Source organism: Triticum aestivum, chromosome 7A (assembly GCF_018294505.1).
Source record: "Triticum aestivum cultivar Chinese Spring chromosome 7A, IWGSC CS RefSeq v2.1, whole genome shotgun sequence".
Taxonomy (NCBI): domain Eukaryota; kingdom Viridiplantae; phylum Streptophyta; class Magnoliopsida; order Poales; family Poaceae; genus Triticum; species Triticum aestivum.
In genome coordinates, this window is record NC_057812.1 from 743,529,956 (window position 1) to 743,600,968 (window position 71,013).

Consider the following 71,013-nt stretch of genomic DNA (forward strand, 5'->3'; position numbering starts at 1 on the left):
CCAACGGTTAACCGAGGGACCGAAAAGGCCTCGTGTGTGTTGCAGCCCAACACCCTTCCAATTTGGCCCAAAACCCACCAAAAACCTCTCCATCATCTAGAGCGTTCGATCACGATCGCGTGGCCGAAAACCGCACCTCATTTGGACTCTCCTAGCTCCCTCTATGCCTATATATAGACCCCTCATTCCAAATCTCGGATCCCCTCCCCGAAACCCTAAAAAAATCCCAGATCCGCCGCACCGGACGTGTCCGGCCCGCGCCGGACAATGTCCGCCGGCAACCGCAGCCAACCGGGAGGCGCCACGTGTCGCCGCCGCACTCCCACCGCCGCCGGCCCGCTCGGGCCCGAGGCCGGCCCCCGCGGCCCGCCTCTCCGACGCCGCCGCCCGCGGGAGACCGCGCCCCTGCCGCCGTCCTCCTCCCGTCCGGCGCCGCCGCCCGCCATCTCCGGCTGCCCGGAGCTCCGCCGCCCCGCCGCGCAAGGCCGCGCTTCCAGCCGCCCCTCGCTGCCGACGCCAGCCGCGCCGCCCCGCGCCCGAACCTCCTCCGGCGAGCCTCCCCGCAGCCCCGGCGTCCTCTTCCTCCGGCGAGCCCGTGACGAACTCCGGCGAGCTCGACGAACTCCGGCCGACGAACCTCGTTTTCTGCGCAGCCCGGATCTGGATCTAGATCCAAACTCGGTTGACTTTCCGTCCCTAACCCTAATATTTTTGCTCCTGTTCATCGTGCCGTAACTCCTCATCCGTAGCTCCGTTTTGGGCATATAGCATATCAAAATGTTCGCTTCAGAGAGTACATCATTTCATCTCATCGCATCATTTTCATTTGAGTTCATCTTGATGCCCGAAATGCTGTTAGAAGAGTGCTATTTGAGATAATTGTCAGATCTGCTGCTCCAATTAGACATTTGTCATTTTTGCCATGATTTATGTGTGCATGATATGCCCATGAGCTCTACATATGTTTTGTTAAGGGTTTTGCCATCTTTCCAGAGGTGCAACCCATGTATTTTTGTGATGTGTGTGGTGACTAACACAAGCTTGCAAAGTGAGGCACTTGGTAATGCTGATTTCAGGGACTTAGCATTTCCACTAAGTCCTTGACATGTTTATCTCATATGGCCATATGTTCATGTTGTTTCCTAGTGATCCGTGCCTCTTTTGAGGATGATTAGTAAGGATGTTTTGTTAATCTTGTAGTGCTCTATCCATCCATGTCTTTGTTTGCAATTATGGAGCACCCTAGCTTGAGTCAATCAAGCTCTACTTTTGTCATTTCGTGAATCTGGGCAGATTGTCTACTTGTTAGCAATTTTGCCGAGGATGTTGTAGTTGATCCGTGCATGCTATGTTATTGTTCTTGCCATGCCTAGCTTGTATTTTGTGTATTCTTGATGGGTGTATGCTTATATTGCCATGACTTGCTCTGTAGTGAGTGCATCGAGCTCGTAAACATGCCTACTTGATATCTGTTTTCAGCATGCTCCAGTTTTCACCAAGTCTGAGAACTGATTATGTTTTTACCATGTTCACATGCTTGCAATTGTATTTTCTGATCCCTTTTGGCTCAAGGTCACTAAGGGACTTTTGTTAAGCTCTTTGAGTAGCTCCATGCCATGCTTTACTTTGCCATGTTCAGGTCCTGTAGCATATTGTTTTCATGCTCTAAAGAGTGCTATCTGATATGAAATTCCAGACAAGTGTTAATTTCACTAAGTCTGAGATCTGTTTGTCAAATGCATTTTTGCCATGCTTTTTTGAATATGTTAATGGATGAATTGGCTGTAGCTCAGTGCTAGACTTTTGTTAAGCATCATGAATGGATTCCTGCCATGTATTTTGTTGTCATGTTTGAGTGCCGTAGCATGTTCATCTTGTTGCATTTAGATGGCTACTTGCTGTAAATCGCAGAACGTGGTCATATTTGATTTGCTTGCCATTTCCAAACCGTAACTCCGATTCCGGCGTTCTTTACATCGTTTTCAAGCGATTTCATCTCATCTTTACAGTGGCACACTTGGATTTCCAAGTTGAGGCCAGGTTCTTGCATCCCTTGTCAAATCTTGCATATGCATCCCGCATCGCATCCCGCATAGCATACCATCCTTGCATCTTATTGTTTGAGCTTTGCACGTGGTTGATTGTGTTCCGTTTGCTTGTTTCTCTTGTTTGGGTAGAGCCGGGAGACGAGTTCACTAACGAGGAGCCCGTTGAGTTTGCTTTCGAGGATCCAGTCAACTCTGACAACTTTGTAGGCAAGATGATCATACCCTCAAAATCACTACTATCTTTGCTTTGCTAGATGCTCGCTCTTTTGCTATGCCTATGCTACGATACCTACCACTTGCTTATCATGCCTCCCAAATTGCCATGTCAAACCTCTAACCCACCATGTCCTAGCAAACCGTTGATTGGCTATGTTACCGCTTTGCTCAGCCCCTCTTATAGCGTTGCTAGTTGCAGGTGAAGATTGGAGGTCGTTCCTTGTTGGAACATTATGTACTTGTTGGGATATCATTATATTGCCATGTTATCTTAATGCATATATATACTTGGTAAAGGGTGGAAGGCTTGGCCTCTCGCCTAGTGTTTTGTTCCACTCTTGCCGCCCTAGTTTCCGTCATATCGGTGTTATGTTCCCGGATTTTGCGTTCATTACGCAGTTGGGTTATAATGGGAACCCCTTGATAGTTCGCCTTGATTAAAGCTTTTCCAGCAATGCCCAACCTTGGTTTTACCATTTGCCACCTAGCCTCTTTTCCCTTGAGTTTCCGGAGCCCGAGGGTCATCTTATTTAAACCCCCCCGGGCCAGTGCTCCTCTGAGTGTTGGTCCGACCGAGTAGACTGCGGGGCCACCACGGGGCAACTTGAGGGTTGGTTTCACTCATAGGATGTCTCATCTGAGTGTGCCCTGAGAACGAGATATGTGCAGCTCCTATCGGGGTTTGTCGGCACATTCGGGCGATGTTGCTGGACTTGTTTTAACCTGTCGAAGTGTCTTGAAGAACCGAGATACCGAGTCTGATCGGAACGTCTCGGGAGGAGGTCTATTCCTTCGTTGACCATGAGAGCTTGTCATGGGCTAAGTTGGGACTTCCCTGCAGGGATTTGAACTTTCGAAAGCCGTGCCCGCGGTTATGGGCAGATGGGAATTTGTTAACGTCCGGTTGTAGATAACTTGAACCTTAATTTAATTAAAATGAATCAACAGTGTGAGTTGCCGTGATGGTCTCTTCTCGGCGGAGTCCGGGAAGTGAACACGGTGTTGGAGTAATGCTTGTCGCAGGATGCCCTCTAATTACTCGTTCGCGCCTTGCCTCCTCTTCTCGCTCTCTTTTGCGAACAGGATAGCCACCATATATGCTAGTCGCTTGCTGCAGCTCCACATATTTACCTTACCTTTCCTTTTAAGCTTAAATAGTCTTGATCGCGAGGGTGCGAGATTGATGAGTCCCTGTGGCTCACAGATTACTTCCAAACCAGATGCAGGGCCTGATGTTTCCGCTCCAGATGACGCGCTTGAGCTCAAGTGGGAGTTCGACGAGGACTCTTAATGATACTACGTGTCTTTCCCTGATGATTAGTAGTGGTGCCCAGTTGGGGGTGATCGGGACCGTGTCGCATGTTGGGTTATCTTTTATTTTGGCGCCATAGTCGGGCCATGAGTGTTTGAATGTTGTAACGCTATTTATGTACTTTGATTGACGTGACGAGTGTAAGCCATCTATGTATCTTCCCCTTTTATTATTTATATTACATGAGATGTCGTGATGATTGCCTAACTTGCGACATTGCTTTCAATGCGGTTATGCCTCTAAGTCGTGCCTCGACACGTGGGAGATATAGCCGCATCGAGGGCGTTACAACCACGCCGCCGAGATCCGCCGTCATCAATGTGAAGGATGAAGTACCGCTCCACCAAAAAAGGCGCCCGTTGGTCCCTTGATCCCGTGTACGCCTCCAAGAATGACGCACCCAAGGAGGAAACGACACCAACGCGCCGCCGTCATCCGATCAACTGATCTTGGGATTCCCCCGGAGGTAGCGGATAGAGGTCTAGAGCTTCTCCACGGCGATGCCTTCAAGAAGGTAATGACACCACAGGGTGCCACCAACGCCGGTCTTGGCATCAAGCCGAGCACAAGGTTCTCACCCGGATCCGCTCGAAGAACCTCCATCACGTATTGTGTGCATGGGTCGCCGCCGATCTGAGCCGCCGCACATGGAGCAGGCCGCACCGCCCAGATCAGATCTGTTTGGAGGGCACAACACTACAAGATTCTTGTTAATCCATGACGGATACAGTCTGTCATGGAACAGTGCAAAACCGTCAAGGAGGGTTGTCCATGACAGATTTATAACCCGTCATGTATATCGCGTCATAATTTGACAACTGTACCACCATGACGGATCCTGGCCGTCACCGATCAGTCCCTAGGCCCGCCTAGGCCCGGTGCTCTATGACAGACTAGTCCATCATGGATTTGGAGACGCTGTACAAAAATGGGCTTGACGTGGCATCTACATGGCACCAGCGTGAATGTGACGTGGCATCCACTTTTTTTGTTGTGGTAGTTAGATCATTTATTTTAGTCCGGCATGATTTCCATCCAACCAGTTACAGCGCCACCCATTACACATAATCAAACAAGCTTTCACAACACAATTAATTCTATTGAACAGGCCCATAATTTAAAGCATTTCACAAATTTCTATTCAATTATTTCACTGAGTAAAGCTCTTTTAAAACGTGGCCAATAAAACGTCCAACATCAGATAACAGACCCTTAGTAATAATTACACCAGATTGTTGGAAATATGCCCTAGAGGCAATAATAAAAGCATTATTATTATATTTCCTTGTTCATGATAATTGTCTTTATTCATGCTATAATTGTGTTATCCGGAAATCGTAATACATGTGTGAATAACAGACACCAACATGTCCCTAGTAAGCCTCTAGTTGACTAGCTCGTTGATCAACAGATAGTCATGGTTTCCTGACTATGGACATTGGATGTCATTGATAACGAGATCACATCATTAGGAGAATGATGTGATGGGCAAGACCCAATCCTAAACATAGCACAAGATCGTATAGTTCGTTTGCTAGAGTTTTCCAATGTCAAGTATCTTTTCCTTAGACCATGAGATCGTGTAACTCCCGGATACCGTAGGAGTGCTTTGGGTATACCAAACGTCACAACGTAACTGGGTGACTATAAAGGTAGACTACGGGTATCTCCGAAAGTGTCTGTTGGGTTGACATGGATCAAGACTGGGATTTGTCACTCCGTATGACGGAGAGGTATCACTGGGCCCACTCGGTAATGCATCATCATAATGAGCTCAAAGTGACCAAGTGTCTGATCACGGGATCATGCATTACGGTACGAGTAAAGTGACTTGCCGGTAACGAGATTGAACGAGGTATTGGGATACCGACGATCGAATCTCGGGCAAGTAACATATCGATTGACAAAGGGAATTGCATACGGGGTTGATTGAATCCTCGACATCGTGGTTCATCCGATGAGATCATCGTGGAGCATGTGGGAGCCAACATGGGTATCCAGATCCCGCTGTTGGTTATTGACCGGAGAGTCGTCTCGGTCATGTCTGCTTGTCTCCCGAACCCGTAGGGTCTACACACTTAAGGTTCGGTGACGCTAGGGTTGTGAAGATATGTATATGCAGTAACCCGAATATTGTTCGGAGTCCCGGATGAGATCCCGGACGTCACGAGGAGTTCCGAAATGGTCCGGAGGTAAAGAATTATATATAGGAAGTGCTGTTTCGGCCATCGGGACAAGTTTCGGGGTCAGCGGTATTGTACCGGGACCACCGGAAGGGTCCCGGGGGTCCACCGGGTGGGGCCACCTATCCCGGAGGGCCCCATGGGCTGAAGTAGGAGGGAACCCAGCCCATAGTGGGCTGGGGCGCCAACCCCCTAGGGCCCATGCGGCTAGGGTTGGGGGGGGGGGGAAACCCTAAGGGGGCGCCCCCTTGCTTGGGGGGCAAGCCCCCCACCCTTGGCCGCCCCCCCCCCTAGTAGATGCCATCTACTAGGGCCGGCGCCCCCCCTAGCACCCCTATATATAGTGGGGGAGAGGAGGGACTTGATACCCCAGCCCCTGGCGCCTCCCTCTCTCCCCATTACGTCTCCCTCTTGTAGTATAGGCGAAGCCCTGCTACTGTGACGCCCTGCATCCACCACCACGCCGTCGTGCTGCTGGATCTTCATCAACCTCTCCTTCCCCCTTGCTGGATCAAGAAGGAGGAGACGTCTCCCGTCCCGTACGTGTGTTGAACGCGGAGGTGCCGTCCGTTCGGCGTTGGTCATCGGTGATTTGGATCACGTCGAGTACGCCTTCCTCATCCCCGTTCTTTGAACGCTTCCGCGCGTGATCTACAAAGGTATGTAGATGCAATCCGATCACTCGTTGCTAGATGAACTCCTAGATGGATCTTGGTGAAACGAGTAGGAATTTTTTTTGTTTTCTGCAACGTTCCCCAACACAGATTACATCAACAAATATACAAGATTGTACAGACCCTCTTAATCATCAAGTTCATGCCTACACCTCGAACTTCCTTTTTGGCTCTGACCACCAAGTAAACCTGTAACAGACAATATGCTTCTGTTACAAAATGGCAAGTTGATTACAACAACATAAATAGTAGTTATTATCATCTGAACCATCATTTTTATTTCACATGGTTTGAACCTCACTCATGAGGCCTATATACTTAAGAGTTATGCCAGTATTGCTTGTCTTTCACTAATCAACAATATTGTTTCATTGCAGCAACACAACATCGACGACTAATCATGAGTAATCTAGTGCCAAATAGTTCAAATCATCCTGAAGGGCATAGGAGCTTACCCATGCCAAAGCGCTGAGGAGCTCCACCTTGTTGTGTAACTGTAGGTACCTTTGAAAAATTATCATCTCAAAGATCAGAGGGGTGTTGATAAATAATAAAGGAATAGGGGAACAAGATAAGTTATCGTTTCTGGAAAACTACTTGCAACAAAACTGTACTTCTTTTTACCATAGTGCACACCTTTTTTTTTCTAAACCATGATCATGAACTAACTTGGTGTCATTTTTCTTATGTAAACAAATACACCTATCTATGTGTCAAGAACAGCCAAGTGACCTCTTTTTTACTTATAAACTTGATCAAATTCAATTATTTCGGAATTGAGGAAGCATATTATAAATAATACCTATTAATGGTAGAGAAAATAAGAATAAATGAAATGTTCAAGGTGGAGACACTTTCAAAGTTACACAGCCAACGATGGTTCACATAACATTTCAAGGAAGTATATCTAAACTATTATAAAGTAGTTATGATTGACTATGTATTGTAGTGTGAGGTCCTAAAGAATTGACACACCAAGTTCTTTTGTCTGCAGCATAGTTCTTCAACTATATTTAATTCTACCAGTGGACTGATTCAGTCGTTCAGTTGTAATCATCAACCTTCGTCACTGATCAAGTGGAGACCTGAGCCAGGAACAGTGCTTAAGATATCATAACAAGCATAATAATACTGCATTAATATATACACTTTACATTAGTAGAGAAATATGTCAGACAAGGAACACTGATTCCACAATACAGAAAGACAAAAAGGAGGCTACTGTAGAATGTAAAGCAACATCCAGTAATTCATAAAGTGGATAACTCGCTTTTCCTGATATATGAACAAGCATTCTGGAAGTGATTGAACTAGTAATACACTCCCTTTTATTAGGCAGTAAGAAGAGGTTCAATTCTCCATATCTTTTCGTTCTGGAAAGATACAAAAATGTACAGAACATACAGTTTTGCACATTGCCTTTTATTAGGAGCTAGAAGAGGTTCAATTCATCTCTTTTTGTTCTGAAAAGATACAAAAATGCACAACAAATACAATTTTGCACTCTGGAGTTTACTTTCACAGAATATAGCTAAAAAAGTACACTCAAATAAAACTACAACCACATGATTGCAACAGTCATTTTAATCAAATCAGGGAAGCAACAAACAGTTTACTGACTATGAGCCTAACTTGCTACTAGACTATAAATTCTATAACAGAGGGATTAATGTTTGTAAATATTAAATCATCAATTCTTGAGAGGAAAGATACAAAATCAAGCTGAATCAAGGAGAAGAGGGAGGTAGAGGTCGCAGTGCTCACTGGAGACCTTTGTAAGCAATGCAATGGTCGCAGTGCAGGTCAGACGCCGTCTCGCGTGACAGAGGAGGTTGCCATGGGACGCGCCGCTGCGCCAGAGACGCGGAAGAGGGGGTCGGGGTCACCGCCGTCCAGCCCAACGCAGGCAAGCGCACTGAGCTAGGGGGAGGCGGAGAGGCGCGAGGGGGCGCGATGCACGATGAAGTGGTGCTGTTGGAGACGCGCCAGTGACAGACGCGCCGCCGTAGCTGAAACCCTAGACATTGGCTAGGGGTTGAGTGCGAGTGCAGGGGGCTGGGAGCGGCGGATCCAGCCGGGCTGGAGGGCGGAGGGGTCGGAGATGAGCTCGTGAGTGTGCTGCACGGTGGCGGACATCGCCGGAATCGGCGGATCTTGGTGGCGGCGCGATGATTCGCAGGAGAGGGAGAGATGGGTCGCACGAGAGATGGATTGGTGGGGGTTGCGGCGGATCTAGCAGCCGCTGTAGCAGCGAGGTGAGAGGAGGGGAAGGGCTGGCGACGAGCAGTGGGAGGAGGCGATGTGGTGGTGGGTGGCGGCGATGTGTGTGAGGAGATGGGGAATCGGGAGCGGGGCTGCGACGAAGGGAGAGACAAAGAGAGGAGAGGCACTTAGGGTTTGGGTTTTATACGTGAATGGTTAGGCGGGCTTTGGCGGGCTTTAGCGGGCTTGCGGGGCTATACCGGGCCATTCATGACAGATTTCGAAAACGTCATGCGAAATCCGTCATGGATCAACATATTTCTTGTAGTGCAACCCGCATGATGCCGACCCAACCACCAGGCCCTTCATGCCGCCACCGCCGATCCGAGGTCAGATGGTGTGTCGCCGCAGACCCGGCCGCCGAACGCCGCCACGCAGCCCGAGGCAGGGCCGACTGCCGCACCCCACCATCACCGCCCTTGGCCGAGGCAACCGCCTCGCCGCCGCCGGAAGGCAGGCTCGCCGCGCCGCCAGGCCAGATCGGCCGTGCCACCCACGCCGCGGGGCTCCGCACCGCCCGCACGGCGCAGGCAAGAGGGAAGACCCCCGCCACCGCCATCAACCCCGGGCTATAGCCGGCGGCTTCCTTCGGCGGCGGCGGAGGGAGGGGAGGACGGATGGGGACCCCCGGCTGCTAGGGTTTTGGATCCCGCCCGAGTCGCCCGAGCGGGGGCGACGCGGGGGCGGACTTTTCGAAACCGATACGGTGATAATAAAGACAAGCTCTCTAGCCTCCTATCCTGTTATGCGAACGCCATCCAAACCGGTTGAATATAGCCCGAGCGACCATCTCCCATTGGTTGCACCCAATAACCAAAGGCTCCCTGGAGTCCATAGAAGTGAGTAAGGACCACGTACGGATCCAAGTTGTAGCTCTGAAGATAACCTGCAAAAAAGTTAAGTTGTGTTGTCTGTTAAGTACGTGAGGTGCCACATAGGATTTAACAAATGTCAGGTGCCTACATATTTAGTCAAGCGAGACCAACCTGCACAAAAAATTGATCCCTCGGATGCTATTTATCTACGCCCATGTTTAATCGCTTCTTCCGTCACGTTGCTGATGTTATTACCATTGTGACGTCCATGGTCGAATTTCTCAAAATATTTTTGTTTCCTACAAGTGGAAACCAGGAATTTGACTGAATTTATCGGTATTGGTCAGTGTGATGTTGGCTTCTAACATTTCGGTATGGGCATTCGGTTTGTATGCCCTACCATGTACCAAGCCTCTTGTGGAAATAAATGGTGTGAGTAGTAGAAACATTAACATAATGCATTTTCTAGGATTAATTTGTGAAAAATTATGCATGACATAGATTTTCATGAACTGAAAATATGATTTCAATTCAGAGTTATACAATACACCGTGGATTTAATACACACACACACACTTAATTATACATTACTCTTACACGCTGAAAGACTCACACTCTGACTCGTAATGTAAGAGCGAGTCTTTATTTAGGCTATTTACATAAGTGGAGTGGTGACTGAGTGAAGACGATGGTATATAGTGGAAGAAATAAAGGATGGTCATAACTGACGACACGTACTAGTAACAAGCACCCACAAGTTCCTACGGGAGATGTGCCTGTTATCAACATGCTCTTTAATTGTCAGATGCACGCTTAACCCATCGTCGACAACATCTTCAGATGCTTGGCAATACCCATGAAACCGGAGATCGCGGTTGCCTAGAACATGGCACAATGTTTTGATTTTCCAGAAAGACATGGGCAAAATTTTCACCTGCGTCCCTCTCACATCCATTGTCTGGAGCTTCTTCAGTTTGCCGATGGTGTCTGGCACCGTTGTCAAGCTCGAGCACCGGACACTGAGGTACTGTAGGTGCAGCATGTCCCCGATTCGACTTGGCAGCTTCTCACCAATGTTGATGCCCTCTAGGCTGATGACGCGAAGGAATGTGGATTGCTTGAGCAACTGCCTCAAGCCTTCCTTGAACTCCTGTGGTCCTGCTGCATAGTGCCACAACAAATATCCGACATTAGCCCGGTAGCTCACTTAATAATATGTAAAGAAACGGTAGGTATTTCTTGACAAATGTGGCTCTAGTACCTTGTGCATCATTGGAGGTGGATTGCTTGAGCAGCTGGTTGGAGGCTTCCCTGAATTCTTGTGACCCTGCAAAGTGCCAGAAATATGATCTCCGATTAGCCCGTAATATGTAAAGAGGTGGTATTTCTTGAGAAATGTGGACAGCACGGTTGGCACCTTCTATGAGCTTGGCATCATGAGCTCCACTGGGCAGCTTGGCACCTCCCATAATGCCTTGTGCACCATGGGACAACACGGTTCTCACCTTCCAAAGCACCTTTGTTTTGTACGGCATTTTGTTGTTGTTGAGAGCTAGGCGCTTCGCGCTGACTGTGGCAGGGGCATACCCACCACCATAGTGCGTTTCCATGAGGCCAATGCGCTGCGCCTCGGACCTGAGAATCTCATAGACCTGGTCATGAATAGCTACTGATTCCACGACGTCTGCTTTCTTCTTCACCAGCTGCATAAGGCCACGGAAGATAAACTCCTTGAGGTAACGCTGGCCCAGCTCTTCTTGTTCCACCCCAGGCTGCTGAATTAGGAAGCCCTCCGCCGCCCAGAGGCGCACTAGTTGGCCAGCATCGATCGTGCTGCGCTCCGGGAAGCCTGCCGTGTAGAGCAAGCACGGCCTGTGTTCTTTGGGGAGGTCATCGATGCTCATGGACACTATGGTCATGAGCAGGTCGTCTTGGTTGTTCTCCTTGAGGTACTTGGATGCTGCCTCCCACTTGCTGTAGTCCATTGTCCTCATGAGCTTGGCAAGAAGAACCACCGCCAGTGGTAGTCCCTTGGTTATCTTTTCAATGTCTTTACGGATCGTATCCATCATTTCTGTCTTGTAATTACTCATCCGGCGCCCCCGGAGGCCCAGGATCCTGTTGAACAACTTCTCGCTCGTATCTTTGGGTAGACAACGAAGCTCAACGATGTCATCAGCACAGGGACTGGACGTCGCTGTCAGCACAATCTTGCTACCTTCTCTGCCGGCCTTGAGCCAATTCTGTGCCTCGAGTATGGTGCTGCTCATTTGGCAATCTACCACAACCAAGTACTTCACTTGGTCTATATTCTTCCCGCTAGGTTGTAGCTTGGAGCACTCATCTTCCAGCTTTCTTTCTACTTGATCAGTGATGTTACTGGTGTCTTGTGGAAAGCTCACCCACATACGTACCTCAAAATTCTTCTTAATGGTTTCATTTTTGTATGCTTTCTCTGCCAGATACCTTTTCCCGATACCACTCTCTCCAACCACATAAATCACACGGCTTTCATTTGTGACAAGGAGGAGGTCATGCAATTCCTTTTCTTCGTCCTTGCGTATTGGCACAGCCTGTTGGTTCTCCTCCAAGTCTGTGTCGTCCCTGTTTCCGACTATTATTTATTAGCTGAAGCTAGTAAACAAAAATAATTTATTGCTGTATTTAAGCAACCGATATAATCCACGTCATCTAAATTATTTCGTACGTTAGAATTTTAATTCATTGTTGAGATGTGTGCTCAGAATATATATTTATGTATGCTATGACCTAAGATCATGCTCATAGTTAAGTATAAAAGCCTGCTTGAATAGAGTAGTTTTTAGTGGTAGTCTCTACTATTAAAGGCGGATCGAACGTCGTGATGGTTCAACCACCTCGTTCGATCCCCCCGCCTCGTTCGACCTCCCATCTTACGACCCCGCATGGAAAAAAACGCAGGGAACAACCCACGTTCGACAACAACTGAAAAAGAAAAAGAAAAAAGAAAACGGAAAGAACCCGCACGAGGCTCTCAGGTCTCGGCAGTGTGTGTAGGGTGCTCGCTAGAATTCCCCACTCGTGGAAGCAGGCGAAGTAGCGCACCTGCCACCTAACATGACTGCTCTGAGTATTGGTTAAGAAGATTTCCAACGCCAAATCTGGTATCACCTTGCCCCTTCTGCCCTTCATTTCTAATTTTGAAAACAATCGGAGATGTATGTTTCCTTATCGTCTGTTTGGTTGACTTCGTGTTAGCGTGGAGAGTTAAACTACTTTATATGTGACTAAGTACTCACTTCCCTGTTGGATTTCAGCTTCACGGAATGGATTATTTGTATGACAGGGAGGTTACAACTTACAAGTGACGGACCATAATTTTGCATGGTGATTTACTTAGGCAAAGCTAGAATTTTTGTTTGGTTTACTGTTAACCGCTGAGCAGTCTTGTTGTGTCCAACTTGGTGATAGCAAACTACTGCATACTTCAATAAAGACTGCCACGTCAATTTTGATGTGTGCAGAGCTCTTCTACTTCTCTTTGTTCTCAAAGAATTTTGTACTGTAGGCTGTTCTACTGAATTTCAGGGTCGCAGCAGCAAGGGCGAGGTGGCCGAGTGTGGGGAATGCAGGCATAGGCAAGATGATGTGCTGCGGTTACCAGCTACACACCTATCACTGCCTCCAGTCAGATTTGGGCGACTGGCGTTTTGAAAAAATATACAAAAGATCATGCTGGGGCACGCGATGACACCTCACAGACTGACACCAAGTAAAACCTAGATCAGACGGCAAGGAGATATAACGGTAAAGAAATAGTGGAAGAGAAATGAAAGAACCCATTTAAAGATAGGTTGTTTTATGAAAAATATCAAGATTATGTATCCTTGCGGTTGTATTGCTACAACCGAAGTTCATTTATTCATGCCCTACTTCTATCGATCTTGCATACATGTCTGAAAACACACATGCTTGCAGTATTTTTCATTGGATTTCCTTTCTCAATCAAATCAGATGGTTCTATTTATCAGCCTATCTGACTTGCTCCTACGGAAAAGGTTGAAGGGATTGAAAAAATCAGTCATTCACAACCACCGATGAAGGATTTGCTGAAAAGTTAAGGATTAGTAGTTCTTTTTTGAAATCAATTTTCAAATAATGGATTTGGTATTATATATATGCGAGGAAGGTAATAAAAAATAGAAGACACTAATAATACAAAAAAATTAGTTGGTTTCAACGTTGCTATGGTTCCCTTTTAAACGGTGAGGCCCTCTCTACTTTCTTTCGCACTACCTATCCATTATAGAGTAAACAGATCACAATTAAGAGTTATACAGACATTGATGTTATTTAATTATGAAAGTTGGCTAAGTATCCGAGTATCTTTTGTATATCTCAATTTTTTTATATAAACCACATTTTTATGATAAAAATCAAAATTCACTTGTGCTTCATCCCTCCATTGATGATGCTATCTATTTTATCTTTGTTGTTCCATGGCAACGCACGAGCATTCGACTAGTACGAATAATGTGACAATTTACAAAAATACATATTTTCATGGCATATCACACATGTTTCTCTAGTCAGATTGGAGATATTAAAACACGGGCCTGACTTGTACTCCCGGCCGGAGGTAGTAATCTGTACCGTATGATTTTATCTGTGATTATTATCTGCAGCTTGCACAACCTTTGTGCATAAGTACCATACTCTGTAATGCTATTTACTGTAATGTTTGGTTTGCTGGTTGCCATATACAGTGCAATCAGATAACTTGTCATCTGAACTTTCATGGCGTTGGAGACAAAGGCTAAAGTACTCAAATTTTGGGTTGTAAGTTTAAGGATGTAACTTAAATGATGTAAAAAATGACTAGCTCCACTTGGGAGACAGCGCCGGAACTATTCATTGACGTCCAGGTCCATATGGAAGGAAACATGTCGATCTGGATGATTTCAGTGGTAGAATCTGCTAGTTTCTTTTCTTTATCCTTTTCTTTTTAGGACAATGAACCAATACAATTAGATCTTTTTTCATCAACTCGAGAAATAGACAAGTGCTAGGAACATCACGGCCTCTGTCCAAAATATTAGGCCAAAGTTCAACTTTATGGATTACAAATTGTTAGTGAAATTGTTGGTCAAAGTAAAACGTTGGCTTTACGTCATGCCTTAGATTTTGGGACGAATCGAGTATCTTTCAGCACTTAAAAGTGTTTGGTTCCAATTAGTATCACAAGATGACAATAAACGACATGTTGCCACGTTCACATGGACTGGTGGACCACTGATATATAGTCGTTTGCGGTGTAAATTAGAAAATGATCCTAGGCATGGGTTAACAAATTACCAGTTTTGGCGGACCGGAGGGATGGCACGCGACGCCCTCCATGTGATCGCATTTGTACTTCCATTGTCGCTGCGATATTTCGCACTGTTGTCGACAATATCCTCTAGCCGCGCGTTCATGGACTTGATCTGTCGGGAGAGGATGTACCGGACGCGGATCTGTGTGCCGAAGTTAGAGAAGAACATGGCGGCCGCCTGACGCCAGTTGTGACCGAAGCGGGAGAGGTCGGCCTGCAGGAAGAAATTGTCGATGGCGTCCTCGGCTACAAAGGCGACCTCGCGCACCTGGTATGCGAGCACACGGATTTGCTGGTTGCTGTCTGACCTGCTGCGGAGGTCAGTCTCGTGCACTAGCGCATGCAGCCACATGAGCTTGTCGCGGAGGCGATCAATCTCATTGCCCACGGCAGCTAGGGCCTTCCCCTCTGTCACTGCTACCGCCTGCAGCTTGCTCAGCAGCGGACCAACAATGGCATCTGCCATCTCTCTTTCGCTCTCTCTCTAATGCCACTAGAGGCTATGACAACCCTCGGGCCTCGGCTATGATTTTCTTTTGCTTAGCTAGAGGTGAACTTGAACCACAGCCCGAACAGTCACTTTTATAGGGAAAAATTGAAGCAAAGGCACATCTCTTGCTTAGCAGTTCATTTATTGTACCCTCCTTTAGTCCTTTCTATGGCACACTTGGACATATATTTTTTTTTCCAAAATTTACGGGTCAGACCTCATCCCAAAATGCACATCTAATATTTAAATTTCTACATTACCGGATCTCAAGGATTGCATTTGGCACCAACTAGTTGTCTTAGCTAATTTATATATGTTCATTCAAAGAAGACTTGCAAGCTAGTACAAGAGTAAAGTCATTTTTGTTAACGGGGCAGTAGTTGCACTAACGACTAAGTTAATTGCCAGTTCGCTGGATCTGCACCGCGCCACCAGAACCGCGGTGCATGTGATTAGACCGATAAGAATGGGGTGCACGCTTAGTCACTGGCAGGCCCACCGGCATAAACAACTGAAAACACACTCGCTCACTGTTCATATTAGTAGATGTTTTGAGCTGAGTTGCTGCTATATTATCGAGCTTGATCCGAGTGTATTGGTGAATTGTATGCATCATCAAAGTAGACTTTGTTGAGTTTAGACACTTGAGAGCTGATCATATCCAGCTGGATATGACTGTGATGGCAAATACTAAAATTAAGCCACCATGTGCATCATCAAAGTAGACTTTGTTTTGCGTGACGCAATCTCGGTCTACATACATGAAGTAGCTATAAGAAGTCTTGACTTCGATCAGGGTCCTAATATGAAACTAATGTATTTGATCATCAGATTGATCGAGTCTATGTACACGTTAACCGTATGTTAACCAATTCACAAATTAGCTAAATCATGTATGTATTTAGAACTAAAAGTTAACTAAGTAACAACTGAGTACTCTGCTACTTTGAATGAATTTGAGCTACGTACCTTTGCTATTAATTTGGTAACAGATTACTGCAATGGAAATGAAACTACCACATCAAACGGAACCAAGCTGAAGGATAGGAGTTTTTATGTACAGCCCACTAAACAGTAGCCTAGCAGGTACTCCCTCCGTCCCATAATGTAAGACGTTTTTTGACACTACACTAGTGTCAAAAAACGTCATATATTATGGGACGGAGGGAGTAATTAGTAACCACCGACGGGGGAGAGAAAATTACAAGCCTTTGTTTGAAAAACAACCATTGCAGACCATGTGTTGGCATGAGCTCTCCATCAACTGGCCGAACAATTATTAACTGTTAAACAAGACCTAGTCCTGAGAAGACTTTGGGGTGGATCCAAGTCTTACTAGTAATTCATTTAGGTCTAAACGTGCTACACACAACTTGGCTAGGCTAGCTTAACAGACTTGACGAAACGATCGAGGTCCCGATTAAAACTCACTGCACATGCAACAAAACATCTCGATTATTGGACGGTGTCACATGGGGTTGGTTTGTCTCACCGATTGAGATTATTTGGCATTTTCACTTCTCCATGACAAAGGCTCATCTTCCTTGTCTCTCAAGGAAAGATCTTGATTATAGTGATAGATACAAAACACTAATGCCGCTGGTTGGCACTAGTTAACTAGTTGCTACGAATTTGTCCAAGTTGTAACAATCTCGATCTCGATCGCATCCAAAGCAATCCATTCTAATTTCAGAATATGGACATATATATATATTTGATAGAAAAATTTCCGACACCTAAAATACATATAGCTTAAGAGAATGGAGAGCGGTGGATAATTATTTTGCATGTTAGTGGTTGCATGCGTCTTGAGATGCACCGGGTGGTAAAATAGTACTATACTTCATCTATTTATCTATAACTAATAACTAATAACTAACTAATCATAAAGGGGCTATTGCTTCTGGTGGTACGTCATCGAAATTGCCTTCAAAGTTGCAAAATATTACCCACCGATGCCAGCTATAAATGATTAAAAGAACGTTTCACACAAGGGAATCCCCGTCTGGGCCGGCCCATGCTGTAGGAGCCTTCTATATTGCGAGCTGTGCGTTGTGAGAAGAAACAACGCGCCATTTGAGCTGGTCCTTATCCGGGCCGCCTATTTTTCAAATTTCATTTTTTCGGTTTTTTTGTTTTTCCTCTTCGCCTTTTCTACTTAAACTAATTTGGGACTTCAAAAAATATCCGGAAAATTCTAGCAAATGCAGATTTTGAAATAAAATATTTAATATTTCAAAAATATTTGTGGATTCAAAAAATGCTTGCAATTTTTAAAAAATGTTTGAAATTTTGAAAACAAATGTTCAGAAATAAAAAAATGTTGATGATTTTTTAAAGAAGTTTGTGTATTAAAAAATGTTAATGAAATTGAATGGCAATTTTAGTGTTTTGACCATGGCAATTCCAGTACTTTGACCATGGCAATTTTAGAGCATGGCAATTTTAGTGTTTTGACCATGGCAATTCCAGTACTTTGACCATGAAAATTATTTTTTCTACGAACCATGGCAATTTTAAGTGCATGTATCATGGCAATTTTAGTTTATGGTTCATGGCAAGTCTAGTTTCTTAATTCTTTGTTTTATAATATGTAAAAAATTACTTTTAAATGTAGAAGAAAATAGCTAACATATCATGGCAACTTCAGTGTAAACACCATGGCAATTCATGTGCAATAGACATGATAACTTTTAACCCCGCAAAAAAGTCGTCGAAACATATTGATATGAGATCTAGTTTCGGAGATCTCGTCATGATGGATTTAATGGTGAAAACGGATCTTCAATCAAAATTTTCATTTAAGAGATAAAACATTTGAGAAACTGAAAATCAAAAAAAAAATTCCCACATGCATGCATGCGGTCACATGACACAGTCTGTGTGTTATAAGGCGTGTGAGCGGATGTCACTCCCACCACATGTGTGAGTGTTATCAGCGTGCAAAACCTACCCACAACGATCCCCACAAAAACTGTAGGAAAACAGCTGTCAAGTTGTGGTAAATTCTAATCACCCATGTACAGTAAAAAAATCAAAATTATGTAAAAAGTTAAACTCTACACCCTTTAGTTTCTTAGATTAGTATATGTTGCTAGCCAGTTTTCATCAACCAACAATAGGATAGTTGGGGCACCGCTAGGGTCACCTTTGTTAACCTTAATTAGTGAGAGAGTCTCTCACTGTGCCTTTTTCAATTAAATGAATAAATGGTTGTATATCATATGCTTACAACCCTAGACACTTTGCGTCTAGAGCAAAGTAAGAAAAAGATTGAAAAGAGATTACAAAAGTGGAAATGCAAGGTTTGTGCTTCTCCTTGACCCTATAGGTAAGGAGAGGGAGAACCCAGGAGGAGGAAATTCTCTCCTTCCACTATGGAAGGAGGTAAGGATTCCCTCCTAGTAGGAATCGTCCTAGAGGCCTGCCATGCCCTATGGTGCCTCTTGTGGGCCCTATGGGGACCACTAGGAGTTGTCATCTCATAACGGCGCTTCACAATTTTCTATCACAAATAAAATCCTGAATTATTTGGATGTCTATGGTACCCATTCCGAGACCACCGAAAACATTCCATATTTAGACCCGAACTTTCCGAAATCATGTTATACCTTTCCATAATAGCTAGAACCCAGAAAGTAGTGGCTACTCTTGGGTGTAGTACACCCGAGTTAGCAAAAAAATTGAAAAAATGTGATCAAACATTGTCCAAAAAATATAAAATTTTGGGACCTGCAACATTATCAGATGTGTGAGGTTCTTGCAAAATTTCATCTAAAAATAGCATATGAGGAGCTCTCACAAAAAATAACAAAATCACTACTCAAACAGTGCACAAAACTTTCAGCAGTGATTTTGTTTTTTTCGTGAGAGCTCCTTGGATGTTATTTTTTGATGAAACTTGGCAAGAATTTCAAACATACGATAAACTTTGATGTAGCAAAATTTCAGATTTTTTGGATTTTGCTTGATAAACTTTTTTCAAAATTTTGCTAACTCGGGTGTAGTACACCCGAGAGTAGAAAATCCAATCTCCTTCCGCAACCATCTGAAACACTTACAGAACTATACGTAACTCTTTCGGTGCTCTTTTAACTCATTTCTCATTTCTCCAATAATCAGGACTAGAAACCGTTAAGCGTGTGACCGTACAAGTTTGGAAATAAGTGGACATGTCTCGGAACACCTTCTGGACAATAGTTAACAGCGGGATCTGGACACCCTTATTAACTCCCGCATATTCACAAAGTTCTCGAGTTAACCATTTTTTATGAATACCATTCCCTTCGCTTCGCGGTACGTTTACAAACCTCGAGGTGAGCTAATCGATATCCCCGTGATAAACTCCTTGATCACTATAGCGGTTATCCTCGTTACTAGTTTTGTTCTCTTTACTCGTATTCATGTTCCGTATCCCGTGATCATAATCACACGTGTCTGGCCAGACGATAATGACACCCTAACACAGAGTGGTCCCAGAGAGTATCTCTCTATCATGAGAGGTGCAAACCTACTATTGATATCGAGATACACATTTCCGGTATACCTGTAAGTTACTTCTATTTAAGTCCAGTTACAAAAGTGACAATCGGTAACCCCAAAGTAACCATTTGGTATGTTGATATACAATATTCTCATGGGCTAAGGAACTATGCAACCATGAACAAGCTATATGAAATACCTATAACATAACAACGAAGACATCTTTCAATAATTCATAAGTTGGGTCTATCCAACTCCGTTGTTAGCATGACAACAATGTTCTCATATATTGATAGGATACTCACAATGCTCATGATTAGGAAAACAAGATCATCATCAATACATGAGATTGTCTTAGAGGCATGATGAGGGATGAATTGGTGTTTACATTTCCACAAATGTATTCAGGTTTTCCATTGAATCTCATATTCAAGAACCAACACACTTGTACAACAGAAATATAAACTTAATAATGAACATGGAAATGACATAATAACATTTTTATTGCCTCTAGGGCAGATTTCCATCAGTTACAAATTTATGCAAAAATAGTTGTTTCTTCAATCATAATCATTACAATTGTATAACAATTACAAATTTAGCCTTAAAGATAGTCATATATTATAACATCGCAACACAACTAGTTCCCCTGATACAAAAAGATTAGGAGCATTTTTTATGTGCGCTTCCGACCATAGCTCATAATAATTACAATTGTATAGCAATTACAAATTTGGCCTTAAAGATAGACATATATTATAACATCGCAACACAACTAGTTTCCCTAACACAAAAAGATTAGGAGCATTTTTGATGTGCGCTTCCGGCCATAGCTTGGAGCAATCTTGGTACCGGGGGCATTGTGATCTCAACCAGGCCTTCGAGAAATTGAACTACCTGTCCCATTGTTGGCCGATCAAGCTCATCATCCTGGATGCACCAACATGCAACCTTGCAAGCCAGTTCAACCTCATCCAATTTGATGTCGCCATCTAGCTTGTGATCTACCAAACCCTTGATGTCTCCTTTGAGAAGCTTATGTGAGGCATACACAGGGAAATAAACATCAACATTGCCACCACTAGGACATGATGCACATGAGTTCCTCCTTCCAGATATTATTTCCAGCAACACCATCCCGTAGCTATAAACATCGACTTTTGGTGTAATAGGAACACCGCTTATCCATTCAGGCGCAAGGTACCCTGTAGTTCCTCTCATTGTTGTCAATACTCGGCTATAATCCCTTCCTATAAGTTTTGCCATTCCAAAGTCTGCAATTTTTGGAAGGAGTGAAGAATCAAGAAGTATGTTTTCTGGCTTGATATCACAGTGTATGATGCAGTCTCGGCAGCTGTCATGCAAGTAGGCCAACCCTCTTGCAACTCCTAGGCCTATCTGATATCTAGCAGTCCAATTCAACATGGTAGAATTGCTTCGAAATAGATGGACATCAAGAGAGTGATTTGACATGTATTCATAAACAAGCAACCTCTTGGAACCATCACAACAGAAACCAACAAGCTTAACCAAATTGATGTGTTGAACAGCTCCGATTGTGCTCACTTCGGCTCTGAATTGCTTCTCTCCTTGATAAGCACCATCGAGCATCTTCACTGCTACGGCATTGGAGCCCTTTATAAACCCCTTGAATACAGAACCAAAACCGCCTACCCCCAACTTATCTGTGAATTTGTTTGTTGCCCGTTGTAGATCATTGTATCCGAATGCAATGATTCCAGTACAAACTTGAGAATCACTCAGTATCTGACCAGAGTTCTTCTTTTTGTTTCTCTGGATCATTATTAAGAGGATAAGTGCAAATAGGCCTAAAACAAAAACGCCTGTACCAGTGACAATTCCAATAACAATTCCTCTTCTGTTGTTTTTCAAACTTTGTACATCTTTAGCAGAAAGACGGAGGTAAAGAGTTTCTCCGTTAGAATTGGCAGTGCCACTACATGGTAGTGCTCTTATGTTGAGCAATTTATTATGCCACATAGAACATCCATTGTCGCCAAAGGAGTAGGCTGTGCAAGAGCAATTATTCAGGCAAACTTGTGCGCACTCACTTGCACTTGCAGCAGCATCTACTTCTGGGGCATCCTTGGGCAACTTAACACATGGCATAGAATAGAACTTGTCTGTGGTATGCGTTGTGCCTCTATTGCTAATGCAGTCTAACTTAGTCTTCCTCGAGCACCCACCTGCTCGATCTTCTAGGTCCCAGTCCTTGGGGGATGTTATTGTGAAGCCCTCCATACAATTGCATTGTGGAAAATTATTATCATTGCAGATTGTGAAAGGCCCACAAATTGCATCAACGTCACACTGATCTCTTGGTTGGGCATTGATCATTACCCAATCTGGTGTGCCCTTCATCCAAATGAATGTCTTCATTTGACCCGAGATGTCAATTACATGACGAGTAAGCATATTTGGATCCACATATTGAGGCACTAATTTATATGTCCAGTACTTCTCTTTGTCACTGTGGACAAATTTTGCACTAATAGAGTGGCGGGCAGCCATCTCTGGAATTCCAGAAAAATATTTGCCGTTCCATGCACCGCTGGACCAATAGGGTATGGATGAGTTGAGTGCTACAAGCACTATCTGGTCAACAGCGGCCGGGTCTACCTCATAATAATAGACACCGGTAGCTGGGTCAGTCAAGCTTTTCCAAGAAACAAAACGGCGATTCAGGCCGGTGGCCTTATCCCATCCATGCTTGGCCCCAGGAAAAAATGTATCCGTGGGGTGATCAAAGCTTTGCCATAGAAACTCTGACAAGTTTGAAGAGTCTGTGAGTACGAGATTTCCAGTACTCAGCAGCCTAGCAGTGGTGCTATTTCTGGAGATGTTTGCTTGTGTGGACCAGATTATGGACATGGTGGACCGGTTTAAGATGACAAGGTTGCCATCGTGGGAAATGGTGAGCTCAACTGAGGTCGTGTTCTTGACTGGGTTATCCCTATTTCCAACCCATGCTGGAGTGAATTTAGGGACTGCGTTGAACCATATGCCAAGGTACCAGTTGGTGGTGCCTTCGGTCTGGAAGAAGCCGAGCGCGTACCTGCCATTGCCGGAGATGAGCTTGTCGTTGACGGCAAGTGATTGGCCGGCCAAGATGGTGTCCGTCGCTGCAGAGTTTGCTGGGGTGTGGATGCAGGAGAGCAGGGTGAAAACAATTAGGAAGGGCGGCATGGTGAACGGTGGTGAGGGCGCGCAGACTACTGCAGAATCGTGTTGTGCAGAGGCTGCAAATATAGGCTGGTGCTCAGCTCGGTCATAGCGACAAGCACTGGTGAGTCTTTTTGTGTGTGCGTGTGCGTGTGACTAAGTAAGCACTTCTGTTCAATCACAAAAAAAGAAGAAAATAATAGTATAAGTAAGCACTGTGAGTCAAGCACAACGTCCAAACTAGCACGTGGTGTTGAGAGCTTTTCCAGTGGCGATGGTGAAATGCGTCTTGCAGAGCACCAGACACATGCAGGTTGTGTTCTGGACTGATGTATTGCGTATTCTAGTTGAGCACCAGAGCGCCAGAGCACGGCAGGCGACCAATGTGTTGTAGTTTTGCTCTGGACTGGGTATGCGTGGTGGAAATTGGAGAGTGTGGAGGAAGAAGAACGCCATGGGCGTGAGCGCCAGACACCTGGTTCGCCGGTCGAAATCTCGTCGTCACTGCCCACGACAGACCGGCCTGAAGAGGTCTTTGCCCACGACAGACCGTCCAGAAGAAAATTGCGCATGGCTTCGTCATTTACTCTTGTGTTCCACTTACATTTTCAGAGTAAAACTTATTGTTATATCGAATATCCAATTCTGAGCCCAGGCTCATCTGCACCAGATGCACAGTAAATTTAAAAAAACTAGAAAAATTCAAAAAAAATATTTTTTTTGCATGGAAGATATTTAAATGCGTGAGGTACGTGCCAAATTTCAAAGCATTTGGTCTTCTGAGTAGCTCTCATAAACAAAACAAAATTGGGTCAAAATAGTGCACAAACAGTAAACTTTTTGATAGATCCGAAATTTTTCTTTTTCGCTGAGAGCTACTTGGACATTCAAATGTTCTGAAATTTGGCACGTGCATCACGCACTCAGGCATCTTTCTCCACAAAAAATCAGAAATTTTTAAATTTATTTAGTATTTTTAATGATGTTTTTGTTCACTCCGGGCTCATTTGAGCATGGGAGCCAATACTCCTCACTCATTGTTATACAGTAGCTTTATTATTTTCTTTACAGATTAAACAATATGAGAGATCCTCGGCTCCCCACCACCTCCCTCCTCCCCAGCCGCCGCCAGGCAAGGCCCGCGCGGTGCCGGCGGCGGTGGGATTTCTCTCTGGCGGCGGGCGGCTCCTCGGCGCTCTGGATCTGCATGTGGCGGCGGCTGCATGGGGAAAGCTCCTCGGTTCATGGCTGCACGGGGCAACGATGCAGCTCCACTTCCTGCATGGGCGTCCTGCTGTGGCGACTTGATGGTCGGGCGGCACAGCTCTCCCGTCACGGCAAGACTGCCCTCTGCTGCTGGATGGGCGCCTTCGTGCGACGCCGGCTTGTCTCTTCTTGTGGCTTGGCTCCGGCTTGCTGCAGGGCATGGAGGCAACGAGGTCGCGGGCTCCAGCGACTCACCGACCCGGCGTGGTTGCTCATTTCAGATCTGGACGGCTTGGTGGTGGTGATCCAGATTCGATCGGTCGAGTGGGGTGACTGCAGACTGTGTTGCAGTACCTCTTGCGGCTCCATGGCAACGGTGGTCACCAAGGGATCTTCGGGAGGGTTAATCTCTCTATGTCCAATGGTTGACTTCGGTGGTGAGATCTCCGGGAGGGTTAATCTCTCTATGTCCAATGGTTGTGCAGTGGCGGCGTTCATCGTATGTAGCTGCTGGGATTACGGAAAAGTGGTGGCGACAGCAGTTGAGTGACTTCGAAGGTGGTGCTGTGAGCACCCGGTCGCGAGATCCGGGGTGAAAGCCTAGGTTGACCTGAGTTGGTTATACCTGGCAATGGCGATGTTTTTTTACGTCGTTACCTTGTTGAAGGCATTGCTCGAATATGCTTGCACTGATTCTTCAGGGTGAAAACCTAGATTCAGGCCTTGGTGGTTGGATCCGGTGACGGCAACACTTGAGTGTTACTCCCTTCTCGAAGGCGTTACTGTTGAAGAACCTTGTCGTCTGTATGATGTCATGAGATGGTTGGTGCGGATATGGTCGTTGATATAGTTTGCCGATCGTGGATCTGGTCGCTTCGGGTTTTTCTTTTACTCGCCTACACATAGCTTTGGTCTTATATGACTTTGCTATCTCGCGTGTTTTTTGGTGTGCGTGTGTTGGTGTTGGCTGTGTGCATCCTAGTTATGCAGAGGCCGGGTGTGTGTTCTTTGGGTTTGTATCCTCTTGATGCTCCTCTTTGAGCTAATAAAATCCACCCTTTATCGAAAAAAAGGAAATTATAAGTGGATGCTATCTATCTATCTATATCTATATCTATCTATCTATCTATACCTATACTAATTACAGACTCCCAAAAAATTACCACGTTAATTAGAATTTACGAGCCGTTAATCTGATGGGACTGAATTATTACGATGTATATCAACCTGTAAACTCCAAAGCCGAAAAAACACTCGAAAGGCCCAAAATCCTTCTTGGTAGCAAAGAAAATGCAAGAAGAAAAAAAAACTAACTTAATCTAGAGGGGAGCCAGTTATTACGGTTGAGATCTTTCTATAGGTTTTAAATAGTTTTTCCATTAGATTAACCCATGTGTCTATCTAAAGCCAGGTTGAACACATACCCTGTAACAGCTAGGTCCCGCACGGCTCCTAGAGACTTTCTCTCTCTCCTTTTTTCTCTCGTGGAAATCAAAACGGATCTCCTATCGCCTGATCTGCTTCTTTTCGTTCGTGCTATGGTGGCGCAAGGTGGAGATGCAAATCTCTTACTGTTGCTTCCCTCTCGATCTGGTTCAGGGGGAAGTTCTATCATATGGCATCCTCATCTTTCGGCCATACAGGAGCAGCGACATTGGCATCCAGATGCGCAGCAGCTTGGACACGAGTTGAGGATCGTGTGACTCTCTCGGAACACATCCCGCCATGGGAAGTTAACGTGGCCAGCGGATGCACAAGCCTGATCGTTTCTATGACATGTTCTTCTCCTGCTGAAAGCTCTTCTCTTTCCTTGGCGTCATGTCCGAACAGAGACAAGAGATGAACGGCTGCACGTACATGGCAGGAGATGCAGTACTACGCGTAGGTGTAGAAAGGAGCCGGCAGCGACATAGTCGATCGCCATCCCCAGCAAGCAGAAGGCGAATTGTATGGCCCATGAGGCCATGAGGCGTGGAGCTTGCCAGCATGCATGTATGACACGGCTTCTACGAGGCTAGGAAGTTGCCTCCCAGTGCCATGTTGGCGCTGCCTCCTCGCAGCGCCGCTCTTCTTCTTCCTTGCGCTCTCTTCTTCTCATGGTTTTGCCTCACACAAGAACTCATCTGGGGAAAGAAGACAACACAGACACACACACACACACTTCACCAAGGAGCAGCACAAGAGCTTTGCCGAGAGCATCCTCTCCTTGGTGAACACGCAGTGCTACATTTTTCTACAGGCTCTCACCGCCTTCTTTCATTGACTCAAAGTAGAATATATATACAAGGACCAGGCACTCACGCCCATGCATGTACTCACACACAACTTGGGCACCACTACCTGCCAGCTCTCACGCCACGCCCCACATTACTTGCTCCACGACTAACTACATGCGCTAACCACGGCCTAAACTCTATCCATCCATATGGCTCGGCCAGCACATGTGACCAATCCCAACTACATGCATGCATGAACTACTTACTCAACATTCTCTCGGCTAGGACTCAACAAACTCACGCATGCACAGCTACTCCAACAAACTGAGCGATCTGCCGGTTCACCCGACCCAACTTGATGCACTCCGTCACACTCCAGTCTTAAGTCGCGTCTTGCCACTTCTCGGGACCTTGCCGTATCTCACAGCACCATCAGTATCTCGCCGTGCTCGCCGCATCACACGGCAGCCCGGCATCTCGTCTTCTTGGCGCACAACCAAAGCTGCACTGGCCTACATCACCCTTTTACCATCTAAACTACATGCACATAATAAAACTAAATATGCGGATACATGAATCAAGATTAAACCTAACATGCCATGCGTCCTCTTTCCTGTCCTGCAGGCTCTCTTCCTCCTCCTCCTCCTCCAGTCTTTCACGATCCCAGTCAGTCTCCCCTTTGGCAGCATGGAGTTTTCACCCGGCAGGCTGCACCATGTCATTCCCCGTCTGTGAGGTAAGCTTGCGTAAGTGCTTCGCAGCATCGAATCAGCAGTAGTATTTCACGTTCTTAGGTTCAATGGTGTGGCTTGGTTTACGTATGTGTACTGCTTTGACAATGATGACTACAACCAATTGGCCGTATGATCAGCTGCCTGCTCTGTTACAATGAGAAAAAGGCATGAGAGGAGTCCATGCAATTGAAGAAAACATCAAATAGGAAATTTGGGAAAAGCATATATGGAAGTTATTTCCATATCTACTCTTCTGCGCTCCCCTTTTCTCAAAGAAAAAAAAACTTTTTTCACTCCGTCTGTGAAATGTACTCATCATAGTAAATATACTCATCAAAAATAGGGGGACTAAAAAGATCATATTCATCAAACATAGCATCCCAACCTTATTGCTTTGCATATTATTAGCATCATGGATATTCAAAAAATTCATAGTAGCAACATTGCAGTCATGGTTATCATGGAACTCACACCAAACATTTGTTAAATTCTTTTTTAACACTTCATAGCTATTATCGGTATCCATATTTTCAAGAAAGACTTCATAAAGAAAAAGAATTTGATGCAACTTCACTCTTTTTTATAGTTTTTTTTTATAAACCAAACTAGTGAAAAACAGGAGACTAAAAGATTCAACTGCAAGATCTAAAGAAGATACTTTCAAGCACTCATCTCCCTGTCAATGACTGCAACATCTGGTCCTTGATAATTATCCCTTAGTTGAACTGATTCCACCGCAAAGGCGCAGTCTGACTCAACCTCCACTCTCATACATCCCATATTTGCAAGAAGATACATTTCATATCATATAGCAAGAAGTTCAGCAGTGTCCACATTTCGTACATGGGTTAGTTGCCGGAACCTCTTGTATGATGCATGTTGTGTTATATAAGGAGGGCGGCCCAAATGGTCCATGCGACTTGGCCGGCCACTCGCCGCTTCTTGTTCCATCTAACCTTAGTATACGGCTAACCTGAATCCATCAACCATTTTATGTAGTGACGCAAGCCATGGGTGCATAGTGAGTTGTTTCTTTTATAACACATGGTGTAAAAATCCCAAAAAATAAGAGAGCTTGCAAGGTACCTCCCACTACTAATGCATGCCGCTGGCCACTAGAACTGCTTGCTACTGGAGATAATGGGAAGCGTAAATCTTAAGAGCACACTGCAGTGTCGAGATTTGAACATTTTTTTTAAATTAAAACATTTCCTGAAAATTATTAACAATTTTGTAATGCCAGTTTTTCGAAAACATAAACAAAATTTGAAATTCCAAACATTTGTTGAAAAATGAGAATATTTTTATAATTCCAATTTTTTAGGAATTTAAAATTTTATTGGAAAAATAGTTTTTTATTTGAAATGCCAAAAAAATTCAAACGTGAAAAATATCTGAAACTCCCAACGACATCAAGAGAAAAGCAAAAGAAATTGGATCATTGATCAATATTTAAAAACAAGAATATGTTCTAAAACTCCAATAAATAGAGAAACTTGAACATTGGATCATTGATCATTGGCAAACTTGAACATTGTTTTTGAACATAGAGAAACATTGGATCAAGAAATACGAACAAATTTATAATTCTCAAACATTGTTTGGAAAACATGAACAACTGTTTTTTTGGAAAAATGAACAAAATTTCAAAATCCGAACAATGGTTTCTATTTTTTCGGAAAATTGTGACTTTATGAACATTTTTTGAACGTATTGACCATTTTTTGAATTCTGTGATTTAAGAAAAGAAACATAAAATTGAAAAATAAAAAAAACCAGAAGAAAACAACAATAGGAAACGAAAGATCAGTAAAGAAAAGCAACAGGAAAAATTGAAAACTGGAAAAAACAGGCAGAGCCAATAAGCAGAAAAAACGAATAATGTTTCTAAATCCAGAACAGCAGAAGCTTCTCAATGGGCCGGCCTGCTGTGTGAGTCCTAAGGAACTCTCGTACAAGGGGAAGGGGGAGAGCAAGATGAGCCGGCGCAGATGCGCAGGATCGGGATGCCACAGCCTCATTTTTTGGGTTTTATTTACGTATTCTTTTTTCATTTTTTATTTTATAACTTTTGTTTGTACTTTAAAATATTCTGAATATAAATATTACAAAAACACAGTACAATTTTTTAAATGTTGATCAGGCATCACAAAAGTGTTTAAATGCATATAGAGAAAATGTTTATCATGTATATGAAAAATGTATAGAAAATCAATGTGTATGACAAACTTTGATCATGTATTTGAAAATTATTAATGAAGGCAATTCTAAAATTTTAATCAAGCACTTGAAAAATGTTAAATGTATATAGATTTTTTTTGACCATGTATTAGAAAAGGCTGAAAATTTTGATCATTTATATAAAAATCTTAATCAAGCATTTCAAAAAATGTTAAACAAGTATTTCATAAATGGTAAAGGTGTATAGAAAAGATGTTGACCATGTATTAAAAATGATGAAAAATATGATAATGTATATAAATATGTTAATCAAGCATTTGAAAGAAATGTTGGACACGTATTTTTCACATGTTAATCAAGAAATTGGAAAATGTTAATTTTATATAGAAAAAATGTTGACCAGATATTAAAAAAGACAATCTTTTATTTAAAAAATGTTAATCAAGCATTTAGGATTTTTTTTGAAACATGTATATACAAAATGATGACTATGTATAGAAAAAATATTAATTTTTATTTAAGAAACATTAATGAAGGATTTGAAAAATGGTAAAAAATAATGTGTATAGAAGATATGTTGGCCATGTATTCAAGCAATGTTAAACTTATATTTGAAAAATTATATATATTTATTAGAAAAATGTATTAGATATATATCTAGAATGTGTACCTAAAAACAGTGAAAACCCGAGGGAAAAAAAGATTGAACGAGGAAAGAAACAAAAAATCCAAAGAAAAATGAAGACAAAAATATGGAAGAAAACATAGTAAAAAATAAATGAAAGTAAAACAAAGAAAAATTAAAAAATTAAAGAAACCAATGAAAAAAGAATGGAAACAGTGAAAACCAATAAAAACAAAGAAAACGAATAAAAAATGAGAAAGAAACAAACTAAATAATAGAAAAAACAGTGAAAACTGATGAAAAAAGGGAAAATAAATAAAAAAACTAGTAAGAGCATAGAAAGGAACTGAAAAAACCCCATGAAAAAGCAAAGAAGAAACAAAAAACCCGGGAACAACTAGTGGAAAAGCAGGCTCATTTCCCTCGTAATGTTCATGCCATCAATCATTCCGCAAACACTTTAGTGTCCCACTGGAGGCGACCTGGAACTACTCCCTCCGTTCCGAATTACTTGTCGCAGGTATGGATGTATCTAGATGTATTTTAGTTCTAGATACATCCATTTCTGCGACGAGTAATTTGGAACGGAGGGAGTATGTTCGATGTCGCGTAAAGCGATGTAATCCTTCAACTATGGAATTCCGAAGTTGCCCGACACATCTCCTCGTTTCTCCCGACACGTCCCGACGCTGTACTTTTAACGCATTCTGACGCTGACTCTCCTTTTGTGAATGGCGCAATGTGGTTTGCAAGATTAAGTACATGCAGTCGACTGGAAAATACTCCCTCTATGAAGAAATATAAGATATAGTGATCTTGATGATCTTATATTTATTTACAGAGGGAGTCGATGGCAGAGAGACCAGGCAAAGTGGTGCAGCAGTACAACACTGAAAATGGATTGGTGGCAGGTGGCTATGACAGCCTCATACCCGGCAGGCGTCCTGGTTGATGAGTGCGTCGGACTGGTAGGTGCCCCATACCCGGCAGGCGTCCTGGTTGGGACGTCAGGTCTTAGATGTTTAGGTCTGGCTGCGATATCTGTTTGGTATTAGGCCCAGACTATCAGCGGCCCTTCATCATTTGGATAGTAGTAGCGACAGTTGTTACTTAGACGGTGGCTTTAGTCTTACTGTTGTATGACTTTATAAGGTCTTGTAAGAAAAATTAATAAAGTGGCCGTATGCATCGCCCAGATGCAGAGGCCGGGGTCCTCCTCCTTTTCTAATTTTTTTTTACAAAGGGAGTACACTGCATTTGTCACTAACTAGCAGAGGGAGTACCGAATTACCGTATTAGTTAATCCGTGGCACATGCTAGTCCTCGTCCTCTCTCAAAGTATGACATTGATTAATTAGCTCCGCCCAATGCAGCTGTCTGCTAGTATTATTACGTTTAACGTCTTCATCTTCACCACATCTGGCTATCTCAAAGGTTAACCAGTACTACTTGGTCGTCATAATCCCCCTTGTTGTACAGGGCTTGACCATTGAATTTCAACTAAACAATCCATTCCTCATGGCGTTTCATCAGACAAATTCTTTATAGATGCGATAAGAGTTTCAGAGACGAACTTGCCATCGTAACATATTTTCTTATTCTCACTTGCTCGATAATAAGTTAAACCTCAAGTAAACACTGATGATCGTCAATCTAATGTTGAAATTGTGCGCACACACAAAAAAATGTAAAAAAAACTTACGAATTAGATAATACTAAGTTCGTACGGAGACAGTTTTTTATAACGCGGTTAGCTTGTCCAAAATCAATCCATAGATTGTCTCTGTATCAATCAAGCTTGAATGAATTCAGTAAAACAAAACCGAGTGACCTAGGGAGAGTACAACAGATGTTTACAGATACAAGCCTTTCTAATCTAATCTAATCTAAAAGGAGAAGATGCAAGCCTTTGTAGCAACAGCTAAAAACATGCTTAGTCCTTTCTCCACGGCCATCTTTTCTTCCTTGTTTTACTCTGTTCGTCGAGGGCTTCATTTCTTCTGCACAGTAAGCCTCCTGGTGCCACATCCTGGGCAGAACTGGTATTCGGCGCTTGAAAATTCGGCACCACACCGGTCACAAAACTGTGCGGGTCTGCTTGGCTGAAATACAGAAAATTACCGCCAAGGCGATGGTTGAGAATACAGTGAGTGAAGTCGCGACAAGTGAGGGAACTATACTGCGTATTCTCTTCAGTTGTTGAGTAATACTAGTGCACACAAGATGGCTTCAAATTAAAGTGCATGATTTTTTTTCCTTTCAAAGTAATGATAAAATGTTTCATACAACATTTCCCGTGTAGCTTTGCAAATACTAAATGAAGAAGACCACTCACAACTTTTTTCTTGCTTGCTGAGGTCGATGTGCTTGGAGAACTATGCTGATTTTGCTGGTTAGTGTCTTGCTCTGCTTGAGTTTCAGTTTCTATCTGTTCAATGTGTCCCAACAGCAGGCAATATTAGTGGCTACCAAACTAAACATGAAGATGAAAAAAAAAGAATGTATCGTATTTGACAAATAAAAGTCGCTGTGAATTGGGGATGTCATCATTATTCATGAACGAGTATCAAAAAAGTAAAGTTACCTTATCGAGTAACACAAAATCAAGTTTTGGGTCTTTTGACCCTGGCCTGCGACCATCGTCTATTGCTTTCTCAATAGCTTTCCTTGCTTTCTCCACCATCTCAAGATTGGCATTGAAACATAGTATTTCAACACGTGCGTATTTCAGGGAAGACAGGTACTGCAATCCAAAATCGAAACCATTTTCGGCACGTGATGCTTGAAACGAAAGATGAAGCCTTTCAACTTTTTCCATAGCCCCTGGTTCAAATATCTTCCCTACAGCACTGGTCACAAAGCTGAAGCTTGTTAGACTTCCGAACCCAGCGTTGGTGAAGGTGCCCACTGGGGCTTGCTTTGACTTCAGGGAGAGGGCAAGAAGATTCTTCATTTCCCCAAGGATATTAATGATCTCCTGTGATAGCTTGTAGACCTCGACGGATAAACAGGAGAGGCTGTCAATGAAAGGAATGCGCTGCGCCTTATCTCAAGCTTTTGGAGGCTTTTAGAGGCATCTTCAGCCTTCAACCCGCCAAAGATATGTAGGGAACAACAAGTAAAAATAGATAGGCTCTTCAGATTTTTCTTGCTTAGTGAGCCTAGATAATCGAGCAGTGCGTCCTTATAACCATCATCCCATGACCATATCACAATTCTAAGAATCGTCAAGTTGGTCAGGTCGCTTAGCTCTTTCAGCAACTCTGCGTTACTGATATTCATGTCCCCCAGCTCTTGCAAAGCTACCATTTTCCCAATCCCACGTGGCATCTTGGTGCGTCCATTAACACGCAGACATTTCAATTGCCTAGCCCGAACAATAGTCCCAGGCAATTCTTCCACCCTAGTTGCCCTTAAATCCAGTGTTTGCAAAAATACCAGAGAGTCAATATTTTTTGGGATGCCAGTGATACCACCTCCTATTACCAGATATTTCAAAAGAAGCAAATTCTTGATACCATCAAGATGATCATTTTGCAAAGAACCACAGCCCCCCAACTCCAAAACACGTAAATTCTCAAACCTTGAGAGGAATGGCCTCAAATTAGCACCACTGATTGTTTTAGAGCAGAGAGCACCACTGCTTTCATCATTCAACGAATTGGCATCATTGGAGACAATAAGAGACCTCACAATGGATACTTGCTCTTGTGCGAGGTCTACATCAAGACCCTGGATGGCTAGCCGGCCAATCTTTTGCGGCAAAGATTTGCCTTGCCGCTTTTTTAATATGGTAACCGAGTTTTCTTCTGCTGAAAATGAGGCGATCAACTCGCGCCCTTTGTCGTTCAAACAACATAGAGCCTTGCCATCTGAATCGATCTTCACTGCTTCAATTAAATTTCTCTCTATGAGCTCACTGAGGCACTCCTCACCAGCAGCATGTTCAGGAATGTAACCCTCAGCAATCCAGCCTGATATCAAGCGGTCTACACTGATCTCATAACCATTCCGGAACATGCTTAAATACAACAAGCAAGATTTGAGATGCTCATGTAGAACAGTGTAAGGGAGATTTTTGCCTCCCATAGCGTTCGGATCTTCTGAATTGCTGGACTCAGGCATTGTATGCTGGTCTTCCTCTGCCTCGCCTACTAGCAAGTTGGCTGCATTGTTGATAGCTCATGGTGTACTACTACATTCTTCAGAATTTTTTTCGGGTATGCCAACCAAATCAGGAGGAGAGTTATCTCCTGCACCAAATAGTTGCTCCTGTGGAAGGTCTGCATTGTGCCCCTGGTTGGTTAGCCGGCCAACTGTTTCTGGCAAAGGTTGTTCTTCCTGCTTATTTAATATGGTAACCGAGTTATCTTCTACTGACAATGAGACTGTTGACTCGTGCTCCATGACTTCCACACGGCAAGATAGAGCTGCATCAGTTAAATTTCTCCTCATGAGCTCACTGAGGTTGTCCTCTCCTAGCTGCTGCGAAGTCATTCCGGCATCATACGAATCCTCTGAATTACTAGAGTCAAGCATTGTACGCCGGCTTTCCTTTGCTTCAGCTGCTGGCAAGTTAGCTGCATTGCTGATAGCTGATGGTATAACACTGGATCTTTTTACAATCTTTTCAGGCATGGTTACCAAATCAGGAGGATATTTGTCTCCTGAACCAAATAGTTCTCTAGATGAATTTTCTGAAAGAGGCCCCACATGGTAAATCTTAACACCAGGGAATCGAGCGACAGAAACTCTGTGGCTTGTCATCAGGATTGCGCTGCCTTTGCTATTTTCAATCAGAGCACACTTGATAATTTCCCGTTCTGTAATATCCCACAAATCTTCAACTACAATGAAGTACCTAATGTAATAATGTGTCTGAAAGTTATAAATCATATATGATGATGATATATACTCCCTCCGTCCCAAAATAAGTGTCTTAAGCTGAGACACTTATTTTGGGACGGAGGGAGTAGTTATCAAAATGTAGTTTGAGTATGAAGGAGTTGAGCTGAGAACCACCGAACTTTGCTAATGTAGAACTTTGCATCAGTAATCCTAATAAATCAGTTTTTTCACATAGTTTAGGAGTACTATATTCAAACTGCAATACCAATATGTAAGTACGTACCTGAAAGAAACTAATGACTTTCCTTTGTGGAAAGAAATTGATGAATATTATTAGTGGGTTATGACTAACGATAACCTCGTTAGGTCGAGCTACTTTTGGTTAGCTTAATTTGTTAAACAAATGGACAGGTTCACAACTACTGCAATTACAAAAATTGGAGGAAAAATGTACATGAGTTGAAATTTCCCAATTGAAGTCCATACTATTTGGTGGAAATGTCAAGGTCGGTATGCATGATTTGTGAAGTGTAAAAATGCTTGCAATAATAATAATACCTCTTATTGTTGAGGGCTTTCCTGATCTCATCGATGGTTTCTTTTACAGTGAGCGATCCAAAAGTGGCATCATCTTGTAGGCTTATCTGACAGAGGATGTTCCACAACACGTTTTTTATGTCAGGCTCCTGAGACACAGTGACCCAAGCTGTACACTCGAATAGCGAGTTAAGCTCCTGGTACACCTGGTCCACAAGTTTTGTTTTGCCCATGACTGCACCTCCCAGAATTGAAGCGATCATGGGCTGCCTGTTGGATGTGATTCCCTCCCCGTGTTCATTGATCTTTTTGACTAGTACATCAGGGTCAACAAGCTCGTCGACTGTGCCGTCATAGTCATTGGCAGCGATGGCAGTGTCATGCCTCGGACTTGGAATCGGAACAGCGGTGTTGGAGAAATCGTCATGCGTTGGAGTCGAACTCCGACTCGGACTTGAAGGAGCAATGTCCAATTCCATGACACGGTCCCTGTAGCTTTGGATGTCCTTGGCGAATTGACCGGAAGCCTTGGCAACCGCCATCTTCAATCTGATCCTGCCAATGAGTTTATGGCGATCAGCAGCCCTCGGCCGATGAGCCATGAACTTGTCAACGACATGCTCAATGTCGTAGCTCAGTGCCCTCGCTCGCCTGGCCCTTTCCTTGATTCGTACGCTGAGCTGATCCCCCGGCATGTTCTCCACCCCCTCGAAGGCAAGCTGTATCCTGGTTAGCTTCTCCTGCAGAAAAACCACTTCATTCTTTGCTTGCTTCCGCAGCTTGCCGCTGATGAGCAGCTCGTCCAGCTTCGGGAGCAGGCTGTCCATTGCCCCCTCTGCCAGACCCATATGGATGATGAGTTGAATGTCTAGTTCCATGATACGGTCCCTGTAGCTTTGGATGCTCTTGGCGAATTGACGGGAAGCATTGGGATTGACCATCTTGAATTTTACCCTAGCAATGAGTTTGTTGCGATCAGAGGCCGGCGGATCGACAGACCTCAGCCCATGAGCCATGAACTCATGGACGACGTGCTCGATGTCGTAGCTCAGGACCTTACATTGCTTGATCCATTCCTTCATTTGCACGCTGAATTGATCTAACGGCTTGTCGATCTTGGCAAAGGCATGCTGTATACTGGTCAGCTTCTCTTGCAGAAAAACCACTTCTTTCCTCGCTTTCTTCCACAGTTTGCGGGTGATGTACTCTGTCCACCTCTACCTCATAATGAATGAATAATCTAGAATTTTTCACTTTCCATGTAGAGTAGAATTCGCATGCAGCTGCCTCATAACTCATAAATCATAAGGCTAGCACCTTTGTGCCACTACAGTTGAAACATTAGACTTGTAATGAAGTTTAACGTTGCAGCTAGCACCTTTCCATAATGCACGAGCTTAACGATGTACTAGCTTTTATGCGTGGGGAGAATAATTAGTAATGTAGCGGCTCCATGGGGTGTAAACTGAAGATACTTTCAGTCCACATCCATCATACTGTATGATCCAACCATCATCATGTATGTACAACGGCAAGACTTGCGGAGAAGCGAGATGCCAACTTCAACAATAATAATAAAATTAAAAAACCCGGTTCAGTTACTTGAGTCATCAACAATTAATTCTTCCCCTCTGAACTGAATCCATGATTGAATTCTACCCTGAGCCAGCCGGTTCTGTGTCTCTGTCCTCTTGTTCTGAACAATTGCTACGAAATTCGTGTTGTACAACTATGGTTAAAGTTTGCAAAAAAAATGAGACCATGTAAATGTCAGCTCCTCTTCTGAGTGGAGCTTCCCGATGCAAATTCTGTCTACAAAAGTGATCGTCTTCATAAGTCTGCAGGAGAAGGAGCGCAACCGTCAATGTGACTCCACAGAATGTAGCATGCATGTCTGCAAATTATTCCTTCAGGTTACAGAAGGCAACCAACTCAGATAATATAAATCACAATTCACAAAGCTGGTACTCTCCATACAGCTACACTACCATTCACAAACTTGTTTCCAGGGATCTTGAGCACAAGTTCTCGTACAGTCTAGCACTGATGCTCGACTACTCTCTGAATAAGTTGACAGTATGATTCTCAGTCGCACCAGAATACAACAAACTTTTGCCTTGGAGAATGACACAACATACTACTGAACATTAATGTGTGCGGTAGAAACCCAGTTGCTCGTCTGCACTAGACCAATTCAACAGGCCAACATGACAACATTCAGTATTGAATGTGTGTTGTAAACTGAATATACATTCAGCACAACCGGCCGTAAGGCTTTCAAACAAGCAAGATGCCAACTTCAACACACAACGTAAGCATGAAGGCATTGCCATACCCAGTTGCTCCTCTGCATTTCTCATGTCCCGTCGGATTAAACACCGGACCAGAGATGCACGGAATCACCCCATGAAGAAATTTATAAAGGATCACCTGGACGAATTCAAATGTAGGAGCACTTGGCCCCAGGCTCGGATAATCTGCAGTCTAGCAACCGCTGCCGCTGGGAAATTCTCCTCCTGGTTGCCTGACCTGCACACCAATCTGCAGTCTAAATACAACTGAATTAATGGTGCCCAAACACCTGTCAGGCCTAAACTGCCATGATGCATGTTTGCAAATCCTTCCTTCCTTCAGGTTACAGCAGCCAACTCAATGATATAAGATCACAAATCATCTGTCTTGATGCAGCAATAGTACTGTTTACTCAACGCATAAAAGCTTCAGCTTACAGCAAAGCAACTGGAAAATAAATCAGAAATAACGTCTCCATGCAGCTATCTTATGGCTGTTTTCTCAACCGCAAAAGCCTACAGCCAACAATATAAGATACACAAACAACTGTCTTCGCCATAGATCTTGAAAAGAAACACAACTGTCGATCCAACTTTTAATTCACTTTTTGCAGCGTCACATTAGCCTTTGGCTCCATTGCCAGGGCCTGCACTACATTCATGCCGATTTGATTTGATGTAATCAAGCGGTTGCAGGATGAAGATCTGTCTACAAGGCCAGCAAATCTTCCGTCCACCTTCACATCAATCAAGATTTGAAGTAAATGAGATAACCAAGAAGTAGCATTGGCTGAAGTAGCATTGGCGTAGCAAGGATGTTCATTATCAAGTATATAGCAGTGTAGAGCAAATCATTGACACGGAGTTAACTGTCCAAATCATGCATGCTATCGATTGAATGGACAACCAAAACAATAGCCAATGCAGAAGGGCAATAAATACTAATAGGTGGGTATCTTTCCATGTAGTTTAACATATAACCAAGGGATATAATTCCCCGCAAAAAAAAAACCAAGGGATATAATGATTAATTAGCGCCATAGCAGAAGAAGGAAATAAGAAGAGAAATGCCACTTGAAGCACAACTAACAGCACAGAAAAAATGATTACCAAATGCAGTGCAGAGGACGAGCTGATCTGGTCTCCATAGCTAGCTCTCATGCACCCTCTCCTTTCCTCGATCTTCTGGTAACCGTCGGTGTACTTCTTGTTCCTTGCTTTTATCTTCTGAACTGGATGCAACTACTGCCGCTTGCTCTACAGACATTGTGTGGACTAATAAAGCAGAGGAAAGATGGAATCAATAGGATAGGATGTATCAAATAAAATGGATACATAAAACATAAATTCAAACAATTATACTAAGAGTTGTGTTCTTTTACCTCCAGATTCAATCAAGTGCTGGGACAGAGCATCCCTCGTCCTGACGGCGTCCTCATCTGCTAGTTGCCGCACTTGCGCGGTGTAACTCTCCTCCTGATCCTCACATTCCTCCTGATCCCCCTCCATGTCTATCACTATGTTATGCAACGCACAACATGTGCCGATTGTCGAGTGCATCTCAGATTGATTATTTGGATGCCAACCTTCTCCCTGGAGGCATTTCCACGTGTCTTTCAACCTTCCCAACGCCCTTACTGCAACGGCTGTAGCTGCAGAGTGTCTCCTGTTGAACTCCACTTTGGAGTATGAGAGAGACACCATTTTCCATCTGGTAAGGTGTCAGGAGCCACAGACGAAGAGTGTATCCAGCATCACCACTTATGTATTCCCCGACATCCAAGCCATCTGTTAACCTCATCATACTTCCATTAAGCCAAGCACCATTCTCGCACTTCTCAAGGAGCTCAGAGTCGAGCAAAAGGCTCGATTGGTTCATACTAGCTGACAAGTTCCACCAAATGTCTAGGAACCTCATATCTGGATCAACGACGGCTTGGATTAGCTCACTGTCACTCTCCATGTCAAACTTGCGCTTGATCTTCTCCATTTTAGTGGAGCCAGGCCAGCTGCAGTGGTGCATTGCTCGGTCCCACATAGCCTCAACAAACACCTGAGTTACCAGCAAGACACTTGACCCCTCCACACCAAGAGAGGATCCTATGGTAACCGGCGACTCACCAGAGTTCAGCATTCTCAGAGCGATATCCACTCTGTCTTGTAAAGACAACACTCTCCCATTGACAAAGGTGGGCTCCCTTGCCATCATATCTTCAAAAAATGGGATCCTCACCAAGCTGCAAACATAACTGAAGGTGCTTCTTCTCATTCTGTACAGAGACTCAAATCCTTGTCGGTCCACCATACAAGATGATAAGGGTTCTGCATGGCAAGAAAAATACAAAACTGGTTACATGATACTCTAGATATGTTAAACTCGAGAAAAACTAGAAGAATAAGTAAGATGACAAATACTTAGCAACATGCACTAGGACGGTGCAAAATATATCTGGCCATCATGCAGTATATATGGACAAAAAGCAGGAGATAAAATCAAATGAACCTATAAACTGGCCGAAAGAGTGCTCAAACAAATTAAGACAAAGCTTGTACGTATGTTTGATTTTCTGTACCTTCAAATATGGTAGAGCTGCTAATATTTGAATCCAACGTACCATTTTCTATGGTTATCTCCATCACGTGCATATGCCTTGACATGCTCCACATGGCTGAACTTATCCCACTCAGTGCCAGATTGTCCCGCGGCTACTGCACAGAGCAACCATAGCCTGCAGAATAACTGCAAATTTTGTAGCTTTATGTCTCGCATGTATTCTGGGAGTTTTTCCATGTTGTAATCCTCCAGAAGCAACCTCTCGAGTGAAGCGATATGCTCCAGCACCTTCAACTTTGGGCAGTTCTCAATGGTAAGCTTCTGCAGATTGGGGAGATTGGTGATCCTCTCCAGGTCAGGGCATCCATCCACTATAAGCTCAACAACAGAAGAAAAGCTCTCAATGTAGCTGAGTTGCTTGACATGCTCTAGAACTAATATTTTCAAAGAGCTTGCGTTGGAGGCAAGGCCTGGAGGAATATGCCTCAGTCTGCATGTACCGAGCACAAGCTTCTCCAAACGGCACATGGATTGTACTTGCTCCTCCCACCCCCACTCCTCCCATTCCACCATTCCTCCCAAGTTCAATACGTTTAACCTTGGAAATGATGATGCTACTGCCGCCTGCACGAATGCAGTCCCAACATGTTTGATGCATGGAGCACGAGAGACCTGTAGAAACTGCAGACTGGGGAGCTGGCACAACCCATTGGGAAGTTGTCTGCAACAAGCCAGATCATCAAAAAATATAGTCTTCAAGTTGTTTAGGGGCACCATTGATGTGGACATCATCCAGCTCGGGAGTTGCCGGCCAAAATACCCACTAATTGTAAGATATTCTACACAAGGTGGAGGGCAGAGCTTATCGAGAACCTTCTCAATTCGTTGCTGCTCTTCCTCGGAGACACCATCCTTCTCTTTGACCAACCCATCATCTCCAAGTTTGCTGGTGCAGTGCAATAATAGCCTGATAAGATGCATCTTCTCACTGGGCCTAGCATTAGCAGCAAATGAGGCAGCAGATACATTCTCCAATTGAATTAAGTCAAGAAACATGAGCTGGGAAAGAGGCCCCAGCTCATCCAAACTGCACCAATCACCGTCCATGTGGGCTCGAAACATACTTAGTTTCCTCATATTTCTCAGACCACTAAACCATCTAGGTAGCATACTTGCTCCTGGAAGTGAAAGTAACCTCAGCTGGCCAAGCTTCACAATGCCGTCAGGAAGATTCACCAACTTTGTACATCCACAGAGGTCAAAGAATTGCAATAGTTTCATCTTGCAAATGTTCCCTGGAAGTACAAATATATCAGCACTTACTAGTGTTAGATACCTCAGGTGCTTGAGTTGATGCAAAGATTCCACCAATAGAGCCATATCTGCAGATTCTATATGAAGAGCCCGCAAACTAGAAAAAGTAACCAGTGAATCACCATGCTTCATCTTAATCTGGATAGTTGAGATCAATGTTCTCACTGATTGTTGTGCTTGTAGAGATTTCCAGTCAAGTTCACCTGGTTGTGATCGGTTAGTTTCTATGGACAACCGAAGAAACTTTTGTGAACCAAGTTTAGCAAGAATATCATTGTCTCCGTCTTGAGCTACGAGTGCTTCATCTTTAGTCATATACTGCGCAAATGACCGAACAACATCATGCATGCTGCAAACCCACAGAGTAGTATACGATTTATCTGGCTCTATAAGATTCCTAGATACCAACTCCTTGTAGTAATTTATTCCCAATTCTTCCAAATCACTAGAGTTTCCATGGATAAATCCTTCGCTTATCCACATTGCCACGACTTGATCAATATGAAACGTCTTCTTTTAGGAAGAAAAGAATAGTATAAAAAGCACTGCTTCAGGTAAGAAGGCATATATTCATAGCTTAAGCAAACTGCGTGGTTGAGATCATCGGGCATTTTAGTTGTTGACCATTTGCAATCATCCAAAACCTGCTGCCAGTCACGACGTAGCCCCCCTCTTTCACGCAAGATTCCTCCCATCACTTTAACAACAATTGGTAAACAACCACATTTCTGTATAATTTTCAGTCCGATATCCTTTAGCGTATTGATGTGGTCTTCATCTATCTCACTTGAGCATACCTTACAAGGGACTGATACAGTTAATTAACTATGTATAACATACATACTTTATGCCTAGAAAACAAATTTTCTTTCCTTTTCTTTTTACAAGATGGGATGGAACATGCTGCAAGAAGAATATAATTAACTACTCTCATCACTGTTTTATTCGTTTTCATATTTTTATGGTAACATGAAATCATCTTATCTCTCGAGTGTCTATAATTAACTACATAATTAATGGCTCATTAATTTGGGAGCATCCTAATATTTTTCTTAATTAACTACATAGTACTGTTAATAAGTAGATGGACATAGATTATTCACTTCACTAAAAGATTAGTATTTAATAAAGTACAGACCTGCTTCTTGAGCAACGACCAAGCATCTTCAGGCGCTAATGTGTCCACATGGTGGTACGGCCTGATAGCTTTCACCCCTCGAGCAACACCTTCATCTCTGGTAGTCATGAGGACTCGGCTGCCTGAAGCAGCAGCATTGACTAAGGGTATTTTCAGCACGTCATCCCATGCTCTATGGTTCCACACATCATCCATTACCAGAAAGGTCTTGTGGTCAATCAATGTGTTCTTGAGGGTTTCGTGAAGGCTGGTCTTTGCACTTTCAGGTGGTTGGGCATCTCCTCCGGCTTCGATGATGGCCCTTCTCAGCAGATCAACATCACTGAAGTTTTGGTTGACGCTCAACCATATCTTTTTGCTGAATTCACCTTGGATTGCATCGTCATTGAAGACCTTCTGGGCGAGGGTGGTCTTGCCGATCCCACCAACACCTACAATAGCAACCACCATGATGCCATTGTTGACATCGTTTCCCGTCTGCATGATCTGGGCCACCAGTGCCCTTGTGTCTTCTTCAATCTTGTCTCCAACAATAGCAGACCGGTCAAAGTCCCCTACCGTCTCCCGGCTAGGATTGCCATGATGAGAAATGTGAACATTGCTGCTATGATCCTTGTAGGACCCGAGATTGAGGAAGTTGAAAGCAGCACTTCGCTCCTTGATGTAGTCAAGCTTCTTGTTGAGTGCCTTGATGTGGGTGCTGATCTCATGAGCATGGGAGGGATTCCGCATGCAGAAGAGCAAGGGGTTGAAACACCCTGCGTCTAGAGTAGTAGATGATCCACGCTCCATGGCCTTGAGCTGACAGAGGTCGAGGATGTCGGTAGCTTCATACATGGCATGCTTGAGCTGCCCCACCCACTCTTGAACGGTCTCATCGGTGATGTTCCTCCTATCAGCATCAGCCAAGAAGTTTTTGAGGTCCCGGAGCTTGTCGGCCATCTTGTCGATCTCGCCGGAGACGCCCAGCATCGTCCCCACACCATCTGCTGCTAGCTGCGCGAGCTTGTGTCCCACGTAGGACGCGAACGCATCCAGCACCATCGCCATTGCACTTGCTGGCTGTATATAGCTGCAATAGTAAAAGTGAGGTGAAATTCAAGTGGTAGCAGGAGAAACAAGGAGAACGAGCAAGAAGCTTAATTAGCTAGGTGTAACTGTGGAAGGACACAAACTAATCTTGAACTGCCTCAGCAACCAAAAAAATATATAGCAGTTTAACGAATCGACAGTTAAATTTTACTATTGGACACTTCACCCTGACGCTTTAATGGTTTAACCTTATCTACCAAAGACAGACCTCACGCTTTAATCTTAACGCTCCCCTGAATTACCCGTCTACAAGTCTGCATATATATAGCTTAAGCAATGAGATGAAGAAACAGGTTGCTGACCAATTTCAGCATGCAGGCACCAATAACAGTAGTACAACAAATAGAATCAGCTAGCGGTCAATAATCCTCTTTTCAATTACTAAAGGGGGGACAAGAAAAATGTAAAAAACAAATAAGAAGCTTAATTAGCTATAAGTCTTTGTAGAGAGTCTCTCTAGAAAGACTTATATTTGGAAAGACTTATATTTAGGACCGGAGGGAGTACAAAACTAACTTTTTGAGATGGCTGGATGCCCTGTTTCATTCAGATCTGGAGAGAGCGCAGCTCAATCAACTGCCTCACCAACTGAAGAAAATACACAGCAGTTCAATTTTCAGTTACATTTACTATTGAAGTATTGGAAACTTACCCTGACGCGCTAAACTTATTATCTATTATGTGCACATGTAAACATGGCTTAAGAATTGAGACAAACAAACAGGCACCTTTTTTCATCAATCAGATTTACATGCCACATATTTTTTTTGTCAGCAGTTAGCTGCAAGACTTCCTACAAGAATCAGCTAGCAGACTTTCCAATAAATTACTCAAGGAAGGAGGAACAAGAAAGAAAGAAAGAAAAAGCAAACCTTTTGAGTTGGACGGAACGGATGCACTGTTCACTCAGATCTCAAGAGAGAGCTCAATCATGGTGAGTGAAGACCTCCGATGCAGCTTTGCCGCGGACGGCGACGGAGGAGCAGCTCGATCTGGCTCCTCCTCCCGTAGTCCGGGGCGTCGCCTACGGGAGCGGCATTTGAGCTCCTCGTCGCCTCCGCGCACAACAGCTCAGCTCCTCCGAGCTCTGTCGCGCCGGCGCAGCCCGCAGGAAATGGGAGATCAGCGTCGCCACCGCGCGCGCAGCAGAAGCAGATCCGCAGGAGGCAGAGCAGGTGTGTGTGTCTTCTCCGGCAGCGGCAGAGCAAGATGTGGGGGAGCGTTGGCGAGTGAGTGAGTTGGTGAGGTCGTCGCCTCGTCGGTCTTTGTTTTTGGACGCTCGCGTAGTAAATGGCATTCTTAGTCTCTTTTTTTTCTTTTGAGAATCTGGCATTTTTAGAGTGTCTACAGCTGGGCTTCGCAAATCCGGGCCCTCAAACGCCCGCGTACGCGACCAGGCGCATATGCGGAAAGTGACCGGTCATGCCTCAAATTAACCACTCTGCATCCGAGTCTCTTGTATTTCAACCCCTAAATCCATACAATGCATGCAAAAAAAATCCTACGTACTGGCCTAGCTAATATTCGCCGTCGGAGATGTCGACAACGTAAGTGCCGGGAGCTAGCTAGCTAGACGGGCGCGTAGGAGGGCTCCAGCTCATCCTCCTCCTGCCCGACCTCATCCATGTAGGCGAGCATCTCCGCCTCCTCCGCGGCCTCCACCTCCTGCCGGTGACGGCGTCTGGCCTCCTCAACCAACTCCGAGCAGAGGGAATCGAGGATGGCCTGCAGATCCGCGTCTGGCCTCCGCAGCCGACTCCGAGCGGAGGGAATCGAGGATGGCCTGCTGCTCCGCCTGCAGATCCGCGTCGCCAACGCCCCCCACATCATCCTCCTCCTCCAACTCCTCCGGATCCACCGCATCCGAAGGTAGCCCCACGGTGATCCAGGCATCACCTTGCCCGGATTTGCTCAAGGAGCTCGAGCAGGCGCTCTGGTGTAACAAATGGCTGGCTCCTCACCTGGCGACATAGGGGCATGGCAACTAGGCGGACGAGGAGTGGAAAGTGGCGGCGACAACGGGTAAGTGGAGGGAAATGTGGATGGTAGGGTTTCGGTGCCGGCGGTCAACTTAAATATAGGCACTACGCGGCCCACCGGAGTGGCGCCACGCAGCGACATCAGTCCGGTGGAGGAGACGAGCTTCGAACCCTATGTTTTCAAGGCGCCCAGGCGCTTTAAGGCGCTGGGGGGGGGCGCCTCAACGCCTAGGCGCTCAAAGCGCGAGGCGAGGCGACGCCTTAGACACTTATTATTAGGCGGTAGGGGTACTAATATGGCGGAGGAGCTTGGCTGGAGAGGGGGAGGACCGGCGGAGATGAATCTTGGCCGGAGAGGGGAAGGGCCTGTGGAGGAGGAGCTTGGCCGGACAGGGGGAGGCCGGCGGAGGAGTAGCGGATCTGGGCCGGCGGCGTGAGAGGAGAGAGCTCCTCTCTCTTTTCCCCTCGATTTGGAGTCACGGGTGTGTTCCCCTCTCTCTCCTGCCTCTGTTTACCCCCTCTCTCCCGCCCAATTTCTCTTCCCTCCCGCCAATTCCTCTTTCTGGCGCGCGCCAGCTGCTGGTTCCCGCTCAACCTGCCCACGCATGTCCAGGGCGTCCAAAATCAACTAAAGCGGCGCCTTATCCGCCTAGGCGACGCCTTGGACGCCTCAACAGCAGAAGGCGGACGCCTTAGACAGAAAACTAAGGCGACGACGACGCCTTGACGTCCCCGAGCGCTCTGACGCCTAAGCGTCGCCTAGGCGTCGCCTAGGCGACGCCTTGAAAACATAGTTCGAACCGACAGGTTTTCGGGCGTTTTCGCGTGGGACCCCGTCATCAGTCAGACGTGACGGGTGCGCCCGGGGGCCCCCATATCCGCCCCATATTTGGGCTGGATATGAGGAGTGTCGGTTAGCCCGGGCGTTTGAAGCCCGTTTAAGGCACCTGTCTGGGTCAAATTTTCGTGTCCGGTTAGTGACCGGGCGGGCCGCGCGGATGTTTGAGGCCTGTTTGAAGCGCTCGGCTGTAAATGCTCTTAGGTTTGGCAACATTTTTGAGAAACTGATGGCAACGACATGGTAGTTTCTCTAGAGAAGGCATTTCTCGTTTTAAAACTTTGGTGGTTTGATCTCTCTTTACAGATAAAACTGCCATCAAAATGATGTTCGCTTGCCACCGCTGTCTCAGATAGCGCCAGCTAGGTAACATTACCGTTGTTTTTTGCCGAGTCTAGTAAGATCTTCTGTGCGCTAATTCATGTTAGTTACCTATATTATTTTAGACTTATCATGTGGTAAATAATTCATGTTAGTTTCTTCAGAGAAGGCAGTAGAGCTGTGAGCATAGTTTTAAATAGCGCGCTAAGCATCTTAGCGGCGGACCACTTTCAAATGCTATAGCGTGCTGTAGCGGAGCTATAGCGCGATATTTAAAATGTTTGCTCATTTATTTGGATCAAAGTTTCTTAGCGCAAGACTTTTTGTAAACGCTATAACGTGCTATAGCGGGGCTATTTTAAAACAGTGGCTGTGAGGTGGGTCGATGATGTGGGAGAAAAGAAGTTTAGTGGGATGAGTAAGGTGATCATGGTAGCGATACCGACCACGGGTGGTGATCGGCTCTATTGCTAGGAAAAGGAGGTCGACGCATGCTAATTTTTTCAACAGGTTGAAGAATAATTGACGAATGGGTGTGCAATGCAAGTCATGCAACACGTAAATGTGGCTTGTGAAAGATATCATATCAATTTAGGCTGTAACGCTTTCATCCAAATCAAACCAAACTGAACCTAAACAGTTTGCATAATAAGAAAAATAAATAACAGTGATCCTTTTTCTTGAGGGAAACTAACAGTGATCCTAATAATTGGGGTTGCATGCCCACACACGTCAGGTCACATGGCCTGAGTGAGCAATAAGGGAGTAGGCCCCACTACCAATTATCAATGCAGGCTGTACGAGCGAGCATAGAGTGTTTGGCCCGGCCCTCTGACGCACATGTCGGGCGCAACTGCTCGACGAGTTGTTCGAGTTGTTCTTTTTTAACAAAAAAAAAGGGTCTGGGACTGCATTAATAAACGTGAAAGCAATAGTACACATACAATCAAGACCCTCAAATAAACTAAAAATAGCAAACAAGCCACTGAATCTCATGAAAAAGACCCTAATAGAGAACAAGAAAAGTGATCGGGTCCTCAGCTCCTCCTCGAAGGATTCAATCATCGCCGACGTCGGGGACGGACCACTTGGTCCCGTGAGATCAACGCGATGACCACCATGGACTCCAACATGGAACTGTATGTTGCCTCCTATTTGGCGCGTTCGCCGAGAGGATAGAAAATGGTCGTCATTCAGCCAACCGATTTGAGGGTTTCTTGGAGGAGACCGGTGGGCCAACAAGGGTGGCGTAGCTCCTTCAAGACCACTATCGAGATGTGCTCAGGATCCCATCAGCTTCATTCGGATAGGAGCCAAAAGCCCTTTCCCAGATCAGGGGACACCAACACCTTCGTGGAAAGCTGGGATCAGGCAAGGCACAACTCTAGGAGACAAGACCGTGAGTCGAGGCCTCTCATCCTGCCACTCCCCTCAAGGCCTGCAAATGCATAAGGTTTAATTGTAGCTTTTCCGAATAAGAGTATCGATCCCACAGGAAGCACAGGAATTGGATTTTGTCTCTTTGTAGTGACTTATGGGATTACACCTGCAAGTAATTGTAGACTGAAAGCAAAATGAGGGCGAAGATAAATAATAGTTTTGAGTAACATGCAAGAGTAAATTAATTGCATAAAAAGTAAATGAAAGTACTCTAACAAGTAACAATTGGGAACTAACAGTGGAATAAAGCGTTCTCAGTGAGTCTGGAATTCCCATTGTCTATCGCGACTTATGCTACGGCATAGTACTAACTGGATACTTGAGCCACTCTTGACGTTTGCGCTTGGCGGATCCAGTATAGAATATGTTCTACCCTAGGCAGACTTCATACCACACACACCAGTACCGTAGTTTCCCCATGCGGATTATCACCACGGTAATTCATGGTGTCTTGGACTGGTGGGTGCTCACACATCTTCACACATATGGCGCAAGGGAGGCATGAATCCAACGACTTGACGCCCACTCCAAGATTTAGTAGTCGTCTACCCCATAGTTTTCTTAGATGCAACCGCCATATGTGTAACCCTAGATTCCTTGCTAGCCATATAAACCAGGGGAACGACTCGTAAACGACAAATAACAAGGATCTCGTGGTAGATCAACCTATAATATGTACTCACTGGAAACAAATACAATGAAAGAAGGAGTAGAGTATTATCTTTTCGAGAGAGCCTGAACCTAGGTAAACACCGTGTCTCCTGTTACCGTCGCACCAAGGCTACCTATTCAGGACCCCTTACCCGAGATCTGCTGGATTTGACTCCATTATTGGTTGCCAATGAAGGTCCCTCTGAGTAGTCACAGGTTTGATTGCGCAGCAGATCAATGACGAGGTCGACTCTGGCACGACTTTCCTGCCAGGACAGATCTTCGTCTCCGGCAGCATCTCCTTCCTTCTCAACTCGACCGGCCATCTTGGTCAGGTCATTTCGCCCTAGGATTGATCATTAGATTCCGAAACTTGGAATACAACGCAGATTCCATGACGAGCTCGTCTTTACAAACTCGGAGTCAGACCTATTCAAGGACAAAATTGCTACTCCTTTCCCAGCTCTAGAATTAAACCCGATCCAGGACGTCAGCGAAAGCCTCACCTCATATCTGACCTCTTCACATCAAGCTAGGATCCGGGCATCACGCCAAACAGCCAGACACTTAACCTGGCTGGCAAGGAAGAGTCCAAGGCCATGCCAGAACGGATCTCGGGGTATATTTAGGATGAATATTAATTTTTGGATTGTAGTATAGACAATTAATAGCTTATATTGGTGAATATGTATGATGGTCTCGCTTCTTCGCATGCAATTTCAAAATTGGAGTAATCTGTGAGACAATATATATGAGGGGTTGATTGACTTGGACATGTGGTTTATGTAATTTTTAGATTCAAAGGGGATACCCACTATTTGAGGATTAGGCTAAATTCTTATTATGGTGATTTAGCTGAGATTTATCTGAGGATTAGTATAATTTCGATGGTGGCATGGTTGTTTGGCGTAGTTTTGCACTGAGTTTTGCTGGCCCAACAATCGCCGAATTATTTCTTTCGCACCAATTCTGGAGACTCATTTTATCTTATTTTCTTTTTCTTTTTTCCTTTTCCCTTTTCCATTGTTTGTTTTTTTACTTCTTTATTTTGCTCTGTTCCCCCTTTATTACCTTTTTCATTAGTAAAAAACATATCTGTCTTTGTGTTTATATGAGTATTTGTGAAAAAGAACACAACAGGCAAGTTTTAAAGCCTGATGAATAATTTTTAATACACATTGAACGAGTTTGTAAGCCGGTGAACGGTTATGTAATACATGCTGAACATTACTTTAATACATGGTGAATATTTTTTCAGCCCGGTTAACATGTTTAATTTTCTTTTGAACAGAAAACATGTTTTAATAAATGGTGAATACTTTTTAAGACACGGTGGACATACTTAGTAGATGATGGACAATACACGCTGAGCATTTTTTATGACACGATGAACATTTATTTAATCCTGGTGAATATTTTCTAATACAAGATGAACATTTTTCTTAAAACTCGTCAGACTTTTTTGGTACACCATGAGCATGCTTTTAAGCCTACCAAGATTCATTAAAACACGGTGGACATTGTTTTTAACGTTCTCATATTTTTTAAAATATTCATATTTTTAGAAATGTTCATGTAGTTTTTAAAAAATGTTTGCTGAACTATTATTAATTTTTTCACATTTTTTCTCTGAAAATTCGTATTTATGTACGAAATGATAAACCGACTTAAAACTAAGCCAAACTGTGTAAACCAAAGAAACATTTGCTAAAACAAAACCATAGGAGCTCCCCAAAGAAAATAGGATGCTATAACGCTATGGAGACCCTGTGCGCATGGGCCGTCAGCATGTGACGATCCATGGTAAAAACAAATGAGCAGGGCGTTAGGGTCAAGTACGTGTTTATGTTTATTTTTCATTCACAAAACCAACTGTGGGATTTTTTATCCCCTCAAAAAAACTGTGCGAATTTTTAAAGAGCTAAATAATTGAAAACCTACTCCCTCCGTTCATAAATATTGTAATATGGGCTTCATACGGACTACAGGCGCACGGGCTCCTGCATCGGCCGCGCCTGCCTCTACATCAACCAACTTCCACTAGTAGAAAAAGGGGCTTTAGTTCGGGCCTGGCCAGCCCATTAGTTCCGGTTTTTATATGAACCGGGACTAATGGGTGCATTCATCCCGGTTCGTGATCCTAGGTGGCCGGCCGGGGCCTCGTGGGCTTTGGTCCCGGTTCGTCTGGAACCTTTTGTCCCGGTTCTAGGCACGAACCAGGACCAATGGGCCTCGCTCCTGGCCCACAACCATTGGTCCTGGTTCCAGCCACGAATCGGGACAAATGAGTTGCCTATATATATAGCCCATCGTCGGCGAGCAGAGCACTCCACACTGCTATGTTTTTTGCTGGCCGGCGAGGGGAGGGCATTTGGGTTCTCTAGCTAACCTCCTATGCATATGAGGTGTTCGATGAAATGTCCGAGCCACACTAGTTAATATTTCTTCTCTCGAAACTCGACCTCCGAGCTCCATTTTCCCCGAGATTTTTCTAGGTTTAGCAGTCTGTCACGTCCCGTCCCCGTCTTCACCGCCGTCGATCGCCCGCGCCGATCTCGTCGCCGGCACCAGCGTGGTGAGCCTCTTGTTCTTATCTTCTTTCTGAAAGAAAAAAATTCTTACTTCAGATAGATACTTGATTAATTTTCTTACTTTTATTATTCCTTGTTATTATATAGTGCGATGGTTCTGGTATCCGCCCCCGTCGGCCCTCGTCCTGTCTATGATTCGGATGTGGTATATATTATCTTTTTATAACTATTTGGTTCAGTTATTGTTTATGACAATTATGCCGACCAACGTGACATAGATTTTATTTATGTAGGAGGTGGTTGAACCTGAAATTCCAACCGACCCTATTGTCGAGAGGTTAAATTTAGTTGAAGAAGAAAACAATTACTTGAAGCAAAAAATTAAAAAAATTGAGGAGGAAAAGATGATATTGGAGTTGCATGTTGCGGATGTCGTCGATGATCACAAGATCAAGATGGATGCAATGCGGTTGAAGATTAGAAAGATTAGAAAATATGCCATTCATACCGAGGCTTGGTATCATTACGCCATTGGATCAATTGTTACCTTAGTTGTGATTATGATCGCATTTGTTGTTGCATTGAAAGGATTTACATAGTTTCAATGTATGGTTTAACAAGATGCTCTGGAAAGCTATATGTTTTTCAATTTGAACTATGTATGTACTTTGGTTTTAATGTGATGATGAACTACTATTAATTTGGTCACTTATCTATCCATGTTCATTTGTAGTGCTTTTCAATTTCAGGGTCTTATAGCTGAAAAAAATCAGTAAATGCACAAAAAATATCAAATGAAGTCAGAAAGGATTGAAAATTGATGAGATGACTTTGAATGGTGCATTTTGAACACAGAAAAACTATGGAGTTGAAATAAGTTTAAAAAAATAAAATCCCTTTGTAACAGACGAGTTTCCGTATGAAACCCTGATACTTCAAAAGAGATTGTCCGTTTTGTACACGAAGTGCATATAGTTTTTACCGTAAGCCTCTCTACTTTCTTGCACATGATATGTGGGTGAAATGATGATACCATGCCAACTTTCAACCTTTTCAGAGTTCATTTGTAGTGCTTTTCAATTTCAGGGTCTTATAGCTAAAAAAAATCAGTAAATGCACGAAAAAATAAAGTTAGAAAGGGTTGAAAATCATAAACAACTTTTTTGTTTCAAACTTTAATAGGAAAAAGAATTATCATAAAATAAAATAAATAAGTAATTAGAAACAAAATAATATAAACTATAATAAAATATATAAGTAGAAACAAAATAAAATAAAATAAAATAAACTGTAATAACATAAATGAAATTTATGAAACTAAAATTATCAAAGTATTTTCTGTTCAAAACATTATAAGCAACCTCTACTAAAATTATATAAAATTCATGCAACTAAAATTATCAAAGTATTTTCTGTTCAAAATCATTAAAAGCAAATAGAATTTTCGTAAAGAACTTTTTTTGTTAGAAACATTAATAGCAAAAAGAATTATCATAAAATAAAATAAATAAGTAATTAGAAATAAAATAAAATAAATAAGTATTTTGTTGTAAGTAGAAACAAAACAAAAAAATAAAGCAAAAAAGAAAACAAAAAAACTGGGAAAACATAAAAAAAATTGCCACTACTCGGCCACCACGGCCTGAATATGACTAGAAACCCATCCTTGGGCCAGGATTCAGGCCCGCATAAGGCCCAGTAGGCCCATCAGGCATAGCAGTGACAATTAGGCCCGTAAGCCTGCAATGGAGAGGAGCTCGAGAGGGGTGCGGCAGTGGGGCTTATAAACCACTGCGCGCCCATCTCAACTAGCGAGGTGGGACTAAACTTTCGACGCGGGCGCAACAGCACAAGGCCTTTGGTCCCGGTTGGTGGCACCAGCCGGTACAAAAGGGGTGCATTGGTACCGGTTCGTGGCACCAACCGAGACCAATGCCACCCCTTTAGTCCCGGTTGGTGCCACCAACCGGGACCAAAGGCTGCCGCTTCCCGCCCTTTGGGCAGCTGAAAAGAGGCCTCTGTTCCGGTTGGTGGTACCAACCGGGACTATAGAGGTCTTTGGTCCCGGTTGCTGCTATGAACCGGGACCAATGCCCTGGATATATAAGAAAACACTTAGCAGTTTCGATCAAATCCATCACTTCTTCCCCCAACGCCCCTGCTCCTCCTCGTCGTCGCCGCCCGAAGCCCCTGCTCCACCTTGCCGTCGCCGCCGCCACCGACGCCGTCAGGCTGCTCGACGTCGCCGTCGCCGCCGCCGCTGACGCCCTCTGCCCCGACGACGGCGTCGACCCTCGCGCCCCTGCCGGCCCCGACGCGCCGCCCACCGTGCCCCGCCGCCCCCTGTGAGCACTAGCCTGCTCCCGCGCCCCTGCCTTGTCCCGCGCCCCTGCGCCCCTGCCCTGCCCCGCCGGCGCCGGCCCCTCCGCCGTGCCCGTCCGCCCCTGCCGGGTGCTAGCTATTAGATTTTTAGATGTTTTTAGATCTTTTTATATGCTATTTTTAGATGTTTTTACATGTTTTTAGATTATTTTAGTTTATGTTTAGTTTAGTTTTAAGATTAGGAAAATTTTAGATGTATAGTTATATTTATTTAGATGTATAGTTAATTTAGATGTTGTAATTTGTTCATAAAATTGTGCACTTTTGTATAGAAACTTTATTTTTTTCATATGTACGGAAATGTAGAATGAAAACGAAAACAAACATATAAGAAAAAACAAAGGAAAAAATGAAGAAGGACCCGCGGCGAAGCAAGTCTTTTAAGGTAGTTCTTTGTTAAAGTGAGGGGGGACTTCCGGAGCACCATCCCCCCCGGCCCTCTCGCTCGACCAAAACTCTCGAGGACACCCAAACCCTACAAAAAACAATGTCGGTCTCCTACCCCCTCCCGCCTCGCCCCTACCCGATCGACAAACTCTCTTGAGGCCACCCAAATTTACCAAGTTAAAAGAGCATTGTCGTCGAGGCCACCTCGAACCCTTGAAGCGTTGTTGAGGCCACCCCAAACCCTTGAAGCGTTGCGGAGGCCACCCCAAACCCTAGAGAAGCGTCGAGGCCAGGCCACTAATATGATTCCTTATTGTGCTTACCTAGCTAGTTCAACATTTGCCACTAATATATCCATCTGTCATGTTTGAATAATAATTGCCATGTTGTAAATATTTGCAGAAACTATGGATCCGCAGCCCCGAGACGAAGCAAAAGAAGCGGTGTTGGGGGAGATAATCGCACACGGAAGTGATGCCGTCTTGTCGTTTCTCAACGACACATGCACCGATGGTCTGGAAAAAAAGGATGAAGAAGCAGGCTACGATGATGATCAAACAATGGAGGAGGAAGGACACCGTGATGACGGCTCCGGTGACCGAATGGAGGGGGAAGGACACCGTGATGCGCTTGTACCCTTGCGTGCAGCGCCTGTAGTTGGGTCAACTCCTTTTTCTTCTTCCTCTCCCGGCGTTTGTAACCGCCTGCGTCGGGAAATCCAGCGTTCCACGAAAGGGAGCCTGGCGTGCCTCGTGTCCGTCCGGGGTGCTCAGGATTCCCGAGGGCCTCTGTGAGCTCGTCGTTCTCTCTGTCCGGAATGAACGTCCCTTGCTGCGCCTTTTCGATATACTCCTGAAGCTTCTCGATGGGTGTGTTCAGCTGCTCGTTGGTCCAAACGCACTTCCCTGTTACAGGGTCCAATTTTCCCCCAACCCCGAAGAATCAAGTCCCGCAACGGTCTGGCCAGCGTCGCGCCTCTGGTTCGATCCCTTTATCATTGAGGTCATTCTCAGCCTTGTCCCACAACGGCCGGGCTTTCAGGTAGCCACCTGACCCCGTGCGATGGTGATGCTTCTTCTTTGCAGCATTTTTCTTGTTTGTCGCTGACATCTTCGCTGCTCTCCCAGATTTCTTTTTGGTGACAAATTCGGGCCACTGATCTTTGATCTTCTCAAATCGGCTGATGAATTCTGGAGTCTTGTCTTGGTCGACAAACGATGATTTCAGCTCATTCTTCCACCTCCTGAATAGCTCAGCCATCTTCTTAAGAGCATAAGCCTTGATCATTGGCTTTTTAACTGGATTCTTCAGATCCTCCTCTGGCGGGAAGGTGAAATTTTCCTGCAGCGCGGTCCAAAGATCAACTTTCTACCTATCACTGACATAAGACACCTGAGAGTCTTTGTCCTTAGGCTTCAACCATTGCTCGATGCTGATCGCGATCATGTCCCTCACAAGAACACCTGAGAGTCTTTGTCCTTTTGGCCATAGCCATAGAAGAAGCTTCTCCTCCAAAGCGGAGGGTATCCGTTTGAGAGGCAAGTAATATGGTACGGAGGGAGTAAAACATACAGGACTCACGGCCATTATGCATGTTTGTAGATTCTTCCTTGAGCTTGCAAGCAGAGACGCAAGGATTTAGAAATCACAAATACTCTTTTGTTCCATAATACTGTACACTTTTGTGAATGAATCGCTGTACCTGATCCTGGCTGGAGCCTTTCCATCCACTGGCGTAAGGCAGGAGGCATCTCCATCCTCCTCTGCATTCCCTTCCTTTTATCAGTTGGTCCGCCAGATCATTTGAAACTTGAACTTGCACAAACAACTCCTATCACTGTCATCCCTCCTTTTCTGTTTAAAAATTGCGACAGCGAACATATACTACAATGACATATCCCCGACACGCTTAACACTAGAGATGCTACAGCCAAACGAATCATGACCAAACAATTATCATCCAGTCCAGGACTTGCTCACTGCTATTTTGCTTGCAGATTCTTCCTTCAGGTTACAACAACCAACTGAAAATAACATGACACAGGCCCAACACAACGCGACCCGATACAACGCCGTTTTACAAAACCTTTCCTAATACGACCTATCTTCGTACGTATAATGAACCGACTCAAACACTTCCTAACACAGCACGTCACCTAACCTGAAGCTTAATTGCTAACAGATACAAGACCGTCAGCGAAGGAAGGGGGACATTTCATGCCGGCCAGCAGTGGAACTGTCACTAGTAGAAAATAGGGCTTAGGTCACAGGGCAGTTTTCACATTAGCCCCGGTTCAGTCACGAACCGGGACTAATGTGAGCATTGGTCCCGGTTCGTGAGCCCAAGGGGCCGGCCGGGGCCTCGTAGGCATTGGTCCTGGTTCGTATGGACCCTTTGGTCCCGGTTGGTGGTACAAACCAGGACCAATGGGCCACGCTCCTGGCCCACCACCCTTTAGTCCCGGTTCATACCACAAACCGGGACTAAAGGGCTGGTCCTAGTTGCGGCCAGTGTTTAGTCCCACCTCGCCAACCGAAGGGGGCTCACACCAGTTTATAAGCCCGTCCCTCTCTGCCTTTTAAAGTGAAAATAGATGCCCTTATATAGGGAATTTGATCTAAATTCACAATAAATTTCATAGAAATTTTTTATAAATTTAGGTTGAATTTTCTCTATAAGTGCATCTATTTTCATTTTTTTATATTTATAAAATAAATAAACCTTAATAAAATAAATAAAACTAAATAAACCTTAATAAAAAAAATAAAATAAACTATAGTAACTACAATAAATAAACCTTAATAAATTAAGTAAAAATACCAGCAGTAAAATAAATAAAAATAGCAGCAGTAAAATAAATAAAAATAAAATGCGTTTGGAAGAGATTGTCCGTTTTGTACACGAAGTGCATCCAGTTTTTGCCATAACCCTCTCAACTTTCTTGCACATGCTATGTGGATGAAATGATGATATCATGCCAACTTTCAACCTTTTCAGAGTTCATTTGAAATGCTTTTCAATTTTAGGGTCTTATAGCTCAAAATAATTAGTAAATGCATGAAAAATAACAAATGAAGTCAGAAAGGATTGAAAAATGATGATGTGGCTTTGAATGGTGCATTTTGAACACACAAAAAGTCAGGAGTTCAAATAAGGTTTAAAAAATGAAATTCCTTTGTAACAGACGAGTTTCCGGATGAAATCCTGATACTTTGAAAGAGATTATCCGTTTTGTACACGAAGTGCATCCAGTTTTTGCCTTAACCCTCTCAACTTTCTTGCACATGCTATGTGGATGAAATGATGATATCATGCCAACTTTCAACCTTTTCAGAGTTCATTTGAAATGCTTTTCAATTTTAGGGTCTTATAGCTCAAAATAATTAGTAAATGCATGAAAAATAACAAATGAAGTCAGAAAGGATTGAAAAATGATGATGTGGCTTTGAATGGTGCATTTTGAACACACAAAAAGTCAGGAGTTCAAATAAGGTTTAAAAAATGAAATCCCTTTGTAACAGACGAGTTTCCGGATGAAATCCTGATACTTTGAAAGAGATTGTCCGTTTCGTACACGAAGTGCATCCAGTTTTTGCCGTAACCCTCTCAACTTTCTTGCACATGCTATGTGGATGAAATGATGATATCATGCCAACTTTCAACCTTTTCAGAGTTCATTTGAAATGCTTTTCAATTTTAGGATCTTATAGCTCAAAATAATTAGTAAATGCATGAAAAATGACAAATGAAGTCAGAAAGGATTGAAAAATGATGATGTGGCTTTAAATGGTGCATTTTGAACACACAAAAAGTCAGGAGTTCAAATAAGTTTTAAAAAATGAAATCCCTTTGTAACAGACGAGTTTCCGGATGAAATCCTGATACTTTGAAAGAGATTGTCCGTTTCGTACACGAAGTGCATCCAGTTTTTTCCGTAACCCTCTCAACTTTCTTGCACATGCTATGTGGATGAAATGATGATATCATGCCAACTTTCAACCTTTCCAGAGTTCATTTGAAATGCTTTTCAATTTTAGGGTCTTATAGCTCAAAATAATTAGTAAATGCATGAAAAATAACAAATGAAGTCAGAAAGGATTGAAAAATGATGATGTGGCTTTGAATGGTGCATTTTGAACACACAAAAAGTCAGGAGTTCAAATAAGGTTTAAAAAATGAAATCCCTTTGTAACAGACGAGTTTCCGGATGAAATCCTGATACTTTGAAAGAGATTGTCCGTTTTGTACACGAAGTGCATCCAGTTTTTGCCGTAACCCTCTCAACTTTCTTGCACATGCTATGTGGATGAAATGATGATATCATGCCAACTTTCAACCTTTTCAGAGTTCATTTGAAATGCTTTTCAATTTTAGGGTCTTATAGCTCAAAATAATTAGTAAATGCATGAAAAATAACAAATGAAGTCAGAAAGGATTGAAAAATGATGATGTGGCTTTGAATGGTGCATTTTGAACACACAAAAAGTCAGGAGTTCAAATAAGGTTTAAAAAATGAAATCCCTTTGTAACAGACGAGTTTCCGGATGAAATCCTGATACTTTGAAAGAGATTGTCCGTTTTGTACACGAAGTGCATCCAGTTTTTGCCGTAACCCTCTCAACTTTCTTGCACATGCTATGTGGATGAAATGATGATATCATGCCAACTTTCAACCTTTTCAGAGTTCATTTGAAATGCTTTTCAATTTTAGGGTCTTATAGCTCAAAATAATTAGTAAATGCATGAAAAATAACAAATGAAGTCAGAAAGGATTGAAAAATGATGATGTGGCTTTGAATGGTGCATTTTGAACACACAAAAAGTCAGGAGTTCAAATAAGGTTTAAAAAATGAAATCCCTTTGTAACAGACGAGTTTCCGGATGAAATCCTGATACTTTGAAAGAGATTGTCCGTTTTGTACACGAAGTGCATCCAGTTTTTGCCGTAACCCTCTCAACTTTCTTGCACATGCTATGTGGATGAAATGATGATATCATGCCAACTTTCAACCTTTTCAGAGTTCATTTGAAATGCTTTTCAATTTTAGGGTCTTATAGCTCAAAATAATTAGTAAATGCATGAAAAATAACAAATGAAGTCAGAAAGGATTGAAAAATGATGATGTGGCTTTGAATGGTGCATTTTGAACACACAAAAAGTCAGGAGTTCAAATAAGGTTTAAAAAATGAAATCCCTTTGTAACACACGAGTTTCTGGATGAAATCCTGATACTTTGAAAGAGATTGTCCGTTTTGTACACGAAGTGCATCCAGTTTTTGCCGTAACTCTCTCAACTTTCTTGCACATGATATGTGGATGAAATGATGATATCATGCCAACTTTCAACCTTTTCAGAGTTCATTTGAAATGCTTTTCAATTTTAGGGTCTTATAGCTCAAAATAATTAGTAAATGCATGAAAAATAACAAATGAAGTCAGAAAGAATTGAAAAATGATGATGTGGCTTTGAATGGTGCATTTTGAACACACAAAAAGTCAGGAGTTCAAATAAGGTTTAAAAAATGAAATCCCTTTGTAACAGGCGAGTTTCCGGATGAAATCCTGATACTTTGAAAGAGATTGTCTGTTTTGTACACGAAGTGCATCCAGTTTTTGCCGTAACCCTCTCAACTTTCTTGCACATGCTATGTGGATGAAATGATGATATCATGCCAACTTTCAACCTTTTCAGAGTTCATTTGAAATGCTTTTCAATTTTAGGGTCTTATAGCTCAAAATAATTAGTAAATGCATGAAAAATAACAAATGAAGTCAGAAAGGATTGAAAAATGATGATGTGGCTTTGAATGGTGCATTTTGAACACACAAAAAGTCAGGAGTTCAAATAAGGTTTAAAAAATGAAATCCCTTTGTAACACACGAGTTTCTGGATGAAATCCTGATACTTTGAAAGAGATTGTCCGTTTTGTACATGAAGTGCATCCAGTTTTTGCCGTAACTCTCTCAACTTTCTTGCACATGATATGTGGATGAAATGATGATATCATGCCAACTTTCAACCTTTTCAGAGTTCATTTGAAATGCTTTTCAATTTTAGGGTCTTATAGCTCAAAATAATTAGTAAATGCATGAAAAATAACAAATGAAGTCAGAAAGAATTGAAAAATGATGATGTGGCTTTGAATGGTGCATTTTGAACACACAAAAAGTCAGGAGTTCAAATTAGGTTTAAAAATGATTCAAAAAACAAAAAAATACTGGAAAAAATAAAAAAAATGTCACCTAATGGGCCACACAGCCTGCATACGACTACAAACCCATCTGCACATGTGCCAGGATGCAGGCCCGCAGGCCCAATAGGCCCAACATGGCAATGACAAAGGTAGGCATGTATAATGCCTGCATATTAGAGAGGAGCTCAGCACCTGAGCTGCAGCGCAGCTTATAAACAGGTGCTGAGCTCTCTCAGCTAGCGAGGTGGGACTAAACTTCCCACCGCACCGCGCCAGCACATTAGTCCCGGTTGGTGGCTCCAACCGGAACCAATGCTCCCTTTGGTCCCGGTTGGTGCCACCAACCGGGACCAAAGCCCTCTGCTTCCCGCCCTTTGCGCTGGTGAAAAGAGGCCTTTAGTCCCGGTTGGTGGCACCAACCGGGACCAAAGCCCTCTGCTTCCCGCCCTTTGCGCTGGTGAAAAGAGGCCTTTAGTCCCGGTTGGTGGCACCAACCGGGACCAAAGGGTGGGTATTGGTTCCGGTTGGAGCCACCAACCGGGACCAAAGCCTTTGCTATATAAGTAGCACTTTGGAAATTTTCTGATTTCCATCGCCAATGTCCCCCCGCCCGACGACGCCGCGAGCTCGATCTACGCCGCCAGGCTGCCCCGTCGTCGTCGCCGTCGCCCGTGCCCCCGAGCCCACGCCATCGCCCGTCGCCGTCGTCCTCCGCCCCCCCCCCGCCGCCGTCGCCGTCGGCCTCCGCTGCGCGCCCCCGAGCCGTCGCCCCGTATACGTCATCATCGCCGCCCTCCGCCCCCGGCCCGCCGCGGTCGCCGTCGCCCTCCGCCACCCTGTGAGCACCGCCCCGATCCCCTCCTCCTCCTCCCTGTAATGGCCGCCGCCGCGCCCCCTAGCTATAGTACTGTAAGTAGTTTAATTTAGATTTGTAATTTAGTTGTATTAATTTGGATGTGTAGTTAGATGTGTAGTTAATTTAGTTGTTGTAATTTAGATGTATTAATTTAGATGTGTAGTTTAGATTTTTCATATTTAGAAGTCATTTATGTATGTTCATATTTAGAAGAAAAAGAAGGAGAGAAAAAAGGAAAATAAGAAGAGGAGAAGGAGAAGAAGAAGAAGAATAAGAAGAAGAGGAGAGGAAGTAGAGGAGAAATAAATAAGAAGATGAAAAAGAAGAAAAAAAAGAGTAGAAGAAGAAGAAATAGAGGAGAAGAAGAAGGAGGAGGAGAAGAAGAAATAGAATAATATATTATTCTATTTTTTTCTTCTTCTCCTCTATTCCTTCTTCTTCTCCTCTTTTTTTCTTTTTTTTCTTCGATCTCCTCCTCTATTCCTTTCTTCTTCTCCTCTTTTTTTTCGTCTTCTTCCTCTTTTTATTTTTTATTGGGTATGTCGTTGTCGATATATGTACCCCCCTCCCCGATAACTTTTAGTAAGTACTACTTAGAAAGTGTTTAATAGAATTAGTTAGAAAAATAATAGAACTAGTTAAACTAGCTAGTTTATTTGTAGTAAGTACTACTTTATTCTATTTATAGTAAGGAAATTAATAGAACTAGTTTGTTTTTTTAGTTAAAGCAATTATTCCCGCATCGACGTCGACGATGCCTATCCCGCATCCTCGTCGTCGACTCGGCGGAGGAGGCCGGCTTGATCAGAGGGGCCATGTCCGGGACTGGGCTCTGTCGGGCTGGTTTTGGGAGGTGCTACCTTCCGGTGGGCGTAGGTTGGTGAGGAACCAGCCCGTCGTTGACCCGATCCTTGTTTGGTGGCGCTAGCGTGGGCCAGTGACGGTGCCGAGGCTTCCGGACACCGCGGAGGTGGTACGTCACCATGTCAGCGAGGAGGACCAGCACGTCCGTCGCTACATGGTTGCGTTGGAGGGCAGGTTCGACAATACCTGGCAGGTTCTTCAGGGATCTCACTGGAGCTATGATCCTGTGATGGTTCCGTCCCTTTGGGTGTCCACCGCCCGCGCCGATACCCGTCGGGCGCTACTGTTCTAGTTGTACTAGCGATGCTATATGTATGATAGTATTCGAGCGGTGTGTTGGATGATATTTTGTCATGGTTTTGCAAGTTTACAAATTTTAAATCGTAATTGGAAGTTTGAGAAAAAAATATTAACTTGGTTCTCATTTGCCAAGTTAAAAAGAAATCATAGTGATGTACAGGGGTGGTGACAATCAGACACCGAGGTCACACACGCGTGGCTTAGAATTTTGCGTGGCTTAGTAGATGGCAGCTTTCTCTAAGAAAAAAAAAGATTATAAGTGGGACACGTAGCTTAGAGGAATAATAAGTACACTTGGTGGATTGATTGGTACGTGCTGGATTACTTGGACCATTCACTACTACGTGCACATACATGTTTAGATGCATGCACACATGACAGCCGTTGGCAGAATTGATTTGAACTTTTGGAGTTAGTTTGGTTGGATAAGTACGCATGCGTGATATCCTGGAGTTCCACCACAGGTGCGGAGCAAGCTGTTGGTTAGTGGCCGTTGAATCTAATCCAGGATAAGCCTCACGAGGGACAGATATAATGATCAGAGGCGCCGTGGGGAGGTGGGGTTGGAGTTCTTGGGCCGCTGCCAAGGGCAATGGCGCACTTCTCTTCTCACAACATCCATGCCGCCGCCACCGCCGCCAACAGTGCCATACACACACAATTACGTTGGTGGTGTCCCGTGGCACAACCTGACGATTGAATCATCGTCGCGCGTTCTTCTCTTCGATCAACAAAAGAAGAGTTATGGCATCTCGCGGCTCTACATGGTGCTCCAATCGCCATCATAAATATATAATGATCAATAGTTCAGTACTCCGTTCAATCTTCATCACTTCGAGTCTCCGATCATTGGCGTTGCTAGGTGAGCGAATCGCATGAAGGTAACATGCCGTTATTTCATTTATTTCCTTTTTTTGTCCTTTCTGCTACAACTGCAGATTTGTGGCATCTTGTGGCTCAACATGCCGATGTCGTCGCCGCCGATGCGTGTTGATTCAATATATATAAAAAAAGAGTCTATGACATCTCGCGGCTCTACATGGTGCACCAATCGCCGCCGCGGATGTATAATGATCCAATATAAAAGAAGAGGTTGGTGACATCTAGCGGCTCTACATGGCGATCTAATCGCCGCCGCGGAGGTGTGTTGATCCCATACAAAAAAAGAGTGATGGCATTCTGCGGCTCAACATGGCGATCCAATCGTCGCCGCGGATGTCAGTTCATCCGGTATGAAAATAGAGCGATGGAATCTTGTGGCTCTACCTGGCACCAAATCGTCGCCGTGGATGTGTCACAGCTCGATATGTAAAAAGAAGATTTATGGCGTCTTGCGGCTCTACCTGGCGCCCAATCGCCGCCGCAGACGTGTCACGACGCCGTGGATGTTGTTCTTTGAGGATGCCTGATGGCAGAATTCTGTGGCTCGTGGTGATCTACAAAACTACGTACTTCTTGACGTAATTCTGTGGCTCTACGTAATTCTGTGGCTCCATGGAAAGCAACATGCATACATGCACACTCTAAGTCTACATGATGAATCATCATGCTTATGCATCAGGATGGTGTATAGAGACTTTGTAAGAAAGATTCAGCATGATGTGCAAGAGTTAACTGCATTGTGAGTTGAGCACGTGTTAGTAAGGACATGGCCATCTACATTGGAATAACTAAGACGCCATTTTTAAAGTTTATATAACCATTACTCAGATCAACCGACAATTCATTATTTCCGTCTCAGCTGGCTTACTCTCTTTCGCGGTCGATGAGGCCGGAGTTTGCATACAAAGCCTAACTGAGAAGATGGCTCATGGAGAACTGAAGTTGAATATTCCTTCATTGATGATACATCATGACTCTACATGTTGACATGGAGAAATGCAGTTGTTTCGACCTTTTATAGAAAGGCTTATCATGATTTGAAGAGATGTTGTAATCCCCTCACGTGTAAACATTTCACATAATGGATTTGGCCTTCGTGCTACCGTGGTTTTTTACCCAGCTTGGGTTTTCCACGTTAAAATGTGTGTCCCCTCTCTGTGCTTCGATGGTTTCTTTTATTTCCATGCATATCATTGTGAAGGCGTGAGCTAGAGATTTATAAAGATAAATGACCATTTGATGTAGCTTAATCGGAGGTATTATGCGAGTGTAGACTTGCAGCTGTAATTAACTGGAATTCTTTCGAGGTTCCAGGAATTAAGGACTTTCGCAATCGTCTCAGTCAGATATATATTCAGGCGCAATATGGAGCATACATGTGAAATAGAATAGGCAATCCTTTGATAACTCCATAAAGTGAGTCTCCTATTTCCGTGTATTTGAAGTACTGAATTTGTATACAGTCGTATACTGGCACGCCCGCACTTAAAACGCCAACACGGATAAATTTGATATTTATCTCGCATAAAACACGGTGTATTAGTGATAATATTCGGCGATGTACGGACACATGGAGATGATGTAGTTTTGCTTATAATTGAATGCATCCTAATTTGAATACTACTTTATTTTATGATTTGATTTTTCTTATTGAATGCTCAAAGTGGAAAACTACTCCGATCCTACTTTGAGTGCTAAAATTGGAGAGCACTATGATTAGTTGATAGCTTATAGGGTTTTTGTTTTCGCAGAAATCTAGGAGCCCCCCCCCCCCCCCGGCCCCTCCATCATCCCCGCCGTCGTCCCCGTCACCGCCCCCTCCGACATCGAGGTGAGACCAGCCAAATCCTCTTTTAGAAAGATAATTAAATGATATTTCGGGTTGACTGTAAGTCTGTCGAGTCTCCACCATATATGAGAGGACGAAGAATCCCGACTGTTGTCGTGGGGGTAGCTTCTCCTTCGTTCCCGTGTGCTAGACAATTTGGTGTAATGCACTCGAGAACGAAAGGAGGAGCTACCATCACTGACGGTCGCAAATGTCAGAGAGGAATCAGTGAGGGAGAGTTCCACCATATATGTATGAGAGGACGAAGAATCCCGACTGTTGTCGTGGGGGTCGCTTCTCCTTTGTTCCCGTGTGCTAGCTAGACATTTTGGTGTAATGCACACGGGGACAAAGGGAGGAGCGACCATCACCAACGGTCGAATGTATACACCACGTGAGCTGAGAGTTTTCAAGAAAAGACTCGACAAATCGATAGTCAACCCGTGATGAATAATAATGATCTAACTTAGGTTTTTTAGTACATATATTTAATTGTAGATGTTTAATATTTGAATTATATATGAACATAGGAAATGTCGTACTCGGACGACGAAAGTCTCCCGGGGGAGTACGACTGGTGCCACGACGACCGAGGTCAGAGCGACAGGCCTCACCTGGACGAAGATCGGCGCTTCAGAATTAAGCTGGAGGAGACGTTCGATGTTGAAACGGTACGCAACGACGACAAGTGTTATTTTTTCGTAATTAAGCACGACTTCAACTATTTCAACGTGTACTTTTCATCTTTTACAATTCGGCTAGCTTATCCCATGCCATGCAAGACGCTACGTCTTGGAGAGGATGGGTTTTGAAAACCATGAAAGTATGGAAACAAAGAAAATTCACCTAAGGACCCATCATGATATAGATTTTGAAGTAAAGCTGTATAATTCTGAGAGCGTAACCCATTTTGGTTGCAAAAATTGGGAAGCATTTTGCAAGATGTATGGTTTTGATGAGGGTATGCTTGTCACCATGGATCTTGGTGATCCTGACATCGAGCAAGACAATATGGACATTTAGGTCCTTGTTGATACGCCTCCAATTCTACCGCTATGTGAGTTTCTCAAACATAGTTATTAGCTAATTTATATTGTTCATTTCAAAATAGTTGACAGCTTATTTTCATTGACAGCTTATTTTGATTGTTCAAACAATGTGCGGAACATGGTAGACAAAACCTACTACACCGATGACTCTGAGTTAACTTATAAGGAGAAAACTCATCTGGTCGGATTTTGTACTGATATTGAGAATTACAATATCTACAATCAAACTCCTCATCATTATGGTCCTCCATACGTGCCACTAGTGCACGTGTTGAACTACGGTAACTACTATGGAGATACCCTGGTAAGATTTCTTACTATTACGACATCCGTGCATATTTTGTATAGTTCTAAAACTAGTGCATTATCATTGCTAACTATGAAGTTATTACTATGTTTTTCAACAGATAATCCCAGAGGATTGTGTGCCTCATTTGATGTATCCGAATGGTAGGCTTGATGTTTTGAATATACAACCAGGTCATCCTACGAATCTCAACTGTCCATACCGGATTTCTAAAAGACGTGGAGACATGCAAATCAAAGAATGGAAAAAATGTATGGACAGTCGCAAGGAGCTTCTTGGAAGCAAAAGGAAGCGAGGCGCAAGAATTGGAGACAGGATGATCTCCATTCTCCATAATGGAGAGTCAGGGTCTATATTGTTTTATGCTATTTTACCTTAAAGAGGGTATTTCGGTCCTACCTAATACTGATGATCATGTGCTAAGAACAATTAAGTAGGGTTGGTTCGATGACTGTGAGGATGATGATCGTATGACTTGTTATTAATAACGAGTAGAAGTTGTATGATGATGATTAGTAGGACTTGTTATTATATATGATGATGCATGATGCGTGCATGAAGAGTTATTATATATCAGCAGGTGAAATGAACATGGATTGGATTGAAGTGAAGGCAACATGCATGTGGTGCGTGTCGAAAGTAGTACAATCCAAACTTGATCAAGTCCGGATTAGTATTACTTTCGACATGCACCACATGTTGCCTTCACTTCAATCTAAGCCATGTTTAGGCATAGCAATACGTAGCGTTGGTAAACCAAGCACGGAGATATAAGAGAGGACACTTCTCTCTAATAGCTACCTAATAACAACCTAAATTAACCCTCAAAACCCCCAAACCTCCCCCCTTTAAAAAAAACAAAAATCTCAGCTCCTGCCAGGTGCTGACACGTGGATGCCTATTGGTCCCGGTTGGTGGCACCAACCGGGACCAAAGGCCCTCCTGCCTGGGCTCCCCGCACCGGCCACGTGGACGGCCTTTAGTCCCGGTTCGTGTAAGAACCGAGACTAAAGGGCTAGGGCATTAGTAACGACCCTTTAGTCCCGGTTCCTGAACCTTTAGTTCCGGGACTAAAGGCCCTTATGAACCGGGGTAAAAGCCCCTTTCCTACTAGTGTGTCAGAAACACAGTGACTAACAGCTGTCAAACCTAAACATACACGACCCAATTGAATGGGTCTTTTCAGTGTTCCTCCACTTGTGAAGCACGCCACGGCTCTGGAGTAGGTGCAGAGCATCTCTTGCATCAGTGCAGCTGCAGAGTAAAGACTAGCTTACACAATCATTGCTTTTGAGAGGAAGTTCAGGAACACTGATGCTGCTGGCTCGACTGGGCTGGCCATGATATCTGAAAGGGCAAGCTCTCGAGTCCTGTTCGATCTACCTACCTGGGTTCGATCCCATCCCATGTATATATAGCACAGCAGCTGGTATCTTAATTGTCAAAATCACGCGTGCTAGTGCAAGCACATTGCTAATAGCTAGGCTTAATAAGTTGACAGTATTGATCCTCAGTGACATCGGTGCCATATCCAAGGGATCCAACTTCGATATGCAGGAAATCACAGCATTGTAAGAACATGTTGCTAGTGCCTAGTAGCAGCAGAAGAAAATGCCAACCACCCCATTTAAAAAAATGACAACCACTGAAAACGAAACGGACCAAGTCCATTGTATACAGTGGTTGCTCCTCCGCAAAGGACCAGCGAGGACGTGTGGGACCAGCGGCCTCAGCAGGTCTGGGCGGGAGTTCGAGTAAGGAGGCAACGGCATCCAAGCAGGAGGTCAGAGTGGTGGCACCGTGTGAGGTCCGAAAGACACCAAAGAAGCGATCAATTGGCTCAAGGATGGCAGTTTTGGTGTAATTTCAGGTGTGGGCTGTCGAAGCGATCGAATTTCCCAGCGAAGTACGCCGGTGCGTGCTATTGCCTATAACACGAAAAAACTTCGCTGGGAAAGTCGATACACAGGGATATACGGAACTTGCACGATACATTGTACTTCTATTCATGCTGATTAATTTGTGAATTTATCACATTTGTTTGATCTGGGTCTGTGTGGAAGTAGTGTTGGTTTGAGTTATTAAGCTTTGACATACTACCTTGGTCATGAAACAACTAAAAGACATTGCATACAGTTGTGACACGATTAAGTACACTATGACATTCACATGAGACGACAAAAGGGGAGCTCGAGTCTTATTCCCACTCAACTGGGTTTAACTTATCAACATTTTCCACTTCCCATGTTATATAGGAGTACAACACATCAGCTGGTAACTTTATTTGTCCAAATCATGCATGCTAGGTCGGCGTATAGCAAATAGGTACTACTAATGTGTTGCGTACCACATTGCTAATAGCTGGGTCTATCGGCGTAATTGCTTTGTGAATGAGTTTAAAAAAATTATTCTCACCAACAACGGTGCCATATAAAAAGAATGCCAATAGAGCAACCTAACTTGAATATGAAATCAGAATGAAGAAATTTATAAAACATACTCGTACTACTAATTAAATAGAGCAACCTGACTTGAAAAAATTAAAAATTGTAGGAGCACTTGACCGAATCTACCTCCAGGCTTGCAGAACCTGTAGATCAGTAAAGCATGGAAATGCCAAAAATCTAATGTCAGATTTTTTAGGCATGGCAATTTGTATTGACGTGAGGATGGCAGATTTGGTTTGCAAGCACGGCAATTTCTTGAGAAAAAAATGAGAGGGGAAAAAAATTCATGCTCACCAACTAAACTTGCCATGCTTGTCGAACATAATTTGCCATGAAAATCATTCAATTTTCCATGTCTAAAAATCTGATGTTCGCTGGATATTTGGGTCCATAAAGTACCCCAGAAGGACACCTTTCGGTATTTGGGGTCAATGCTGCAGGGGGATGGGGGTATTGATGAAGATGTGAACCATCGAATCAAAGCCGGATGGATGAAGTGGCGCCAAGCTTCTGGCATTCTCTGTGACAAGAGAGTGCCACAAAAGCTAAAAGGCAAGTTCTACAGGACGGCGGTTCAAGCCGCAATGTTGTATGGCACTGAGTGTTGGTCGACTAAAAGGCGACATGTTCAACAGTTAGGTGTGGCGAAGATGCGTATGTTGAGATGGATGTGTGGCCACACGAGGAAGGATCAAGTCCGGAATGATGATATACGAGATAGAGTTGGGGTAGCACCAATTGAAGAGAAGCTTGTCGAACATCGTCTGAGATGGTTTGGGCATATTCAGCGCAGGCCTCCAGAAGCTCCAGTGCATAGCGGACGGCTAAAGCGTGCGGAAAATGTCAAGAGAGGGCGGGGTAGACCGAATTTGACATGGGAGGAGTCCGTTAAGAGAGACCTGAAGGAAGAGCTAGCTATGGACAGGGGTGCGTGGAAGCTTGCTATCCATGTGCCAGAGCCATGAATCAGTTGCGAGATCTTATGGGTTTCACCTCTAGCCTACCCCAACTTGTTTGGGACTAAAGGCTTTGTTGTTGTTGTTGTTGTTGTTGTTGTTGTTGTTGTTGTTGTTGTTGTAAAGTACTACTGTTGGGAGCATGACCGTTCGTATACACAATAGTCACCCGCTGACAATATGTTTACAAATTCTTCAGGTTACGTTACCACATGCAAATATAAACCACAAATAGTATTTACTCCCCGTGCAGCTACATTATTAGTTGTTCTCTCGATCGACAACAACTACTGCTAACAGTATAAGATACACATCAGTCGTCCCTGCCTAATGTATGACAACATAGATTTAAGCCCTTGGTGGTTCCATTGCCATCAAGGGCCTGCACTGCATTCACGCATATTATTTTTTGATGGAATCTATCAACATGGCTGAGTCTCCCTCGCACCTGCACAAATAAAGGTTTAAGCAAATCAGATTTACAATTGTCGTCAAGTATAGTGTAGGGTATCAGTTTAACAATTATCATCAAGTATATCATAGTTTAGGACAGCTAAGTTAATTGTCAAATCATGCCCGCCATTGGATGAATGAACAACCAAATCAATACTTACATCAGAGTCAATCTGCCAATAAGCACTATCAGCACTTTGTTGTTTTTTATCAATCAGCTTTGTTTCTTTCCAAGTAATGTAACACAAGCACCAAGGGATTAAATGATTTCTGAATAGTATCATTAAAAGTAGTAATAAGTTAAGCATTTCACATTTGATTTTCACTATTACTCATTTGATATTTGATTTGTTACCTCCCAAGGATGGAGATAACCACATTGAATGATAACACAAAAAAAAAATAGGTTGTACGCTTTTCAATCTAGTAAGAATCAAGTGGTGATGACTTTCGTGTAAAAAAAGGGGTTATGTCTTACACTTGTCTATCTAGCTATATTGAATGAGAACATATAATAGTTGCAGTTTCGTGTAAGATTGGGCTACAAAGTGTCAAACTGGTGCAACAAGCTTAAGGAGGTGAAATGTCATGTTAA

General features: G+C 43.8%; 2 protein-coding genes and 2 pseudogenes across 2 annotated transcripts; all 4 read right to left on the reverse strand.

Moving 5' to 3' along the window:
* Nucleotides 1–10,170: 10,170 nt before the first annotated feature.
* On the reverse strand, nt 10,171–15,326 carry LOC123147688 (putative disease resistance RPP13-like protein 3). Its single transcript, XM_044566959.1, has 4 exons — nt 14,845–15,326; nt 10,928–12,114; nt 10,772–10,837; nt 10,171–10,671 (listed from the first exon to the last, which is right to left on the reverse strand). The coding sequence occupies exons 1-4, from the start codon at nt 15,324–15,326 to the stop codon at nt 10,229–10,231; spliced, it is 2,178 nt and encodes a 725-aa protein (XP_044422894.1). The 3' UTR covers nt 10,171–10,228.
* Nucleotides 15,327–20,596: 5,270 nt separating this feature from the next.
* Nucleotides 20,597–23,075, reverse strand: LOC123147355 (G-type lectin S-receptor-like serine/threonine-protein kinase At2g19130). Its single transcript, XM_044566586.1, has one exon. The coding sequence runs from the start codon at nt 23,037–23,039 to the stop codon at nt 20,631–20,633; it is 2,409 nt and encodes an 802-aa protein (XP_044422521.1). The 5' UTR covers nt 23,040–23,075; the 3' UTR covers nt 20,597–20,630.
* An 8,670-nt stretch (nt 23,076–31,745) lies between these two features.
* Nucleotides 31,746–36,677, reverse strand: LOC123149935 (disease resistance protein RGA5-like; annotated as a pseudogene).
* A 246-nt stretch (nt 36,678–36,923) lies between these two features.
* LOC123149934 (putative disease resistance RPP13-like protein 1) lies at nt 36,924–45,007 on the reverse strand (annotated as a pseudogene).
* Nucleotides 45,008–71,013: the final 26,006 nt, after the last annotated feature.

Bases quoted from the DNA above. Each gene is read 5' to 3' on its own strand.
- LOC123147355 (XM_044566586.1), bottom strand. From the start codon at position 23,039: ATGCCGCCCTTCCTAATTGTTTTCACCCTGCTCTCCTGCATCCACACC.
- LOC123147688 (XM_044566959.1), bottom strand. From the start codon at position 15,326: ATGGCAGATGCCATTGTTGGTCCGCTGCTGAGCAAGCTGCAGGCGGTA. The intron at 12,115-14,844 runs GTAATTTGTTAA...AGTCGGAAACAG, and splicing joins CCTCCGGTCCGCCAAAACTG to GGACGACACAGACTTGGAGG. The intron at 10,838-10,927 runs GTGCCAACCGTG...GGCACTTTGCAG, and splicing joins TGATGCCAAGCTCATAGAAG to GGTCACAAGAATTCAGGGAA.